Source organism: Adiantum capillus-veneris, chromosome 24 (genome assembly GCF_014529385.1).
Source record: "Adiantum capillus-veneris isolate H3 chromosome 24, ASM1452938v2, whole genome shotgun sequence".
Classification (NCBI taxonomy): domain Eukaryota; kingdom Viridiplantae; phylum Streptophyta; class Polypodiopsida; order Polypodiales; family Pteridaceae; genus Adiantum; species Adiantum capillus-veneris.
In genome coordinates, this window is record NC_140954.1 from 32,642,076 (window position 1) to 32,714,164 (window position 72,089).

The 72,089-nt window shown below is 41.7% G+C and overlaps 1 protein-coding gene across 2 annotated transcripts; it reads left to right on the forward strand.

The window, feature by feature from the left end:
• The first annotated feature begins 1,044 nt into the window (after positions 1 to 1,044).
• LOC147426174 (putative sodium/metabolite cotransporter BASS1, chloroplastic) lies at positions 1,045 to 37,561 on the forward strand. Of its 2 annotated transcripts, XM_086497885.1 has the most exons (8): positions 1,047 to 1,681; positions 11,198 to 11,286; positions 24,683 to 24,776; positions 33,342 to 33,375; positions 33,460 to 33,514; positions 33,640 to 33,723; positions 33,860 to 34,147; positions 37,008 to 37,561. In XM_086497885.1, the coding sequence occupies exons 1-8, from the start codon at positions 1,270 to 1,272 to the stop codon at positions 37,185 to 37,187; spliced, it is 1,236 nt and encodes a 411-aa protein (XP_086354011.1). In that variant the 5' UTR covers positions 1,047 to 1,269; the 3' UTR covers positions 37,188 to 37,561. The 2 variants fall into 2 exon arrangements, with proteins under 2 accessions (XP_086354012.1, XP_086354011.1); XM_086497886.1 differs by lacking the exon at positions 24,683 to 24,776 and having other exon boundaries at positions 1,045 to 1,681; positions 11,198 to 11,266.
• The last annotated feature ends 34,528 nt before the right edge of the window (positions 37,562 to 72,089 follow it).

Here is a 72,089-nt window from a genome sequence, read left to right on the forward strand (position 1 = left end):
CTTTTGAAATCTCCATAAATATACTAGCAAAAACTAGCAAAAAGACCTAAAAAGAGAATACATTAGTAAACACAAGTAATAGAACTATATATATCAATAACACACGTTGTACACCAAAGTATAGTTCTTGAAGTTCACCATTGAGGCAATAGACTCTAGAAGATCAAGAATCGATAAGACTACCTAAGTTCTATATTATTAATCGATTGATTACAAATCATCCTAATACAACTTATAGGCCCTGACACCTTCTAACAAAAAAATTACCCAAAGCATAATACTTTAGTCAAAAGCCCTTGCATGGCTAAAATCCCACCATATAGTCACAACCCACACCTAACGCACCCAATGGGGGGACCTCGAGCACTCTTGAGGAGCCATATCCTTTGATAAGTATACCCAATAGTTCAAGGGGAAGGAAATAAGGTGTAGATCTCAAATCTTAGGTCAAAGCTTAAGGGGAGGAGTTGCAGGATAAGCTTTGCCTTCGGTGTGTATCCTCCCCAACTAGTCATTTGTCATCATCTAGTGTATCCATTCAACATCCATGAGTCACAAACCACTTGCACCTCACAAGTTGGCATCCTTTCATACCCTCGCACACGAGTTGCCATGGTAGCAAATTTTTGCATTTTTTCATATGTGGCATGGGTTCCATGGCATACTGCGTTGTTTCCCTAAAACCATGGGAAAAAGCTGTGTTGCTATTTGCACTATGGTCCATGTGGCACATACCCATTAGAGGTTGGTGCTAACATCAATCACGTTTTCACTCATAATAAGGTTTCTCATGTGTGCTCACATCAACCACTTTTTCACTCATAACAAGGTTTCTCATGTGTGCTTACATCAACCGTGGTGGGCATTTTTGTTTGTGACTCTCCCTTGCCACTGCTTTCATTTACTTCTATGGATCATGGTAATCACCTCCTGAGTGAAGAGTCTCCAAAGATCCTCCGTAGGAAGACCTTTGTAGTCGGTTAGTTAAAAGTTCAATTCAACAAAGTGAAGTACCTAGATTTTATGTTTTAGCAAGACCTCACAGCTCATGGCACGGGTTCAAACTGCACAATCCGCATTTTACATTCCAAATGTGCACAATGAGGTGCACTGGATTACCTAGAGAAACTCTGAGCCTGTTTCCAACACGCAGCTTTCTCCTCCGCGGCCACCTGTTTGGACTGAGCCATGCACAACAGTTGGCGACTTTTGATGTCTATTGACGTGCTTGTCCCTGAGTAAGAGCCAGAAAGCATCCCGGACCCATCAATGGATTCTCTGCTTAGATGCCGACCCACCTTAGCAGCTTCAGGAGCAGCAACAGCAAGCGCACCTTCTACCCGCCTTCCTCATCTACAATCTCAACCGTCTACTGCCCTTTTCTCTCGGCATGCTTTCTCAACCATCTCAGCGCTGGCCATTTCCTCTGTCAGTCCAATATTTGGCTTCTCTGCGCGTGGGACAAGCATAGTTGCTCTTTGCACGCCTTCCCAGTCTCCCCTGCATGACGATACGGAGGAAAATGTTGTTTCTGCACGCATTCCTGGCCTGCTTGAGCTCCTTTCCTCCGCTTTCCCGATTTGGGTGGCTCTCGCTTGTGCAGCTGCGCTTGCAAAACCGCAGGCGTTTGAGTGGATTAGGGGAGGTTGGCAGATCTTTGGCCTCACCATCACTATGCTGAGTAAGTACATCCTTGTCCTTCATGTGCATTTATGGTCTAGTGTGTTGTAAGTGTTTCTCTAAGTGGAAGTTACATTTGGGACTTTCTTAAGTTCATTTGTAGAATCCTCGTTGTCTGTGGGTTAGGTTATGAACGGTGGTTCTAACTCGTCTACTATTCAAGAGAATTTTGATGTAGAAAAATGCACATCCCATAGTTGCTGTGAGCCAGCTTTTGGTTGCCTGATAGAGAGGGGAGGATTAGAATAGTGGATGAGGTTGAAACAGAAACAGACGACAAAGTAGCATGAATAGTAAGCGGATAACATGCGACAAAGTAGCATGAATAGTAAGCGGATGAGAAGTAGTTGCTGTAAATGAGGCTATGTTAGGTGACAGTGAGGGCGAAGGTGTCACAAAATAAGACATCTAATTCATAGCGGACGTAGAGGTTCTTGGCCACTCAAATCCACTACTTGGCCTCCTTTCTTGCCTCTTGCTTGAGGTTCTTATTGATAGCTTCGACCCATCCGTTCTTCTGCGCATCGAGCATCTTCTCAATGCTCCCTGCGATCTACTCGATGATCTCTTCTTTGATGGCTTTCTTGTCGGTATCTCCCTCTCTTCTTTTGTCAGAAGGGTAGCAATAGTGTCTTCGAGAAGGGAGATTCTCTATTGGAGACTTCCTTTTTCCTCTTTCCATCTTCTCTCCCTTTTCTCTTGCTCGGGGAGAAAAACTATTTCGCTTCTCTCCATTCTTCTTCATCTCCTTCCTCCAAGCTTTCATTTCTATCTCCACTATCAAAATGCGCTTGTTTGTGAGCGCGAATTTTACCTTGCTAGCCATTGGTCTGAGTGGGGAAGACATTCTTCTCTCCCAGCTGAGAGAGAGAGAGAGAGAGAGAGAGAGAGAGAGAGAGAGAGAGAGAGCCTAAAAATAGCAGAAAGACACAAGCAAACCCTAAAAAATAGCAAGAAACACTTTTGAAACCCTAAAAAACAGTAAAATATAGTTTAGAAAGCCTAAAAACAGCAAAAAATGGTGGCGAAACCGTATAAAAACAATGTGGAGAGAGAGAGAGAGAGAGAGAGAGAGAGAGAGAGAGAGAGAGAGAGAGAGAGAGGATGCATATGCTGACTGCTCCAGAAGTTTCTAGGAGATGCGTTAATTCGTGAGCGCAATTTTGACACCAAAGAGACCCTTAGTCACATAATACATTCAGATCGAGAAATCTGAACTCATCTATCATGCTTCAGTATCGACATGGATATCCAAGGCGGATAGGATGAATAATGATTTCTTTGCACATTTCAGGGAGTGTCCCATGGGGGCTTTTATTAGAGCCTTGCATGATTTTGCAGACTGGTTGCACAAGCTTCATATTGTTTTGAGCATCTGTTTGTTGATTGACAACGTTATACATGCCAAAGAGGAGGTTTCGTCTCATGCTCAGTCAGTGGTTACGGAGCCTATGTGCCATAGTCACCTCTCACAAGTGATGCAGTGGTTGGTCTTGATGGTGCATCTTGTCCTGGAGAGAATGGGTTGACTTGATAGTTTTTCTTGCAATTTTGGGATGTGCTCAGCCCAATGATGCTTTCTGGATTTGTAAGGTGCAGCGGAATGAATGTTTGAACTTTGCTCAAGACGAGTGCCCCGAGCTGTGCTCAAGGTTCCTTTTACTCATGGAAGGGAGAGCCTTTTGTTCCTTTAGTGAGAGAGTGCAATGGACATAAACAAAGTGAATGGAAGTGCATGAGACCAAGAGATGGAGAAGAGAATACGACACCAGAGACGTAAAACCCTCCTCCGAAGGCCCCACTCTCTATGGTGAGAGCAGTCTACTTATGATTGCACAAATCTCTACAATGCTTGGACTTGCCGACGATGAGGACAACGACGAGACGGGCTGAAATCTGAAAACGCTTAAGGGCTGAGATCTGCAAATCTTTATCTGCTGAATTTTGACTCTTTGTCGGTGACGATGCCAATGACGACGGTACGACGACGACGCGCTGAAAACGCAGATGCCGAAATCTGCGTTTTCCGGGCTGAAAGTGTAAACTTCGCTGGATCTGACCGTGCGGTGAGGATTTGCTGTGGGAAGGTGAGATCTGCGAGGTTCGGGACTTGATCTGCATGTCTAAGGGCTGAAAACTGAAAACTCTGGTGGTTCTACTGATTCTGTCGTGGAGGAACTGCAAAACGCTGGGTGCTTTGTTGTCCCAAAAACGCTAGGGTTGAAATTGGTCCTGTTGTCGCCGGTGGTTCTGCAAATGCAAAACGCTAGGCTGATCTGGTGTGTCGTGATGACGCCGGGGCTGATCTGCTGTGCACAAAACGCCAAGGCTGATCTGATGCAAAAACGGTTGGGGGTCCTGTTGAGATGGTGCCCGTTGAACTGAGTTCCTGCTGCCTCTTCTGACAGAAAGTGCTAGCGCTAGGTTTGCTTATATATAAACTTAGCAAAATTGCTCTACCTACTTTCCAACAAAAGTCACTTAAAAATAATAAGTGAAAATGTCAAAAATAGGGAAGATAGGTCTATGCATTGTAACAATGCTCTTGATGGGATCTGATGGGAATCTGATGGTCATGCTGTGTGCAACCAGAGGATATGCATCTAATCTAAGTGTCTGGACATGCACGGTCTGCGAACAGACTCACAAAAGTGCCAGATCACTTTCTATTCTAGACTGACTTGACTGATTGAACCCTGGTCATGCTGTAGCTTGTCCACGGACACATAGGGTTGGATGTGTCACGTGACATCCCCTCCTTTTCAAAGTGAGGTACTAGTACCGAACTGTATGGCGTCGAGGGAGATCGCCAGATTGACTTGACTGATTGAACCCTGGTCATGCTGTAGCTTGTCCACGGACACATAGGGTTGGATGTGTCACGTGACATCCCCTCCTTTTCAAAGTGAGGTACTGGTACCGAACTGTATGGCGTCGAGGGAGATCGCCAATAGCATTCGGAATCCTGGAAGGGACTCTTTGCCGGCCCACTCTGATGTGTGGGTCGTGCAGTACTTGAACTTCATAAAGGTCTGCAACGCTTGCTTCTTTGGGCCGCGCCGATAGCGAACAAAGTCTCCTGTGGTGTTAGGTGCAGCGGAATGAATGTTTGAACTTTGCTCAAGGTGAGTGCTCCGAATTGTGCTCAAGGTTCCTTTTATTCTTATGGAAGGGAGAGCCTTTCGTTCTTAATAAGAGAGTGCAATGGACACACAAAGTGAATGGACACAGTGCAAGAAAGTGTATGAGAGTGAGAGAAGAGAATACGACACCAGAGACGTAAAACCCTCCTCCGAAGGCCCCACTCTCGTCGCCGAGAGTGGTCTACTATTGATTGCACAAACTCGTACAAAGTGGATGACTGTGGACTGATGCAATCCTAGGCTATGACGACGACGACGACGGGGATGGCGAGACCGATTTAAGGGCTGAAAACTGATGATTTCTAACTGTTGTCCAAAAATGCAATTGGTTGAAATTTGCTAGTTTTGACCTGCTATCCAAAAAGCAGTTGGCTGAAATCTGATGGGATCAAAAACTCTGTTGTGGGCTGCTTCTTGCGGGCTGAAATCTGATGGTCTTTAGGGCTGAAAATGCAGGTCTTTGTATGCTGAAATCGCTATGCCAAAATGGGGCGATTTGGGGATCTTGGAAACGCTAGAGGCCGGGACTGTCTTTGCTGAGATGCTTGATGAAAAACGCTACTACTAAAAAGCTATGGCGAGGTTGGCTGATGCTGAAAACGCCAAGGCTGAAGTTCCTTTGCTTGGATGAGAAAACGCAAGGGTTGAAATCGTCGAAGGCTGGGTCTTGTTGAGAAGTGTCTCCAGAGGGCCTGTTGCATGTGAATGTCTGATGCTCTCCTTCTTCTTCTGCCAATTAGTGCTAGCCTAGGTTTGCTTATATACAAACTTACTCAATTTGCCCTACCTACTTTCCAACAAAAGTCACTTAAAAATAATAAGTGAAAAATGTCAAAAATCGGCTAAATGCACTGGAAAATTTCCCTGAAGGATTCTGATGAGAATGCTTATGATCATGCTCTGTGCAACCAGAGGATATGCATCTACACTAAGTGACCGGACATGCACGGTCCGCGAACAGACTCACAAAAGTGCCAGATCAGTTCTAAGTCGGTCTAAATCTAGACTGACTGGACTGACTGAACCCTTGTCGTGCTGTAGCTTGTCCACGGACACATAGGGTTGGATGTGTCTCGTGACATGTGGCTCCTTCGATGCTTCAACTTCGTCTAGAGTCATGCTTCTTCTGTCTTCAAGAATCTCCACGGCTGAAAATTCCTGAAACCACTTCCAACACAAAAACATGAACATACCCATTCCATGTAAAGTGAGTGGAAAAAATCTTGTCTTCCTCAAAGACTGTGCATGCAATGTAGATGAACAAAGAGACGGAGTGCCAAACCGTTCACCACACACACGCAAACAATGAGATCGAATCTCTCTCTTATAATCTAAAGCAATCAACTGTAGCAATTGTCACATGACACATCCAACCCTATGTGTCCGTGGACAAGCTACAACACCACAAGGGTTCAGTCAGTCCAGTCAGTCTAGATTTAGAAGTGATTTGGCACTTTTGTGAGTCTGTTCGCAGACCGTGCATGTCGAGACACTTAGTGTAGATGCATATCCTCTGGTTGCACACAGCATGACCATTAGATTCCAGTGAGATCCCATCAGTAGCATTTTTACAGTGCATAGGCCTATTTTCCCTATTTTTGATATTTTTCACTTATTAGTTTTAAGTGACTTTTGTTGGAAAGTAGGTAGGGCAATTTTGCTAAGTTTGTATATAAGCAAACCTAGACTAGCACTTTCTGGCAGAAGAGGCAGCAGGAGCACCGCTCAACAGGCACCTTCTCAGCAAGACCCCCCAGCAAGGCCTAGCGTTTTTGCTACACAGCAGAGAGGCTAGCGTTTTGCATCAAGACACCAGATCGGCCGGCGTTTGTAGATTCCTGGTGACAACAGAACCAGAGATCAGCCTAGCGTTTTGCCTTTGCAGGACATCCGACGACAACAGATCTATTTTCAGCCCTAGCGTTTTTGGTTTGCAGATCAGCCTAGCGTTTGCATTTGCAGATTTCTGGCGACAACAGAACCACAAATCAGCCTAGCGTTTTGCCTTTGTAGGACATCCGGCGACAACAGATCAATTTTCAGCCCTAGCGTTTTTGGTTTGCAGATCAGCCCCGGCGTTTTGCAGATTCACCGCGACGAAACATCAAGGAACATCAGAGTTTTCAGTTTTCAGCAGTTAGCACCCGCAGTAGAACCCCCGAGCCTCGCAGATCTCACCTTCCCGCAGCAGTTCCTCGCCGCACGGTCAGTTTCCACAAGGTTTACAGTTTCAGCCCGGAAAACACAGATTTTAGCATCTGCGTTTTCAGTGCGTCGTCGTCATCGCATCGTCGCCATCGACATCGTCACCGACATAGAGTCAGAATTCAGCAGATAGAAGATTTGCGGATTTCAGCCCTTAGAGTTTCCAGATTTCAGCCGTCTCGTCGTCGTCCTCATCATTAAGTCCAAGCATTGCAGAGATTTGTGCAATCATAGGTAGACCGCTCTCGCCATAGAGAGTGCTCAGTGGGGCCTTCGGAGGAGGGTTTTACGTCTCTGGTGTCGTATTCTCTTCTCTCTCTATCTCTCAGTTTCATGCACTTCGATGCATAGTGTCCATTCAGTTTGTTAGTGATCATTGCACTCTCTCATTAAGAACGGAAGGCTCTCCCTTCCATAAGAAAAAAAAGGAACCTTGAGCACAGTTCGGAGCACTCATCTTGAGCAAAGTTCAAACATTCATTCCGCTGCACCTTACAACAATTCACAACGGAAATGCTCATGCTTGGTGCTCATACTTTCATGTGCTCTTTCTACAACCGTGTCGTGCCAAGGAAGAGACATGGAATGTGACTTCCTTGAATGCATACTTTTCAGCTTTTCATGAGAAATCCGCATACATCCGTGCTCATTCATGAGTGAAACGTGCTCAACGTACAATATGTCATGCCTAGGAAAAGGGATCATATATAGACGCGGACTAAAATATAGGAAACGATCACGAATGAAACACTCGAACAATGCGTGCTGACAAATCATTCGAACACATAGTACTTCCTGTGAGGGTTCTTTGGACCTAGGCTCGAGAGCCAAGACCGGTTCTTCTTGAGGGGGTTCTTGGGACCCAGGCTCAAGAGCCAAGATCGATTCTTCGTGATTGATCGAATCTGCAATGAGGTTAGCTTCACTAGAGAAAGTATCAACTAACACATCATCCTTGTGAACAATCACATCATCTTCATGCAACTCGTCATGCTTGTGAGAAATCACATCTTGATCATGCAAATCATCATGCTGTCAGTGTCATCCAAATCATCATGCTCATCATTATCATTCAAATCACCATGCTAATCATCATGCAAATCCTGTGTATCATGCTTTGGAGGAAGAAGAGATTGAGAGAGTCTCTTTTTCCCGAATCTCTTGCATCTGTGCCTGCACTTGAGAAAAGAATAGGACCAATGCGGCTTTCCTTTTGTTGTTCTCACGCTCCATTTCGGCTCTTCTTGCTTTGGCCTCCAAGCGTGCTTGCTCGCTGTCACGCTCTATGGCTGCCCTTCGTTCTTCGCGTTCACATGCTATGGCTGCCATTCTTTCTTCTCGTTCTAACTTCCTTTCCATAAACAATTGCTCCAACTCCTCCATAGGAGTTAGTGCAATCCTTGGCGTAGATGGGGAAGGGGGAGGGTCGGAAAAACCCCCCGGTGGGGAAAATTCTTCTTCGCCTCTCTCATGCTCATCACCTCCAAGCGAAGTATCCATTCCGCTTCGAGTGATGACCATCCACTGAAGTCGTGGGTTCTTGTGGGTTCTTGTGGTCTTGGGTTCTTAAGTTTACGAGGAACTTGGGTTCTTGGGGGTCTTGGTTCTTGGGGTTCTTGAGTTCTTGAGGTTCTTGCGGGTCTTGAGGTTCTTGAGGTTCTTCTTTCGCTTGCAATCTGTGTTAGAGAAGGATCTTCTCTTCACCCGATTCTGCTCTTTTCCGCGGGCGCACCCCTTGGCGGCCTTGTGCTCACACCAAGGTTGCTTTTTCCCACCTCACGTCGATTGGCCGGCCGCTAAGTGCACGCTCCGCTCTCAATGAGTGAAAAGAGGCACAAGGGGAGGTTGGACAAGCCCTTCTTTCTGGGGTTTCTTGTCACTCTTCAAAAACACGATTAGGAATCGACACGCCCAAGCGAACTTGGGTTATAAAAAAAAAATAAAAATCTGTGGTTCTTGTGGTTCTTTCCTTGAGTGATACAGAACACTGCCGAAGCTCTGATACCAATGTAAGGCGCAGCGGAATGAATGTTTGAACTTTGCTCAAGATGAGTGCTCCGAATTGTGCTCAAGGTTCCTTTTACTTACGGAAGGGAGAGCCTTCCGTTCCTTTAGTGAGAGAGTGCAATGGACATAAACAAAGTGAATGGACACAGTGAATGGAAGTGCATGAGACTGAGAGATAGAGAAGAGAATACGACACCAGAGATGTAAACCCTCCTCCGAAGGCCCCACTCTCTATGGCGAGAGCGGTCTACTTATGATTGCACAAATCTCTACAATGGTTGGACTTGGCGACGATGTCGACGACGACGACGACGAGACGGGCTGAAATCTGAAAATGCTAAGGGCTGAAATCTGCAAACCTTTATTTGCTGAATTCTGACTCTATGTCGGTGACGATGCCGACGACGACGACGCGCTGAAAACGCAGATGCTGAAATTTGCGTTTTCCGGGCTGAAACTGTAAACTTCGTTGGTGACCGTGCGGCGAGGATCTGCGGCGGGAAGGTGAGATCTGCGAGGTTCGGGACTTGATCTGCGGTGTCTAAGGGCTGAAAACTGAAAACGCTGGTGGTTCTGTTGATTCCGTCGCGGAAAAACTTCAAAACGCTAGGTGCTCTGCTGTCCCAAAAACGCTAGGGCTGAAATTGGTCCTGATGTCGCCGGTGGTTCTGCAAATGCAAAACGCTAGGCTGATCTGCTGCGTCGTGATGATGCCGGGGCTGATCTGCTGTGCACAAAACGCCAATGCTGATCTGATGCAAAAATGCTAGGTCTTCTGTTGAGAGAAAATGCTAGCCTGGTGGGGGTCCTGCTGAGAAGGTGCGTGTTGAACTGAGTTCCTGCTGCCTCTTCTGCCAAAAAGTGCTAGCGCTAGGTTTGCTTACATACAAACTTAACAAAATTGCCCTACCTACTTTGCAACAAAAGTCACTTAAAAATAATAAGTGAAAAATGTCAAAAATAGGGAAAATAGGCCTATGCATTGTAAAAATGCTCTTGATGGGATCTGATGGGAATCTGATGGTCATGCTGTGTGCAACCAAAGGATATCATCTAATCTAAGTGTCTGGACATGCACGGTCTGCGGACAGACTCACAAAAAGGCCAGATCACTTCCTATTCTAGACTGACTTGACTGACTGAACCCGGGTCATGCTATAGCTTGTCCACGGACACATAGGGTTGGATGTGTCATGTGACAGGATTACAACACATTTTCGACACAGGAGAGATGACTTCGGGGCTTATTTCTCTTTTAGAAAAAGGCGGAGATGCATCATTCTTCCGACATTGGAGTTTGATCACTCTCGTCTTCTGTGTATAAAATCTTTGCTTGCAAGATTAGTGTGCGTTCTTGGCCTGATCTCATCCATGCTTCACATATAGGTTTTGTACATCGATGGATTTTGGACCACATCCTCACATTTTATGAGGCAGTTGAATGGGCACGGCAGTCAGGACAGCCGGTAGCTATCTTGCTTCTTGATTTTGAGAAGACTTATGATAGAGTTGATTGGGGTTTTATGGAGGGCACTGTATAGAGGATGGGTTTCACTCACAATGGATTAGATATGTTGTTGCGTTATATCGTACTGCTTCTAGCGCTGTCATGTGAGGCACATCTCTTGGCTGAAATCTGCGGAGACTTGGTTTTACTTCTTGTCACTTTTTGGCTAATGAGACCCTTAATTCTTTTTCTATACCAGCTTTATGGCCTAGAGTTGCACTTCTTTCTTAAAAAGGGGAGCCTTGTTGCATATCGGCTTCATTTAATAAACTGAGGAAAGCATTTTCAACACTACCATGTTCTTATAGAAGTGTTCATGTCAAGTCTTGCTTGATGGTTTAGAAACAATTTCTCTGCTTATTTATGCTTTATGGAAGGTGAAAAGAATCTTTTGGGTCTTCTCATTCACATATTTACACTAGCATACTTCATTTGTGAAAGATTTTGATCTGTTTTTTAGAGTTTTGTGTTTGTAAATTATGACTTTTAGAAACAGTTTCTTTGCTTATTAATGCTTTATGGAAAGTGGATTGTTTTTTTTCAGGGTCTTCTCTCTCACACATTTACAGTATAGTACTTCATTTGTGAAAGATTTTGATCTGTATTTTAGCTTGTTTGTGTTTGTAAAGTATGACCTTTTCTCTTTTCTTATCAGGTATGGGAATGACACTGTCGTTTGATGACTTCGGGGCTGCATTTGCTATGCCAAAGGAGCTTCTTGCAGGTGTTTTGCTTCAATATACGGTATTTGTTGTTGTCTTTGCTATGGTAGCATCATACTTTTCAAGCATGCTTATTCTGTTGTCTATTTAGGCCATTGGCTGGTCTAGTTTTACTTGTACATGGTGAAGATTGGACTCTTCATAATGTAGTTGCAACCCATATACACGCACAATTAAATCGAAATGCTATTATGGTAAGAGCTTTATTGTAAGTGACTTGCATGGTTGGCTTCCTGTGCCATGCAGACAGTTGTACAATTTTTAAAACCCAAGTAATCTTGGAGGAGTTTGCCTGTTCATAAGACTCCATTGTCCCAATACATCCATTAGCGATTTGCCAAACCATGGATGACCCACTTGCATAACTTGTGTACCTTTTAGGCATCAGGGTGCTTGTAATATTTTTAGCTATGGCTACAAATGAATGAAATGATTTCTGTGCACACAAAATAGAATTATTCATTTATTGGTACCCCCCATTAATAATTTAAATGAACGGGTAAATTTTTCGGTGCAATGTATCATCTGGAAATTTATCCGTGTCCGAATGGTATGACAAGTAGAACAATAGCCGGATGTAGTGCATAATAGATCAAAACAAGCACATGAATAAGGTGGTGTCCCCAATTCGGTGTCCCTAGTTCACTCAAGAAAGTTGCAATTTATATTTTCACTGTGGCGGCCCAAGAAAGTGGCTGGCCGGACATAGACTAAATACATTCCGGCGGGAGCCGACAGACTGAGTTGGGAGAGGAGCATGGAAAATAACAGGGCCCGCCGTCCACTTACTGCAGAATGGACAAAAACTCCCATCTAAATATATATTTTTAAAGTTTTAAGGTTTTAAAACCTTCTAAAAGTGGTTGGGCTAGTTTGAAACAGGCCAAATTTAATAAACAGTGAAATCTCAAACAGTAGCATAGAGTTGATGGTAAAACAAGCCAGCATTAGCAATTTTCGAACTCTCCCCCCCCCCCGCGCATGTAGCGCCATCTGGCAAACTTTCTTCTCGGCTTGGCTATAAGAATTGAAGCAGTACTTGTTGGGGAGGGTCTACTAGCAAAGCACACCCACCAGAGCTCTCTCTCTCTCTCTCTCTCTCTCTCTCTCTCTCTCTCTCTCTCTCTCTCCCCCACCAACAATTTCTAGCTCAGACTTATGATGGCCGTGTAGAACGTACGCAACTTGCGATGGAGGTGTCAGACAACCATTAAAGCTTGTGTGCGTCCCGACTCCCCACGAGGAATAGCCACACTCAGACAAGCGAAGTATTGGATGTCCGCTTAGTATTTCAGCATTCTATCGAATTTGAGTCGTTGATTTCAGCCAAGGCGCTCCCGTTGTGGTACCCCATAAGTGAGCAGATAGCCGCTCTCTAGAACAAAACAGAAATAGCCGCTCTCGGCTACAGGTATGACAAATTTCAACCAACTAGGTTCATGAATACATGCATTTTTATGCATCAGAATAGTCTCTCGAGATAGGGAACAATATAAACTCTTCCAATTTATGTGCTTGTAATAGTTCAGAACTAATAGAAAATCTCCTCAAGGGGGGGAACTAGCCGCGGGCTACATCTTCAGTGCTGTGTTCTTTTTCTGCATTGTTTTTTTCTGAGTATTATTTTGTGCGGAATCCTACGTGGAACAAATTAATTAACTCCAAAGTATTTAAATGCACGCTTCCGATTCTCTAATAGTGGTATTAGAGCAAGAACCTCTCTATTCCTTTCCTAATTAGAGACAATTCTTGGCAGAGACATATCTGTCATGGCAGTACAACCAGAAGAGCTTGAGCTCCTTATGAAGCAGATGGAAGAAGTACAAGTCGCTCTCCCTCAGGTGGTAGTGCAACAAGTGCTTAAGACCCGTGAAAAAAGGTGGAGAAGCCACCTCAGCATCTCCAAAAGCCGGCTCAGGAAATACCGCAGACTCGGGCTCCAACACAGTCCCAGAGGGATCCTGTAATGGGAAGTTCCCGTTAGCATGAAGAAGATCTTTCCTCCTCGCCTAGTTACTCTCCAATTATACTCCTTTATGAAGAACTTGGATAATATAGTCCCTGGCAAAGAGTTGCAGCTAGATCGAGAAGAGCTCATAGAGCAACCAAGGGAAGCAAAAGAACAAGACTTGGATCGATTGAAGAGTCGACACGGAATCCTTGTGCATAAAGATTCTAAAGCTATCTTCAAGAATCGGTCTCGACACCACAAGAAGAAGAAGAAAACATTCAAGGTTGGAGATAAGGATGTCAAATTCGAATCGTACAACGAAAGGAGGGTGGTCAATAAGGCTCTAGCTTTTATCCGTCAATTTGAAATGGCCTTTGTAGAAGGCAACTTCTCGGAACGATCCAAACTGTGCCATATTAGCATGTATCTTAAGGATACAACTAGCAATTGGTGGCTTACTGTAACCGGCCCGTAGGGCGGTAGACTTTGGCTTCCACCCGAAATTCTTTACTTTAAACACTCATAGAGAGAACTTTGGAAAGGTAACCTGCAACGGGAATTAACACTTAAAGCACACACACGGCTCGGAAGCTAGAATGCTCCGAGCATACGCGGACAACCTATAGGCCCCAAAATTGGCTACCCTTTTGGTATTTCTTTATATTTTAAGAGGGTAAATTACAAGAAGAGTTTTTGGAATTCTTTATGTGTATCGAGCTAGATACCACCTGTTTTGGCGAAATTTCTGCAGCATAACAATCCCAAAACTTGCCCAAAACCAATTCCCTTGTTGGAACTCGCTTCCACTGACATAAACCCTCTGATTTCTGCCCAAAAACAGTAAATTCAGCACGCTGTATTTACTGTTTTTGCTCTTTTTTTTAAGACCTTAAGCGTCCCTAAACTGTCCTCTAACAGTGGGGCACTGTTCCCAATGGTTCTGGCATCCGTATGGCTGAAAAACAGTCCAAATTCAGCGCATAACGAGCACTGGAAACGCATCTGTATGGTGAGGTTATCACCCTCTCTGGTGCCTGCTTTTGGAGCAATAGTTAGCTACTCCTATTCCTGCTCCAAGAGGCTCTTGCCTCAGCAAAAGACGCATATGACCACACAGCTATACATGAGTCAAATGAAGAGCCCTCTTGTGGGGCATCACATTACTGCACGTAGGGGGGAGAGAGCGTAGTGTAGGGTGTGTAGGACATGACTTCTTGCACTACACTGTACATGAGAGGGAAAGCTTGCAGTCAATAGCTTTTAAGCTGTGACAAGCTTGCAAATGAGGCCTTCCCAGGTAGAAATCGAGCGCCCTCTTCTTTTGCATGAGGAAAATGCACCAGAAAGTACCACTTGGCACATTTACAGGCAATTCCCCTTGTTGGGCTTCCCGCTTAAAAATCTGTTGGGCTTCCAGAAAGTACCACTTGGCACATTTACAGGCAATTCCCCTTGTTGGGCTTCCTTCTTTTGCATGAGGAAAATGCACCAGAAAGTACCACTTGGCACATTTACAGGCAATTCCCCTTGTTGGGCTTCCCACTTAAAAATCTCCCGACTGGTTGCCCAGTTGACTTTGTAGCAGAGCTCTAAAATGTTACCCTTGTCATTCCGGAGGTAATGACGCAAACAAATTTTATGGTCCAAAATAGCAGTTCCCTAAATTTTAGGGGATGCTTCCGTTGGACTCCCACTAGTCATCCGACCATCTATCCCCACTAGAACCGCATTCAAAAATGCAATGTGGCCGAGCTGTCGGGTACTTTCCCTCGGTGACCCCACCTTGGTACTATGCCTTTATTGAGTTCACTTCCTAGTATCCACCAACTTGCTAAGTGCGACGGGGGGACCTACATGATCTTGAACTGAGCCTAGACATCCTCTTACTATACGAGTTCCTGTGCCGACCAATTTCCTGTCTGCGGGTGAAACTACTTTAACTTTTCTGTCCTTATGTGCCAAAACTTGCTCAAGTACTAGGATCTCATCAAGTTCCTCAACTTTTGGCTGATGCTCATCTGACATGTCTTCTGGCACATCACCCACGAAGGGTCTTAGAAGACTCACATAAAATGCATTATGAATCTTCCACGCATTAGGCAATTTCAGCCTACAAGCCACATCGCTGATCTTATCAAGCACTTGAAAAGGCCCATAGTAACGCATGCTGAGCTTAAGAAAGAGCCGTTCCTTGCCCTTCATCTTCTTTAACCTTGCCTTCTCAAACCTTAACAGAACCCAATCACCAAGTGACAACAACAATTCACGACGGTGACGGTCAGCAACCTTTTTCTGCTTTGCTTGGAGTCTTCTCCAAGGCAACTTTAATTTTCTTGTACATTTCATCCATGTTCTCAACATATTGATCCATCTCAAAGATCTTGTTCTTTGTATGCTAAATGGGAGGAACCTTTTTGCCGCCTTCAACAATCTCAAAAGGTGCCTTACGAGTCGACGAATGCACTGTATTGTTGTACGCATACTCAAGCGTAAGCAAATACTGTTCCCACTTGCCCTTATTATCTGACACATAGCATTTCAACAGATCCAAGACAGTAGAATTAGCCTCTTCTGACTGTCCATCAATTTGTGGATGAAACGAAGACGAAAACTTGAGCGTAGTCCCCGCGTTCTCAAACAATCCTCTCCAAAGCAAACTTGTCATGCGAGGATCACGATCACTAACAATCGATTGTGGCATACCATGGTACTTAAACACATTGTACATGAACAAGCGTGCCATCTGATCAATGTTTATCTTCCTTTTGATAGGGATAAAATGGGTCTGCTTGCTGAACCTGCAGATAATGGTCCATATACCATCATTCCCTATTGGGGTTCTTGGAAGATCAAAGACAAAATCCATAGCAATGCTTTCTCATGGCTTATCCAGAATCCGCAGTGGTTGTAACAACCCTGGTACCTTTTGCCTGTCAAACTTGACCTTTTGACAAATCAGGCATGCTTGCACATAGGCATCCACATGTCTCTTCAAGGCAGAAGTGATAGCTGAAGCAGCTACAATAGGGACAGACTCCCGTTTGAGCTTTACATCCAAAACATGAGTTTTGCTCCTATGTTGAAAGGTGATCGTCCTGCGAAGACATCCAACACGCTATGTACTTTGAACATCCACGGAATTCCAAGTAGCGCATCACACCCTTTCAATGGCATGATATAAAATTCTTCTGTGTCTACATGTGACTGAATATGCAGACACAGCTTTCCAATAATGGGAGTAACACACTCTGAGTAGCCAGGACATGCCAACCCTGCCTTTGCCGTGTGCCCCGTCTCTTCATCTTTGATGCCCAGCTTCATAGCTAACTCTGGTGAGACAAAGTTTGCTTTGGCACGTGGATCAAAGAAGATGAGTGCTGCCTGATCTCTAACTTTACCCCATGCTCTGCATTACTCGCTAGCATTTGTACTGGGCTTGTCACCCACCATATATGGCACCAAACCTGTCGTGGGTTTAGGCTTCTTGCCTTTCTGGTCCTCTTTTCATCTGAGTTAGTTGGTCTTTTCCTTTGTGGACAATTTGTAGCAAAGTGACCATGCTGCTCGCATATAAAGCATTTATTTTCAGCCATTAAGACCTTCTTTTCCTCAAGCGACTTACGCACAAAAGGCTTCCTTTTCTGTTTCTTTGCCTGTGCTCCAGGAGTCCTGGTTGAGTCCTTATCCTTGTTGGCCTTTTCTAACCCATGTGACGCCTCAGGAGCCCTTTTCACAAAGGGCTTCTTTGCTGAATTTTTCTTCTGTTGCCCTCCTTTTTCGTTGCTCGGAAACCACTGAGAGTAACGCTTTACAAAACCTCCGATTGTACTCCAGCAAGATCTTACAAGTAGCCGAAGTAAGCTGGTGCCAATTTGTCATGACGTCGGCTTCAAATTCATTTGACAGCCAAGCAGATGCAAACATTTTCTTGAAGTAGACCCATGTGGCGAGTGCTTGTCCTTGCATTAGCAATGTCGTCCACCATGTAAGCGCATTGTCTTTCAAGAAAGTGGCAAGTTTCCTGACCTTAGAGGCCTCTGTAAAATTCCCTCTTGCATAAGCTGTATCAAACTGTTGGAGGAAAGTAAGAGACTTTCCCTTATCCTCGAAGCCGCTGAAAGTGCTAAACTTTATAGCTGCACCACCTTCATTGTAAGCTTTCAGCTTTTCCAATGCCCCCAAATTGTCATAAGGAATTGTCTGCAACATGGGGACTGTAGTAGGGATCATTGCGTCATAGGTGCCATATCTGGCTGCTGTCCAGAAAAACCAGCCATGCCAAAATTACCCGGTGGCACCCCAAATTGGCTCTCTGGTTGCTCTAAAAACCTTTCTGCATGTCGATGCTACCATACATGGGGTTTGGCATCATACCTTGCATACCCCCAAACATTGCTCTTGGCATGTACGGCTGGTTTCCAGGCGCATAACCAGCCATAATCTAGAACACAGGTCCACCCTCAAAATACCCAAGATGTACCGTGGGTGGTGGAAAAACTGGATGCATTGCTTGGTAACCAGTTCCCTGTCCATTCAAGATAACATGCGGGCTCTGAAAGGTGGCGGGCTGAACTGACATAGCCTGTGGAATAGGTGTCCTAACCACCGGTTTAAGGACGGGAGGAACCTGTTTTGGAGCCCCTGACTCCGCAACATGCGAGTGCTTCCTATCTTGCTGGGATGCATGAAGTACTTTGGCTTGAGCCTCAACAAGCTCTGTTCGTGGTGTAGGTTGGCTATTTTGTTGTGGCACTGGTGGCGCTTGCAAGAACTCCATAAACCTTGGGTTCTGCACCAATCGCGAAAACACATTCACGGCGGCAACTAACTGAGTCTTGAACGCCGCCAAGTCATAAAGCCCTCTACTAGAGGAGCATTCTCAGTAGGAAAAGGTGCAGATGGGGGTGGCCGTGAACTCTCGCCAACCTCAAACACCATAGGAATTTCCTGCCTGTCCTGCGGAGAGGAACCCTCTTCCATAATGCCTTTCCCATTGTTGGCCATAGTGTAATCCCGTGTTCCTGTACTCTGTGTCTTTACCCAAAACAACCGAGGCTCACTTCTTGAAGAAAAAGTGATTTATGTCCCGGCAACGGAACCATGTAACCGGCCTGTAGGGCGGTAGACTTTGGCTTTCACCCGAAATTCTTTACTTTAGACACACACAGAGTGAACTTTGGAAAGGTAACGTGCGACGGGAATTAACACTTAAAGCACACGCACGGCTCGGAAGCTAGAATATTCCGAGCAGACGCCGACAACCTGTAGGCCCCAAAATTGGCGCCCCTTTCGTTATTTCGTTTTACTTTATACTTTAAGAGGGTAAATTACAAGAAGAGTCTTGGGAATTCTTTACCTGTATCCAGCTAGATACTGTCACAAGGCGGGCACCACGTGCCAATAGAAAAGAACAGACTGAACAGACTTTTAGCACTTCAATAACAACTGAACTGAGAGAGAAAGAGAGAGACGACACGCGACACGGAGTGGCTGAATTCCACCCCAAAGAGTATTGGCCCCAAACCTTGGCGCCCCTTTCGGTATTTCTTTATATTACTGCTGATTCGCAAAGTACAACAGCCGGGGAGCACCTCCTCTGCAATCTGCGCGCTGAAGAGTGCCAGAGAGGGCCCCCAAGGCTCATATATAAAGGCCCAAAGCCTAAAAGCATCAAATATGAAAAGTTGACTCCAAAAAATCACTTTCCTAAAATTTCGGGATTTCCCTAAAAATCCGCCGCGAATTCCGGGACGTCCGTACAGGTGCCACATCATCATATTTTGATGTGCAAAGTCTTTTGAGTGTGTTCTGCTTTATTTTTAATGCCTTTATGCCACTTGGGGCCCCATCTAACGGGGTCCCCATAAGTTGGTAGGACTTCTTCTTCTGTTGCTTGTTCTTCTTAGGGTTTCTAGAATTAGGGTTTGCAGGTTTTAGGGTTAGGGTTTCCAGAATTAGGGTTTGCAGGTTTAGGGTTAGGGTTTCCAGAATTAGGGTTTCAACAGTTAGGGTTTTTGGCAGAAATTAAGGTTAGGGTTTCTGCTCTCGGGCAGCCACATCATCTGTAAGTTGCCTCCATTCTTTAGGCTTTGACACGTCAGCAGTTTGTTACATCTCCCCTTCTTGAAAGAGAGTAATCGTCCGCGATTACAGCATATCTGCAAAACAACTCAAGTTAGCTCAAAAATTTTCGAGGGTCATTCCGAGGGACATTCCGAGGGACAATCAGTTTGCTCTTTTTATTAAGGAGTTAGCTTCTCCTTTCTGCTCTTTTGATCAAGGAGTTAGCTGCTCCTATCGGCTGTTTTGATCAAGGAGTTAGCTTCTCCTTTCGTCTAGATCGGAACTCTTGATATTCCGGCGTAGTAAAATTAGTCATCACACCCAGACCGTACTGATCTTCCACGGGTGTCTTGATGCACTAAAATTACATACCCAGGCAATCTCATCCAATTAGGAATATTCAGTAATTGACACATCACAATGCAACACAAATGCTCACATATGCATGTTACAAGACACAACAAACAGCGCCGCTGAGCACTCCTTCGAGACAAACGGTCTGCGGTATGAAGCTACTTAACGACTACCTCGTCACTCTCCCCGCAAATAACCTAAGAAGGTCCGGGCCATGAGCTCAGAGGACTGTACAACCAAACGCTCCCCAGACCGCAGTCTACGTCGCTCGGAGGTTCAAGCATACAACCAAACGCTCCCCAGGCATTGGCCTGCGTCGTTCGGAGGTTTTCTAGCATACAACGAAACGCTCCCCAGGCATCGGCCTGCGTCGTTCCGAGGTTCAAACAATATCAAGATAGTATTCTCACTCCTCCACTCGGGAGTAAAAATCACCAATCAATGAAACCAGCATTAAAACCAGAGTCAAACAATTCAAATCGGCACCAAGACAGGTTCAAAACAGATACCATCCATTTCAAACAAATTTCAAACAGGATCACCAAACAAGTTCTCAAACAGATTTCAAACTTAAAAACGCAATCTCGACATCAGTCGAGCTCGAAAAGTCGACGGACTTTCCATCCTGGAACCTGCACCAAAAATTAGGGTTAGGTTCATTCCATGAAGTCGTAGCCGAGCATAGCATGGTCCATCAGCTCTTGGACAGACAGTGTTTCTTTGGCGGCGATGGTAGTCCCAAGATAGCAATCGCACCGAATCTCCAAGGTCATCTGCTTGTGAAGAGACATCTACTGAGAGATGTCGAGAAATTTCAAGTTATGATCTGCTAGGGTTTCCATGGCAAGCATTTCAGGATACCCCACTCTGCCAGAAGTTGCACTCCGAAGGAAGATGTCAGAAACCATATAACTTCGGGCAAAAATTTTCTTGAAAGCTTGCCAAGTACTTGGAGTATGTTGCTTGGTAGCTGTAGACATCAACATCTGCATGGCACTGCTTCTGAGAAAAACAGTGACTTGAAACAAATCTGGATCCTTCTCTTGCAAGTGATCTTAATTGGCTTATGCCCTGTAAGACATGAGCGGTGAAGACGGGAGCACACCCGATGCGCGATGAAGTAAGGGTGGGAGTGGATGATACCTCAAATATAATTCAATTCCAATAGCTCTGCCTGCTCTTTTGTAGGACCGGGATGCTTTCAGAAAAGCACACGCCTGATGCTCTGATACCACTGTCACAAGGTGGGCACCACGTGCCAATAGAAAAGAACAGACTGAACAGACTTTTAGCACTTCAATAACAACTGAACTGAGAGAAAGAGAGAGACGACACGCGACACGGAGTGGCTGAATTCCACCCCAAAGAGTATTGGCCCCAAACCTTGGCGCCCCTTTCGGTATTTCTTTATATTACTGCTGATTCGCAAAGTACAACAGCCGAGGAGCACCTCCTCTGCAATCTGCGCGCTGAAGAGTGCCAGAGAGGGCCCCCAAGGCTCATATATAAAGGCCCAAAGCCTAAAAGCATCAAATATGAAAAGCTGACTCCAAAAAAAATCACTTTCCTAAAATTTCGGGATTTCCCTAAAAATCCGCCGCGAATTCCGGGACGTCCGTACAGGTGCCACATCATCATATTTTGATGTGCAAAGTCTTTTGAGTGTGTTCTGCTTTATTTTTAATGCCTTTATGCCACTTGGGGCCCCATCGAACGGGGTCCCCATAAGTTGGTAGGACTTCTTCTTCTGTTGCTTGTTCTTCTTAGGGTTTCTAGAATTAGGGTTTGCAGGTTTTAGGGTTAGGGTTTCCAGAATTAGGGTTTGCAGGTTTAGGGTTAGGGTTTCCAGAATTAGGGTTTGCAGGTTTAGGGTTAGGGTTTCCAGAATTAGGGTTTGCAGGTTTAGGGTTAGGGTTTCCAGAATTAGGGTTTCAACAGTTAGGGTTTCTGGCAGAAATTAAGGTTAGGATTTCTGCTCTCGGGCAGCCACATCATCTGTAAGTTGCCTCCATTCTTTAGGCTTTGACACGTCAGCAGTTTGTTACAGATACCACTTGTTTTGGCGAAATTTCGGTAGCATAACAACCCCAAAACGTGCCCGAAACCAATTCCCCTGCTGGAACTCGCTTCCACTGACATAAACCCTCTGATTTCTGCCCAAAAATAGTAAATTCAGCACGTTGTATTTACTGGTTTTTGTTTTGCCCTGTTTTCAGCCCTAAACAGTCCTTGAATTGTCCTCTAATAGTGGGGCACTGTTCCCAATGGTTCTGGCATCTGTATGGCTGAAAAATAGTCCAAATTCAGCGCATAACCAGCGCTGAAAATGCACTTGTACGGTGAGGTTATCACCCTCACCGGTGCCTACTTGTGGAGCAACAGTTAGCTACTCTTGTTCTTGCTCAGAGAGGCTGTTGCCTCAGCAAAAATGCATATGACCACACAACTATACATGAGTCAAATGAAGAGCCCTCTTGTGGGGCATCACATTACTGCACGTAGGGGAGAGAAAGAGCAGTGTAGAGTATGTAGGACATGACTTCTTGCAGTACACTGTACACGAGAGGGAAAGCTTGCAGACAATAGCTCTTAACCTGTGACAAGCTTGCAATTGAGGCCTTCCCCGCTAGAAATCGAGTACCCTCTTCTTCTGCATGAGGAAAGTGCATGAGAAAGTGCCACTTGGCACATTTGCAGGCAATTTTCCGTTTTGGGCTTCCTACTTAAAAATCTCCCGACTGGTTGCCCAGTTGACTTTGCAACAGAGTTCTGAAATGTTCCCCTTGTCATTTCGGAGGTAATGAGGCGAACAGATTTTATGAACCAAAATGGCAGTTCCCTAAATTTTAGGGGATGCTTCCATTGGACTCCCACTGGTCATTTGACCATCGATCCCCACTGGACCGCATCCAAAAATGCAATGTGGCCCAGCTATTGGGTACTTTCCCTCGGTGACCCCACCTTGGCACTATGTCTTTATTGCACCAACTTGCTAAGTGCGACAGGGGGACCTACATGATCTTGAATTGAACCTAGACATCCTCTTACTATACGAGTTCCAGTGTCGACCAGCTTCCCGTCTGCGGGTGAAACTACCGTTCACATTGGCCATACAATGTCCGACCATTTACAACTTCAAAAAGAGGGTCTCAAAAATCAAACAAAAATCATTGGAAAGAAACCAACAACTAAGGTTAGTAGTTGCCACGTCCTCGTGACATAGTTAACAGTTGCCACGTCCCGTGACACTTACCACAATTTTTGGAATGACGCAAATTCAAAGATTGGGAGGAATTCAAAAAGCACTTCTATGCTCAGTTCCTTCCCCCTGACTTCGGCAGAGATGTAAAGTAAGAATGGGATTGGCTCTCCCAAAAAGAGCATGAAGGTGTTTCTGATTACGTCGACAAGTTTTGGGAGATCTATCTCAAGGTCACCTCTTTATGAAAGTCTTCAATGAAGAGAAGATGCGAACGTTTGAAGCTGGACTTCAGCCGACACTTCAGAAGAATCTAGAGCAATCTACTTTGGTTGCTGAAAATTTGCATCCCCTCGAAAGCGGCCTTCAGATCAGCCCAAAGGCCAAGAAAGGAAGCGAGAGCGGGCTAAGCAAAGGAAGTACTCGACTCCCTCTCAGTTTTGAAGACCCACATGAGAGAGGGCAAATGTTTCTTTTGTAGTGAGAAAGGCCACAGAAACCAGGTTGCCCACACCTAAAGAAAGATTCTCTGCCTCCTGCGTCAAATTCAATCCCTTACGTACAAGCAAACACCAGGAAGGAGAAAGGAAAAGGGCATCTACTAAAGGGGTGTGGCAGTTTGAATGAGCGAAGAGTCTTGATCCTGTTTGCTTGACAAACAACTTCATCTCTTTGGACACCTTAGAATCTCTCATTCTCACTCCCGAGGGGTTGGGAACTTCAATTAGCTCTGGTTCAGCCTTTGAGGGGTTTACCACGAACTTTACTCATGTGTAAGGGCATTTGAATTTGAAGATTGGAAAGTACTTTGATCGAGAGTTTTTTTTAGTTTGTCCAATACAAGGATGTGATGTTATATTGGAAATACCTTGGCGTTACAAAATTTATCCTATCCGAGATTATGTATTTAGGAAACTGTCCTTTTCTTTCAAAAGGCAACAATATGATGTAGATGTAAGTGCTAGTGAATGCCTTTACCCATGACCAGCCACATCACTCTTAAAAGAGAAATAAAGAAGTGTCTTTCTGCTTGCTTGATTTTTGTCAAAGAGAGAGAGCTCTTTAGTCTCCATTTAATCTTAAGTATGAAGTTTTAATCTTAATTCCAGGATTAGCACTACGAATCCTCACATACTCCCTACAGGCATGTGCTTGTATACACACATATGTGCATGCACGCTACATTTTAATTGTGTCCCATCACCTATGGTATATTGGTGTGTAGCTTGTTGTATTTGAATCTGCAAAAAATCTTAGAGGAAAAAAACGTGCTAGGAGCATTCGGAACTTTTGAAACCCTTTTGCTTGGTTGACTCCAGATTTTTCCGACGTTCCTAGGTTTATTCATCATGTAGGAGGGTGTCCGAAAGGGTTTTCTTGGGAATTAGATGGATGTGCCACACACACACACACACACACACACACACACAAATCCAATCTCAGTATGATGTGAAGCCCAATAGTGGAACTTTAGTCTAACAAAAATGAGAATTTCAAAAATGTGCCAAATTTTGAAACATTTCAGTGAAATGTTTCAGGTTACTAAGTGCAATCATGATTGTATCCATTGAACTACTATTTTTGTCATTTTTTGAGTTTCTCCCTCTTTACTTGTGGAAACTATTAATGGTGGCCTTCATTGATATATTGCTTCTGCAAACGCTGCTAAGTTTTGGCATTTATTTGTGCAATTCAAATGAATTGTTATGTTGATGCTATTTGTTTCTTTTAAACATGGAGAGGCATATGCTTGTTTTTAAACTACATTTTTTTGGATGTCGTTTTCCCTTTACAAGCTCTTGTCTATATTATCTAACTAACAATTATTGCACTGCCTTCCTTGCATTTCAGGTAATGCCAAGTGCAGGTGCATTTTTAAGCCATTTATTTCAGCTGCCACCTCATTATGCTGCTGGATTGGTTCTCGTTGCTTGTTGTCCTGGAGGTTTCTCTCTCTCCCCCCCCCCCCCAAACCCACCAACACACGCACAGACACACGCCTTGTTTTGGTGAAGGTTATTTTGATTACAAAAATGTACAGTAGTAACAATTTATGCACAAAATAGAGCCCCGCTGCTGCTAATGAATGTGCTAATTACAAGCAGCTGCCTCCGGCGATGGAAGCTGGAAACCAATGTCAGTCTCGGTGCTAAAGGTGCTTATGGAATGTGGGGAGATCACCCTTCCAAATGTTTTGTAAGGTGGTTTTTAACCAACAAGAGGGCGTTTGGACGCCATCAATGAAATCGATGACCCACAATCCATGGCCGGGGAATGACAAATGATATGCATCATAAGGAATATGCCCATGAGAACCAAAAGAGGACTAGCTCCTCGATCAGAATACCAATCCTACACTGCAAAGTCTCAAGTGGGGTGATGCATGCTCAAATGCCATGCCTTACTGATTACAAGAAAAGAAAGGACCTTACCATTGGCAACAACCACATCATCAACATGATGTATACCTAGTGGAGAAAGATGATATGCTTGTTTGGATAAGCCAATGCTAGCGGCTGTGGAAAGGCTCGACTCCAATCAATGCTCTAAGAGTGCAAAGAATTGTGCATGTGAGGCGGGCGGCTAGACCTTTTAAAAAGAACACAGATATACTGATAGGCCGAGATTAAAGAAGTAGCATATGAACAACCAGATATATGACCATAAGCACACCCATAGATGAGATCTGTATAATTGAATATCCATTGCCATAAGTACAAATTATCATATGTTCACACAAGGCTGTCAACATCTTAGTCCAAAGCTAGAGTTGTTGAAGAAAAGTAGGCAACGAAGAGTGTAACTGGTTACCGGCAGCACCACTTGCAGACGGGAATCAATGATACAAAGTCAAAACTAACGGAAAGCAGGACGTTGTCGGGGGATATGGGTTCGCACAACATGATGCACAACACCAAACAGTTGAGCCAACAGACAGTTTGACATTTCACAAATGACAACTTGAATGTGCCAAACTATCAACTAATAATTGGTATGGAATTTGGATACAAATCTGTGCCATTGACAGCACTGTTAGCAAATCTATGACGCTTATCCTCTTGACCTCCTATATGCTTCCCTTGATGCTCCTTTAATGCTATCCTTAATCCACTTTTAATCCTCCTTACTGTCCTCTTCTGCGACTTTCCTCTTTAATGCTCCTCCTGATCCTTTTTCCGTGCTTATTCTCCTTGAAGCCAAATGTGAGGGAAATATGGGAGCTTGAGGGTGTGCGAGAGAGAGAAATCAAAAGTTTAGAATATTTGAGAGCTATGGAGCTTTAGCTCCTTACAAGTGTATAAGAGAGATTAAAGGTTATGATTATGAGGGCTTAAGGCTAAGGGAGATTAGCTTTGGGAGCTCGGTTATGGGAGCTTGGCTATGATGATGAGAGAAAGGAAGGTTAGAGTTATGGAGTTTTGGCTTGAGGATCAAAGAGATATGAGAGCATAAGGCTATGTGAGAGCTAAGGTCCCCCCTTGAGCACGAGGGAGAGAGATAGCTTATGTAGCTTTGAGAGAGAGAGAGCTATGGCTTTATCCCCACCCCCCACCACACCACCACCACCACCACCACTAGCGCTGACGCTAGTGCGCTAGTGCTCGCATGCAACTGATGGGACATGCTAAGCAAGGGTTTCCTATGTATTCGGATACTCTTTACGTATCCAACTGATCAACCTTTGACAACTAGGACCGGACACAACTCCAATAATGGTAGCAGAAGAAGAGGGAAGTTTTGGAAAAAGAAAGATACTTGTCCCCGCTTGACAAAAGTGCTTTGAATGTGGGGAATGGGGACATATATTAGCACGGTGCCCCAAAAAGGCACCCAAAGGACAATTAGAAGACAAGCTAGAGAGTTCCAGAGCAGTTGAAGAGTGTGGAAGAAAGGGAAAGATGAAAGCAGGATTGGTACCAGAGTGTGTGGGGACCGACCCTGATCAGATGGATGAAAGTAGAACTTTGCCGCGCATGGGGCAAAGTGCGAGACCAAGAGGCCCCGATCTTCTTTGACGGAGCAGCCAAGGCCAACTTTATATCACCCGAATTGGCGGCTCAACTTGGAATTACGCCCGAGGAACCGAATGATGGGTAGGATTTTTCTAGAGCAACAATCTTTTGTGGGCACTTTCTTTGATGATATTATAGTTTTCTTCAAGAATGAAGCAGAGCACCTACACCATCTGCTACAGGTCTTTCAGGCATTGCGCGATCATAGATTGGTTATTAATGCCAAAAAGAACGAGTTTTTCTTGTCGAAGATACATTTCTTGGGACACATCGTCTCAGCAGTAGGAGTATAGATGGATTCGGCCAAATTTGAGACTATCCGCGATTGGCATGACTTGAAGAATGTTCATGAAGTTTGAAGCTTTTTGGGCTTGTGCTCTTACTACCAGGGGTTCAATCGAAAGTTTGCAGAGATAGCTTCGCCTTTATAGTGATCAACTCAGAAAGGAGTCCCTTTCTTGTGGGGACCGACAAAGGTGACTGCTTTTCAGACACTTAAGGAAAAATTGACTACTGGATCAGTGTTGGCTTTGCTAGATTTGCAAAAGCCTTTGAAGTTTACTGTGACGCTTGTGGTCGTAGTCTAGGAGCGGTCTTGATGCAAGAAGGCCAAGTGATTGCTTATGAAAGCAGAATGTTTTCAAGGCCAGAATTGGTAGCCCAGATTTATGAGAAAGAGCTATTGGCAGTGATCTATGCTCTTGCACATTGGCGATATTATCTACTCGGAGCCAATTTCATAGTTTTTACAGATGATCAGAGTCTGCGCTACCTCTTGTCACAGAATGAGCTTCGGAAAAGCAAATGCGGTGGGCTAACATCTTTTCACATTTTTACTTCCAGATTGCCCATGTTTAGGAACATAAAAATTTAGTGACATATGCATTGTCTCGGAAGACCCTCTTCTTGGCTATTTCCACGATCCATCATAGAAGCTTTGAGGATATGGTTGATCAGTACGCCACAGATCCGAATCTATGAAATCATAGTGATGTACAAATCTTGAAGGAAACTGAAAGACTTAACGTCTGTCCTTAAGAGAGTTTTGGCAATGTTAATGTGGGAGCTCAACTAGAGATCAAGTCTCGCGCTCAGATCAAGACGTATGGCGAGTTTCTACACAATTACTTCGTGAGTTGTACTACAAAAAGTTGTAAAGCCGAGGATATTGACGCTCTAGAGTGTGGCGAGCTTGTCTTGGCCGGACCTATGGAGATACACCTCACACCAGATGGCTAAGGGAGAGATTTGACGTTTGCTGTCGAGGACTTGTAGAAATCAGGGAGCTTGGTTTTGGTGAGAAATCCAATAGCAATGGCTTGTTCGCAAAACTGCAAAGAATGGGGAGAGAGTTCCAGGATATTCCATCCGGGATGGCTACTTGATGAAGAGAACGATGTTGTGTGTCACATAGCCTTTGAGGGAAAAGGTCTTGACAGAGTGCCTTTGTCCACTGTTTACGGGTCACCGTGGCATCGATACCACCTTGGAAGGGGTAGAGCGTTATTTCTTTTGGCCGAGACTCAAGAAGAATGTGGACAACTTTGTTCGTAGTTGTTTAGTATGCCAAAAGGTCAAGTTTGACAGGCATAAGGCACAAGGATTACTACAGCCTTTACCTATTCCCACCGGCCCCTGGGACAATATTGCAATGGATTTCATCTTTGATCTCCCGAAGACAGAGAGTGGGCACGATGGCATTTGGACTGTCATTGACAGATTTAGCAAGCAAGCTCACTTCATTACAATGAAGAAAACAGTCAAGCCTGACCATTTAGCGAGACTATTCATTGCACATATATTTTGGTTACATGGCATGCTTGAGACATAGTCTCCGATAGAGATCCCCAATTCACGAGTTTGTTTTGGAGGGCTATTTGGGAGAACATTGGCACACGGTTGCAGTTCTCGTCATCTTTCCACCCGCAGACAGATTGGCAATCTGAGGTTGCAAATTCAATTGTTTTGGATTTGTTGAAGTCTTACATCTCTGATCAGAAGACTCAATGGGATTTTTTTTTGCCTTTGGTGGCATTTGCCTACAGTAACACGGTTCACTCTTTGACGGGGAAAGCGCCATTTGAGATAATTGAAGGTGCTCAGAAGGTTCCTCCCTTTCTCAGCACTAAAGAAAAGATTTTTGAAGCCGACCAGTACACGAGGAACTTGGACATTGCTTTTGCCAAGGTCTACGAGGCTCTAGAGAAGTCTCAAGTACAACGCCAGAAGGCAGCAGATCGACATCAACGCGACTTGAAATTAAAGGAAGACGATTGGGTGCTCTTACGTTATGAAAAGGCACGCCTAAGAAAACGAAAGGGAAAGGAGCCCAAAGCTTAGCATGAGGTATTATGGCCCTTTCCAGATTAAAGAAAAGATAAATGACATCTCCTTTTGACTCAAGCTGCCAGATACTTGGAAGATTCTCAATGCATTGCATGTGAGTTTCTTGAAACCTTTTAAAGGTGAGGTGCCAGTTGATGGGGAGCCTGATGAGCAACCCGAAGTGGAAGAGAGCGAGGAGATACTCGTTCCTGAACAAATTTTGGTACACTAGGAAAGAAAAATGAAAGGTAAAGTGATTCGACGGTTCTAAGTTTAATTCAAGAACTATCCGGCATTGGATGCGAAGTGGATGGAGGAGGAGGACCTAGCAGATACTCCTCGGATTTTGGAACTTTACCTTGAAGCATTCAGTTTAGCTGCGTCTACTCAGAGAGATCCCGCAGATTAGTAGGGTCGAATCTAGTGTAGAGGGATTGCACAAGAGGGGAGTCACTCCGCTCCTTTCACATATTACCGCGATTGAATACAATCACTAATATCCCTTTGGGTTTTAGGGATATTGCTGTGCTGACAGTATTTTGTTGTATGACTGTTTGAAATGGGATTCCCGAGATTGAACATGAATGATTTGTACTCTCTCATGTGACTTGTTTGAGTGCAGGAACTGAAAGACGAAATGACTGCACCATTTCGGCCTTAAAAATCTCTATAGACATGATCGCAATAAGGATTAGTTAATCGAAGATCAGTGAGGTCCGGGATGGATCTAGATGCGGTTGCTAAATACGTTGCTGGCAATCATGGTTTGAGCTTTGGAATGAATTTTTCTGTGATTGATTTGTCATGTGATGTCATGTGTAGTGATGTGATTGTTGTCTTCGTATAAGTGCTAGATGTGTCGTGTCTAGTGCGTCGTTACTTAGAGTCAGTGTCTGTTGAAATGGTTTATGGCCTCTGTCTGTTTTGTAGGTGTGATCAAGGGTGATTACAATTCTTTCAAGAGGGGGTTATGTCACAAATTGATGAGGTGGCAGTTTTGCTTTGACACACACACACACACACACAGACAGACTGCTGACGTGGCAGGCAGACTGTACGGATGTTGACGTGGCAGACAGTCTGTACGAACGTTGACGTGGCAGGCCGTACGGATTCCATAAATCACGCTGATAGGTTGATGTGGCACAACATACGAATTTTCCGCTTTTTGCGCTGACATGCTGATGTGGCCTACCGTACGGAATTTCGCTTTTTGCGATGGTTGTTTTTACTGGCAGATTTTGAGCAAGTTGCTTTTGGGGCAGTTGTTTTTAAGTTTCACTGCTTTTGGGGGCTCTGCTTTTAGCATCCCTTTGTAAGAATAAACAGGGCCCAAGGGCCTCACTTCTTAGAGCATCTGGACGTAGAGTCTGAGAGCTAAGGACCTGCGGGAGTTGTACTTGGCTCAAAGATTAATACTAAAGAAATACCCACGGAACTATGCCGGGCCGAGTCCACTATATATTTTTTGAAGTGTTTTTAAGTGAATCTCTCGTGTAGTGACAAAACCTAAACTTGGGGTGTCCAAGTATGTTACAATAGGAGCGTGCCAACATTGAATAGCCATCCAAAGCATGGTCTATGCGTTGCTGAATATTGGAAGACGTAGATAGTGAAATCGGCCTGTAGACTTGCTAGAGGCGGTAGACTTTAGCTTTCACCTGATCTTTACTTGAACTTTACGACACAACGCAACTTCACGAATAAACCTGGATTAGAATTTAATACTTCAAACAAAACAGCTAGAGTGCTTCCAAGCAGACAGCGACACCTTGTAGGCCCCAAAGACTGGCGCCCCCTTTCGGTATTTCTTGTTCTAACTATTTATTAAACTTGGGAGAAAACATGCAAATTCCTATGAGCTGTCCCGCTTTTACCGGACTGAAATGACCTACTCTAGCCTGATTTTGACAGCATAACTATAGTGGGAGGCTTCACAGGCAAAATTCCTGTGCAAAAGGTGACTTTCCTAGCGCATTTGAGCACTTTCCCAAACTTGGCGAGAATCTGCAGCACGCCGAATTCCTTGTTTTCTGCCCTGAAAATGCACCAGATCACCTATACAGTGATCCTCTTGCTTCCCCAAAGGTCCTAGGGGTATTAGGGATCAAAAAGGGTCAAAATGCTAAACCTGCGAAAATAGACAGCAGGCTGTAATTTACTGTTTTGTGCTCCATTTCACGTGCTAGTCGCATCCGTAGCAAGCCCTCGAGCTCCCGCATTTGTAGGGCTACTTGCCCTTTGAATCGGACGAGATTTCTTGCGTGAAATCTCTCCGAATTCACTTGTACTTGCCGGGATTAGCAATTAGCTAATCCAGTACATGTGCAAGAGGCTCTTGCCTTCAAACGCGCATGAACTCACACAATTGTACATACAGATGGAAAGCCCTTGAGCTTGGGCATTACGTTTTTGTATTCAAAGGGGGAGAGAGACGCACGAGAGTAGAATTATCGTGCTACATAGAACAAGGGAGAAGGCAAGCTTTCCATTGAAGCTGTAAAACTTGCACCCACTACTCTCTCTCTCTCTCTCTCACACACACACAGAGTGTAGGCACTTAATAATTAAGATCAGCCCTCCTCTCTCAAAATGGGCGCCCCCTCTTGGGATGAGTCTGACAAATTAATCTGGTGTGCCAAGTATCCACTTGCCTCTTTTGAGTTAATTTCCTAGTACCCACCCACTTATAAGTGTCGCGTGGGGCCTCAATGACTTTGAACTAAGCCTAGACAACCTTTTATTGCTTGGATTTGAGTGCCGACTGGCTTGACCAACTCTTGTCGACCAGGCCTTTACTGTTGCGGTGAAACTCTCGGCCGCAGGCCGTTTCACACTGGCCATACGATGTCCCGCCATTTGTGACTTCAAAAAGAGGGTCCCAAAAATTAAATAGAAATCAAGGGAAAGAAACCAACAACTAAGGTTAGCTCTTGCTTGGGCTTGCTTCCCCCGCCCTCGATCACCTTCAATTGCCGGTACCTGAAGTTCCTGTTTAGCTCCTCTTCGCCTCTGATGCCAATCACTTTTGAGCCAAAAAAAATTTCCACCATAATCCCACTTCTCCAAGAAGTAGCTTCCCCCCACCTTTCGAATTGAGCAAGTGGCCGCAAGGGATGTCACATAGCCAACTGTCCACCTCAAGCTTTGCACCACATGAAATTAATCCATAAAAGGACCATCGCTCTTGCGGATGATCTCATGGCCACAACTGACCATGGAAAAACCTGAGCCCCCATAGCCTATCATAGCATCTCAGTGGAGATATGCTAGACATCGGACTCCAAGCATCCAAGGAGCTTTGAACTTGCTGAAATGGAGCAAGCACTTGCATACACATCATGGCACCATTTGATAATGAAACCTACCATCCTTCAGCATCTTTAAGCATCCCTGGCTAGCAAAGCTTGAAAACCATCGTTAACCTGTTAACTGCCACATTTGGCATACATATCCTGGCGGTAGCTGCTGTACCCTGCATCAAGCAGCTGCCCAAGTACTCTGCTGTCCACCTGCCTGCTTCTATACACTTGCTTTCTGCCTCTCTGGGCCTGCCAAGTTTGGCTGCACCACTGTGTCACCATCAGCAATCCTCTAGTTTTGATTGTGTTTTCATTCTTCTACCTATTTGAACTATTCTTCCTATTTAGTTTATTGATTGTATTAACAAACTGCACTCTTGGAAGGGGCGGCTGAATGATTGTGGGAAGGACATCAATGGTGTTTTTAGGTCCCATCATAGTGATACTGGTATGTGTCGATTTATCGCAAATGTTCTTGTAGAGCTCTATGCGTCCTTGGTGTCTGGTCTGATCTTTTTAGTTGTCAATTTGTGTTGTGGCATTGGAAGACTTGTCTTTCCATCAATTTGGGGTTAATTATATTTCTAAGTGGCCAACCATTATACCTTAAAAACCCTTGTACTTTGGGAATGTAAATCCTTCTCCAAATCCTAAGATTTGGAGCTTTGGTTAATCCTTAATCGAAGCTTTAGATGAAAGAATTTAGCTGCAATAATTTTATCTTGTAGTAACAACAGTGTAAATGAAAAACTTATCTGTACATCTTTCTAAAGCTCTATCATACTAGATTTTGTAGCTACACGTTGATTACTATGTTCTGTTTGATACGTTCATAAAACCTTAACTGGTTGGTTCAACTATGAACTGCAGGAACGGCGAGCAATGTTGTGACTTATCTTGCTCGGTTAGTTATTCTCGTCTGTTGGTGCTTAGCTGTATTATGGTTTTATCGAAGGCATCTGTTGATCAAATGTTTTTTGCAATGCAGTGGAAACGTGGCACTTTCAGTTATCATGACTTCTGTCAGTACCTTTTTAGCTGTGGTATGTCCATCTCAAGAGCAAAGACAGATCTTTTGACTCTAGTGATCTTAACATTAGGTGCTAGCTTTGATAGCTTTTGCTTCTTCACTGCTAAGAGTTGTAAAATGCAAAATGGAAGAATGCAGGTGATGACACCATTTTTGACGGCAAAACTGGCAGGACAATACGTAGCTGTTGATGCAACTGCTCTTTTCATGTCCACCCTTCAGGTGTGGCTACTTATTTTTCAGATCGTCTTAAGTCATGGCAGGGTGGAACAGACTAAAACTGGGCCAAAACTCTTTTATGTTCCAAGATCAATTAACGTTTACTTTTCTGAAAATGTATGTCAAAACTTCTCATTAGGTGGTGCTTCTGCCAGTGTTGGCTGGAGTAGCAATGGCGCACTACTTTCCAAAGTTTGTAAGCAGAATTTCCTCAATCGCACCATTGGTGGCAATCATTACTGTTGCTGGATTATGTGCTAGTGCAATTGCTCAAAATGCCCAAGCAATACTTTCGTCAGGTGGCCAGATTCTGTTAGCAGTGTGCTCTTTGCATGCCACAGGGTTTTTCTTTGGCTACTTGCTATCAAGGTTGTTGGGGTTTCATGATTCCATAGCTCGAACGATCTCCATTGAGGTTGGCATGCAGGTATGTTGTTTGTGGAAATCTTTCGACTACCAATCACCTCAAATCATCGAATTAAACATGTTACAATGTGGCTGGGGAACACACGATTCATCCACGAAAATGAATTTTTTGTTATTTTGCACAAAGCATCCACAACATGTTGCACAACTTAATTTCAGATCCATCATAAATCTAGGAAATGACTTCCTTGAAAAGTAAGCACAAACTTCCAATAGAAGCACAGCTTGTACTTACATACATTCTTCTTGCCAGATTTGATGAAAGGGAATATATACCTATCTTTCTTTTAAAGTTGGTTTGTTCAGACAATGTGAGGAAGCAACTAGGACATTTTTCCAGGAATAAAACTCAAGATAGTCTGATCAAATACAATCCGAGTTAGAAACATTCCAGCAGACTTGCAGAATGCCTATGAATCTGAGATACTTCACGGTGTGGTGTGTCCCACATTGTCTATAATCTTGCTACATAGTTAATGACAGTTTTGGCCACCTACTGCCAAATTTGTATTTTTAGCAATTGCTGCCCTCAGATTGCAGACGGACATTTACACAAACGACCCATATATGCAGACATACGACATATATTCCTACACTTGCATGTTTGACTGGCAGGAAACATTATGACTGAAAATAGTTTTTAGATCATTCAAAGGCCACTTTCAGAGCTTTTGAGCCCCTTATTTGAACTCTATTTATCATACCAGAATTGCACCATGCAAATACACAAGAATCGGAAATATTACTGAAATCTGCGGCAAAAGACTGTACTACACTTTACAGTTTCAATGTACAAGATACACCGGATTGTATCAGACTTCAGTCCCATCAAATCATATTTGAATGATGACACAACCTTGAGATTTTAGTACGTACGGTTCACTAGCAAGTTAAAATTCTTTCTAGCAGAAAATTTTACTTTCCAACATATCCGGCTGAGGTCCAGTCAGGGTTGTCCATGCCCGATGTATGGGATCATTAGTAGGATTAGCACTGTCTCGTAGGATTAGTATGATGCCTTGCAATGGTGTCCAATGGGCTCTTTTCTTGGGGGAAAATGCTTCTAACCAATTTTGTGACCATGTTGTGGCTAATTTTGGGATTAGCCCTTGTTAAGCCTTGTACATCAAACCATTTGAGTTTGACTTACTCTCAGTTCGATGTGCATGTTAGCTGCTTAGGAATGGGCATGTGCTGTTTGTTTTTCATCATGCATAGCACTTAAAGTTGCGTTTTGCAAAAAATAGATATATTTTATTCAAGCAAGCTCCTCTCGTTTGTTTTGCCTTCGTCTTTTGATTAACTCACTTATAAATTAATAGGTATATACAATGCTCACATATCTTGACTTGTAGTATTGATCACTGGTGGTATTTTTTTAGAAGTTTTGTATCTTCTTTACTTGGTATATAGAGGTGTGCCTATTTTGTGTGTTTTGTGCGATTGTTTGTCCTTGTAGTTCATAAGTTTAGACCAATTTGCTACTTTCTGTTGGTTGTGATAACATGAGAGAGTTTGTAGGGCCTGTCAATGCATCGTTTCTTTGATGGGCTCGTAGGCTGAAAAAAGACAGGTGCAGTATTGATCTTGATTGGTGTAACATGTTGGATGTGTCAAAGAGCCATCAACACAATGTTATCAGGGCTGAAGCAGCCACCTGGAGTTGTGGAAATCGGTGCTTGAATCTGTAGGAACGACCCCAAGGCTTTGACTTGGTTTTCCTGATGGCTCAGATAAGCCTCAACAGTAGAGCACTATTTCTGCTGCCTCTTTATGTGGGGGTCTCTACAACTATGTAGGAGTAAGCTGTAAATCCAATGCTACATGCAAAGATTTAAGATAATTAAAGCTATGACAAGCTTTTTCTCCCATGCCAGTGCTGTATGACATCAGTTTATTGTTTAGGACTCCACAATGTGTGGGATTAAGGAAATTTCTGAGGCCTGCTAAAATACAGGGCTTACAATCTAGTACTTCATAGGGAAAACCTCTTCAAGCTCCCTTGTTTATGGTGTGGGGTCGTCCATATCGCTTCTGGCTAATAAAATCACATAGACTGTGCCACCCAAGCTACAGAGTGTCTCTGTGGATCATGGTATCACACAGACTAAAGATCCCTCCCCTCAAACAATGAATCACCTAACAGAGATCCAATGCCAGTCGGAAAAGACTCTTTGTACTATCTACAAGATACTGCAGAATACTCGAACAGTTTCAAGGTGGTTGTCATGCTCCTTACCCACATTATTCAGCCTCTCAGGTGTTACTGTATTGTCCAGATATGTCACCAACATTAGGAGAGTGCTAAAAAATCCTTCTTTCACCAAACTTAACTTTTGAATCCCTCCAAAAACGGAACTTTGACCACAAGAATGAAAAGTATCAATCCAACTCAATCTAATGACACATCAATCAACTGTAGAGCTTTCTCTTCTGGTGGATATAATAGATATGCATGTATGCTTGTAAATGTATATTGATGCAGCATTTGATGCTACATATGCATAGCTTTAAAAGCTATTTCTAAACCTGTTGAACTTGTTCTGTACTGAGCTTTATGCAAGTACAGTTGGTCTATTATTGTTGGAAGGCAGTCTCTATACGGAGCTATCTTGGCTCATCAGGGGCTAGTTCGGTTGTGCGATTGATTATGTATAATGGGTCGAAATGTGCCTTTTTGATAGTAAATTTAGTTCAAATATCGAGCCTGAAAATATTGAGAAGGCTGTGTTGCACATTTTGTTAGGGTACACATTTTGTCAGACTTTACAGTCTGAAGACGCATGACTAACATATGCCTCTTTTACTAGTTCATATTAACACTGATTCTGACGAATTTGTTTCCTGATTTTTTTTTGCAGAATTCTGTTTTAGGAGTCGTCCTTGCAAATCAGCATTTTAGCAACCCCTTATCTACTGTCCCTTGTGCAGTCTCAAGTGTGTGTCATTCAATTTTGGGTAGTTTTATAGCAGCAATGTGGCGTCTCTTTTCAAACAACGAGGTCAGTGACTTGACAGGACGGTATGAATCCTCAGCTTGACTTGATTGAACTTATGGCATGGGGTGGGAATGGGGAGCAGAATGCCTTTTGCGTTTGGAAGCAGTGGCAGTTGCTATGGCTAGCCATTTATTTTTGTCCTTTAAGCCGGTCATGTATCGGGTCCACAGTCATCACTTATCGCAACTACATGCACCCCATTACAATATTGTAGTAGAGTAGTTGTGTGATCAGCCTGGCAATAGATTTGATTTGGAAGGTGACTCCATGGCAGTACTAACAGTTTTATAGCTGAATATACAAAGTCTTTTGGGATTGTTGAGGTCCATTAGTGTAAAGAATTATCTCCCTTCAGCGAAGCCTTTTTGGTGTATGAATTCCTTTTTTTCAATAAATGTCTGCTTGTAATGTGCTGTCACAGGCCTCCAAAAAACTCTTGTTGATTCATTTAATAAAGTTGTCACATATTTAGGATAGCCCTCTACAGAGTTGGGTTTACTACTAAACAGAACTTTTGAAGTTTGCATGTTCAGATATTGGAAGTGAAAGCTTTAAAATCAGGGACGTGGATTTGTGATGACACAATACAGGTAAGCATGAATATGCACACAATTCTCTGATGCAATTTATCAAGCTCTTGACATATTTGGATCTCTGCCCAAGGTCCATAACCAAAATTTGACAAGCTCATTGTGGTTTAGATACCAGTAGGGTTGTCATTTGTGCAAATTTTGACAAGCTTGATGAGCTTCTCCTCAAGTACCTCACGAGTGGAATGATATCCCACATCAATGTGCTCATTTTCGTATGAGACATTGAGTTCCTCGCTAACTTGATAGCATTCTACTTGTCGCAATTCAAAATTGAAACTTTTGCAATAATGTCCAAATCTCCTGCCAGACGAGTAAGCTATAGAGCTTACTTCTTGGTATATGATGTAGTAAGCAAAGCATACTCTACTTTTGTGGTAAACTAAGATGTATAATCTTGTAAACAAGATCTCCATGAAACCACACCATAGGGAATGTAATGACATAGCTTATCGTAGAGCCTTTGTTGGACACTTTCCTTGCAAAATCTGCATCCAACATACTACTATACTTACCTTTGCCTCCAAAGCAATGGACAACTCTTATATACCATTCAAGTCTAGTGCTCCTTGCTAGGATTTGACAAAAAATTAAGCTTCAGAGTCCCATTATAAAATAAATATTTCCACAAGCCCCAATCATGGCTTACATCTCAAGTCTTTGCTCATCATAGGGGAAATCCTCTTGGCTATGTTTCTCATGTGGAAGCAATGAGGTAGCCCCCCCCCCAATGTCAAGAATATAGTTTGTTTCTGCCAAATTTTTCATGTCAGTCTCTTGTAACTTTGCCTTTAATATTATTATGAAAAGATTATTCTTCCCATTGATACAAATGTCATCTACATAGATAATCAAAATCAAAAGTCTTATCGTCAAAATATTTCTTTTTATATAGGTAATGCTCAATTTTCACTACACCTAAACCCTTGAATCTTCATGAATGCATCAAACTTATTGCATCATTTCCTTGGCCAACTTAAAAACCCTGCAGGTTTCTCTAAAGTGTACATAGCAACTTCTCTTTAGTGTTTTCAACAAAACCTTTGGTTGTTGCCTGTAAATGTCATCATGAGGATCACCATGTAAGAACGTTCTTCACATCCAATTGATTAACTCCATGTTTTGTGTGGAAACCAAAGTAAGAATAGTCCGTGGAGTTGTCATTTTGACAAGGTGGCAAGAAGATCTTGTAAAATATATAATTTTTTTCTTGTTTGCAACCTTTTGCAATCATTTTAGCCTTACACTAGGCATTATTTGGTGTAATCTTTTACTTATAGATCCATGATCTTACATTGCAAAGCATCTTTCCCTTTGGACAAATAGACTAAGTCACAAAGCACCAACTATGCCATAAACAACTTTATTTTCCAAGTGTATGTATCCACATATGAAAACTAGCACAAGGACTCTCTTTGAAGAGTAAGATGATTTTCTAGAACCCATGATTCAAGCTTGGGTAAATGATTCATCTTTGCTCATTAAGAAACATGCAAGTAACAAAATGACAAATATGATATTGACAAATAGACTAAGTCACAAAGCACCAACTATGCCATAAACAACTTTATTTTCCAAGTGTATGTATCCACATATGAAAACTAGCACAAGGACTCTCTTTGAAGAGTAAGATGATTTTCTAGAACCCATGATTCAAGCTTGGGTAAATGATTCATCTTTGCTCATTAAGAAACATGCAAGTAACAAAATGACAAATATGATATTAATGTCATCACTACTTTTAACAACATTAACCTCTTTAATCTTCACTTTACCTTTGTTCTCTTTCTTGCCATCACTATATTCATGTGTCTTCTTGTCATCTTTCCACTTCCAGTAATTCTTTTTTATATGTCTCTTCCTCTTGCAAGGATAGCACTTACGATCTCTCGTCTTTGGACTTACTGTGATTGCCACAAGATTGACTTCTAACAAGACTTTCTCTAAACTATTCTCTAACTCTGTCAGTAATAAACAAGGCTACATTACACTTTCCTTCATCAACAGAGTTATGTCTAATCTTTTCTAACAAAAAGCTGCTAGCCACATCATCAACTTTCATGGTACCACCATTATAATCTACAAGTCATACCTTGTCAAGAACAGGGACTAAAATTATATATTATGAATATAATGTAGCAAAACAAAATCTTACAAACTTAAAAAATCTTTACTTATGCCTTCAGTTGTCCACATATCACATATCTTAGTGTCTTATGCCACCAAAATTGGAAGTATATACCATATCCTTATGTGATAGGATATCATTGGTCATAAGCATCCTTCAATACACAAGATTCATTAATACTATATCCAAATCCATAAACAACATCACCATCATATCATCATTATCAAGTCCAAATCCATATAAGTAAAAACCAAATCATTTCTCATAATTTTATCGAATTAACAAAATCACACTAATATGTTTCATAGCTAGTCTAAATAAACAAATCGACATTAACTGTGTGTGTCGTTTAAAGCGACAAATATGCACGAAGGTTGTGCTACTTAAATCAATAAATCCGTATTGAGGTCATGCTGTTTAACTCACAAATCTGCACTATAAAGTTGGTGTTGTTTAAACCAAAAAATCGACACTAGAATGAAAGTTGCATATTGCCAATTGAAGGTGGAGGGCATAAGCTACCAAACACTTTCAACTATTCTAAATTCAAAATTCGAGTAGGTTATCATAAAAACTTACAATCCTAATAAATATTTGACCAAATCTCCCTTGCTTATCTATGTCGTATAACTTTATTTGGCAAAACTATACTTTGAGAATGAAGTAGTTAAAATGAACAGGAATTGTTTGAGTTTAGAACTTACCATTAAGTATGAAATTTTATATCTCTTTAAACCCCTCGAATTGAGTATGAAAGTCGAATATACGCTCTGCTCTTAGCACTTGCTTGAAGCTTGCTAAGTGTTTGAATCACATATCCAATTGAGTTTGAAGTAAACCTACACAACTAAAATTTACTACAAGAACCAAAAGATAATTATTGGATAATAATGCACTTGAAATTTTGAATGTTAAAAATGTGTGAAAATCTTTTATTGTAGTCGAGTCTTTAACAATGAGAAATGAGAAACCGAAATAAATTTCCATGAAATATAGCTCTAAAGTACATCATGATATAAATTGGATAAACATCATAAAAAATACAAGAAATTATGTCTCTTCTAAACATCTAAAAATAATGGAATAGGATCCATGCCTTTTGACTCATCAATTTTATACGATAACTTATTCTCACAAAGTAACAAAAGATTAGAGAGGATAACATCTTAGTTTTTCTTTTGGAAATAGAAGATTTTTAGTCTATTAAGTTTAATCAAATGAATGCATGAGGTAATCATTATACCTTTGAAGATCTCCTACAATTTAGAATTTGTCAAAAGAGAACAAGCTGAAAAGAAACAAGAAAGTAAGTGACCATGGCAATAAGCTACTTGATAACTCAAACTAAAGCTATCCATCTATACTATATATTAAGGAGATTGGTTTTCCAGTGCCACGTGTCAAAGTTTGCTGCATCCGATGAGTTCCGATTTATATGAGTGAGGGAGAGAGGGGGAGAGAGAGAGGCCGTCGAAAGCGGCCGGCCGTACTAGTTAAAATCATGTGAACAAAACTATACAAAATTTGGGTTACATTGTTAACTTGGTTTGAAGAAAATTGGCAAAATTTAATACAACCAAATGCTTCAAATTTTGACCCAAAAATGAAAAAGATGTAAGTGTGCCTTTATTTTCTTTGGTCAGCAAAAATGTTTGTGGCAAGCCCTAGGAAGTTGGATTTGGTTTTCTCTTTCCTATGTTAGGGGTGGTCAAAGGTGGGGAGATTAATTTTGGGAAGGATTTATCCACATGCTCATGTAGGCCCTTGTCATTGAAAGGTGTGTGTGTGTGGCAAAAGGTGCTTGTCTCTAATTTAAAAAAGTTGGTGAAGCCGGGATGGGAGTGTATGGCACTGTGTTGAGATAAGTCGACGAATTGAGCATCCCTACACATCAAAATTTTGTGCTCTCTAAATTAAGGGCGCATTTGCACACCAAGTGAGCGGGGGTAAATCTTGTATAATCTCTTTTGAAATCTTGTGCCAGCCAAGTCTTGTAGTACTATTGGCCCATATTGCGTAGCTGCAAAACAAAGAATTGCTTGGGCTAACTTTGCCAAAAATGCAGAGTTAAGTTTTGAAAAGCTTTGTTAGGCGAGTGGAAACAAAGCAACTGAGCTAAGCGTTACCCTACCCCCTTCTTTGTGTATACAATTTCTCAAGGGCGTAGTTCTATCCCTGTCCGCGAACATAACGTCAGCAACAAGGCTTGCAAGACCCAACTTTGCAAATTTTGGCAAAGTGGGCAAACCTTGTCGTAGTGCTTCCAAAAAACTACAATTTAGTGTATTTGCAACCTGCAAAGATTACAAAATTTGGGTTACATTGTTAGCTTGGTTTGAACAAAATTAGTAAAATTTAATACAGCCAAATGCTTCAAATTTTGACCCAGAAATAAAAAAGATGTAAGTGTGCCTTCATTTTCTTTGGTCAGCAAAAATGTTTGTGGCAAGCCCTAGGAAGTTGGATTTGGTTTTCTATTTCCTATGTTACTGGTGGTCAAAGGTGGGGAAGTTAATTTTGGGAAGGATTTATCCACATCCTCATGTAGGCCCTTATCATTGAAAGGTGTGTGTATATGGCAAAAAGTGTTTGTCTCTAATTTAAAAAAGTTGGTGAAGTTGGGATCGTAGTGTATGGCGTTGTGTTGAGAAAAGTCGATGAATTGAGCGTCCCTACACGTCAAAATTTTTGTGCCTTCTAAATTAAGGACGCATTGCACACCAAGTGAGCGGGGTTAAAGCTTGTATAATCTCTTTTGAAATCTTGTGCCATCCAAGTCTTGCTGTACTGTTGGCCCGTGTGCGTAGTTTCAAAACAAAGAATTGCTTGGGCTAACTTTGCAAAAAATGGCATAGTTGGGTTTTCAAAAGCTTTGTTGAGTGAGTGCAAACAAAGCAACTGCTCTAAGGGTTACCCTACCCCCTTCTTTGTGTGTATACAGTTTCTCACAGGTGTACTTCTACCCTTGCTTGCGAACATCACATCGGCAAACAAGGCTTGCAAGACCCAACTTTGCCAATTTTGGCAGAGCGGGCAAACCCTATTGTAGTGCTTTCAAAAAATTGGGATTAGTGTATTTGCAACCTGCAAAAATTGAAAAATTTGGATTACATTGTTAGGTTGGTTTGAAGAAAATTGTTAAATTTAATACAGCCAAATGCTTCAAATTTTGACCCAGAAATAAAAAAGATGTAAGTGTGCCTTTATTTTCTTTGGTCAGCCAAAATGTTAGTGGCAAGCCCTAGGAAGTTGGATTTGGTTTAATCTTTCCTATGTTAGGGGTGATCAAAGGTGGGGAGGTTAATTTTAGGAAGGATTTATCCACATGTTCATGTAGGCCCTTGTGATTGAAAGGTGTATGTGTGTGTGGCAAAAAGTGTTTGTCTCTAATTTAATGAAGTTGGGATGGCAGTGTATGGCGTTGTGTTGAGAAAAGTCGATGAATTGAGCGTCCTTACACATTAAAATTTCGTGCCCTCTAAATTAAGGGTGCAATTGCACACCACGTGAGCGGGGTAAAGCTTGTATAATTTCTTTTGAAATCTTGTGCCAGCCAAGTCTTGCAGTGTTGTTGGCTCGTGTCGCGTAGCTGCAAAACAAAGAATTGCTTAGGCTAACTCTGCCAAAAATGGCAGATTTGAGTTTTCAAAAGCTTTTTTAGCGAGTGCAAACAAAGCAGCTGAGCTAAGCGTTACCCTACCCCCTTCTTTGTATGAAACTCACATGCGTAGTTCTACCCCTGTCTGTGAACATCACATGGGCAAACGAGGCTTGCCAATTTTGGCAGAGTGGGCAAACCTTGTCGTAGTGCTTTCAAAAAATTGGGGTTTATGTATTTGCAACCTGCAAAAATTGCAAAATTTGGATACATTGTTAGCTTGGTTTGAAGAAAATTGGTAAAACTTTATACAGCCAAATGCTTCAAATTTTGACCCAGAAATAAAAAAGATATAAGTGTGCCTTTATTTTCTTTGGTGAGCAAAACTTAGGAAGTTTGATTTGGTCAGCAAATATGTTAGTGGCAAGCCCTAGGAAGTTGGATTTGGTTTAATCTTTCCTATGTTAGAGGTTAATTTTGGGAAGGATTTATCCACATGCTCATGTAGGCGCTTGTCATTGAAAAGTGCGTGTGTGGCAAAAAGTGCTTGTCTCTAATTTAAAAAAGTTGGTGAAGCCGAGATGGCAGTGTATGGTGTTGTGTTGAGAAAAGTAGACGAATTGAGCGTCCCTACACATCCAAATTTTGTGCGCTACAATGCTGTTAGCTCATATCGCGTAGCTGCAAAATGAAGAATTGCTTGGGCTAACTCTCCCAAAAATGGTAGAGTTGGGTTTTCAAAAGCTTCGTTAGGCGAGTGCAAATAAAGTAGCTGAGCTAAGCGTTACCTTGCCCCCTTCTTTGTGTGTATGTAGTTTCTCATGGGCGTAGTTCTACCCTTGCGCGTGAACATCATGTCACAAATGAGGTTTGCAAGACGCAACTTTGCCAATTTTGGCAGAGTGGGCAAACGTTGTCATAGTGCTTTCAAAAAATTGAGGTTTAGTGTATTTGCAACCTGCAAAAATTGCCAAGTTTGGGTTACATTGTTAGCTTGGTTTGAAGAAAATTGGCAAAATATAACACAGCCAAATGCTTCAAATTCTGACCCAAAAATAAAAAAGATGTAAGTGTGCCTTTATTTTCTTTGGTCAGCAAAAATGTTTGTGGCAACCCCTAGGAAGTTGGATTTGGTTTTCTCTTTCCTATGTTAGGGGTGGTCAAAGGTGGGAGGTTAATTTTGGGAAGGATTTATCCACATGCTCATGTAGACCCTTGTCATTGAAAGGTGTGTGTGTGTGGAAAAAAAGTTGGTGAAGCCGGGATGGCAGTGTATGGTAATGTGTTGAGAAAAGTCGTTGAATTGAGCGTCCCTACACATCATAATTTCATGCCCTCTAAATTAAGGGTGCATTCGCACTCCAAGTAAGTGGGGGTAAAGCTTGCATCATCTCGTTTGAAATCTTGTGCGAGCCAAGTCTTGCAGTACTATTGGCCCTTGTTGCATAGCTGCAAAACAAAGAATTGCTTGGGCTAACTCTTCCATAAATGGCAGAGTTGGGTTTTCAAAAGCTTCGTTAGGTAAGTGCAAACAAAGCAGTTGAGCTAAGAGTGACCCTATCCCCTTCTTTGTGTGTATGCAGTCTCTCATGGGCATAGTTCCACCCCTGCTTGCAAGACCCAACTTTGCCAATTTCAGCAGAGTGGGCAAGCCCTGTCTTCTACCCCCGCCTCCTGAATTGTTGAAGATTTCAAACATTAAAAAGATTCTAGCCGTTAAATACAACACGCCAAGATTGCTTACGAGCGACGGGGGTTCTACTCCAGGCTCCAGCTCATGCAACACACCCTTTAGTAGCGTCTTGCTAGTACGCACTACGGGAATCTCCTATTCATAGGTTGGCGCATGTATGCTAGTGCTCGCATGTTTTTGTCGACAAATGCCAAGGCAATCGTCAGACTCAGCTAGCTGCTGTGGTTTTCTAGTTATGACACACTTTGCAACTACATCTATTTGCTTGTGGGTGATTTCCTTGCTGGCCTTAACTTAATTATCTCAATCTTATCAGTGGGGTGATGTGAGTATTCTTACCTACGTGGCAGGGCAACCGGAGCTGGTTGCCGATGAGTTGAAACCGGTTGGTGTAGTTGACTAAAAGGTCAACACGTTTGCACTGCACGTGTCTTCTCGGGTCTTCTTCGCCACAGGCAAGAGCTGTACCTCTATGCTACGCACACACGATTGATAGAATGCAGCAGCGTGCCTCCCCCCCCCCCCCCCCCCCCCCCCCCCCCCCCTCGTTACCCCTCAAAAGCGTCATGACCGGCTCTATCGGTCTGCTCCACTTACATGTATGCATGCTGCTCGATATTTAACATAAGCCGATGATGTGAGTGATTGTCATTTGTTCACTCCCCAATGGCACTAACTTTGGTTGCTCTATTGGAATTGTTGCCATCTACATGCTGCCGAACTCACCCAATTTGCATTATTTAGCTTCTTCTTCTTCCTCTAAAGTTGATAAATAGCATGCAGGTGCTATCTATCTATGCCTGCTTTGAGAGGCCAACTATGCTACACGCTTGAGCCTAGCTTCTAACGTGCACATTGAGATTATTTTATAGAGAAATAGTTTTTTTTTTTGAAAGGAATAACTTAGCCTTTTCTTGATTGTGTGCAAACGTTCGTGTCACTACGATCCATGTATCATGAGGATGGAAGATCTGGGCTCTAATACCACTGCTACAACCAGTAGTGTAGCACACTTGCAAAATACAAAAATAGCATTACGAGCAACATAATCAAACATGCATACCTTCGATGAGAGAGAGAGAGAGAGAGAGAGAGAGAGAGAGAGAGAGAGAGAGAGAGAGAGAGAGAGAGAGAGAGAGAGAGAGAGAGAGAATGAGAGGGGAAGAAAGAGCAACATGTGCACCTCCTATATCAAAGTGCTACGCATGTATGTGAGAGAGAAGAGGAGAGATGAGAAGATCAACACCAGACAAGGGTAAAGGATACTCCCCCTCAAGGAATCCATGTGATCATGTTTGTAAATTATAGAGGAGCTACAAGTAAATAAATAAATAAGCTATATAGAGGCCTATAAAATAGACATGCCTCTACTATTAATAATAGATCCTTATCCATGCGCATGGCATCCACCATTAGATCTTGAGAGACAAACAAATGACAAAGATTACTTGATATGTGCCGGCGATACAATAAATACACATTAGTGTATTGTAAATAGATACCATTACACTTACGCTTTCCATGTAAAGAAAAATGTTCCCCATATCAAGAATAATCTACCCTTGAAGCATATCTATCTAGTTCACTTTGGTGTGTGCTATAGTGGCTATAAACGTATGCAGCAGTACCTTACTATAGTCGTCCTAAGGGTTCCTATTTGTGACTATGATCCTTAGTGTACCAAATAGTGCCTAGTGCCAAGATGGGATTAGGCTAGTGGAGAGATGCCAATAAGTAGAGAGTCTTGTAATCTCATGGTAAGTGGTGTTGACAAATTAGCACTCAATTTTGGGATAGTGCTTGAAAGTACTTTGTAGCATTAGTCATTACAATACTTGCTTAGGTAGTCCAAGCACTTTTGATTGTGAGCTTGTGGATGGCGTATGTACTATGCATGATCTTAGTTCTGGTGATACTATTGTGGCATCAAGCTCTTTGTTTCATAAGATGTATACACTCAATGCTTACAACAAGAGTAGGAAAGGTTCGTGGTTTTTTATTTGAAGTTTTTCTCAAATGAAAAACTTTGGCATGCACATTTTTGTCTTTTGAATTTTGCAAATTTATTGTGTTTGTAAAAATCTTAGAGGGGGAGGGGTACTTGTCTAAAGAATTTAATGCATTTCTAGCAAGTCATTAGGATAAACCACCACCAACTTATAGTGCCTTATACCCCTCAACAAAATGGTATTGCTAAAAGGGAGACAAGTCACTTATGGAGATGGTACGATGTATGGTCAAAAGAAAAGCTTTGCAACATGCGTTTTGGTGTGAGGCTATCATGTGTGTTGCCGTATGTTCCAAAGAGGGTCTTACTAAATCATTGCACACTAACACTCTGTATGAGGCTTGGTGTGGCTAGAAGCCTTTTATTGCTCAGTTGTGTGTGTTTGGTTTCTTAGCTTATGCTTTGGTGCTTGAGCAATAAAGTAGAAAATTGGTTGATAAAACTATGAAATCTGTTTTTGTTTGTCACATTCCTCTCTCTCTCTCTCTCTCTCTCTCTCTCTCCCCCCAATCGAATGCTCATACCCTCTTTGTCTCATGATGCTTACGTTGTGTGAGTGTCGTTCTTATAATAGCAGGAGTGTAAAAGTGATAAGCACCTATCAAAGTCCACAATGTAGCCTTGTGGAATGCATGACAAGAATCACTGTAATAAGTGAAGGGGCAGTGTGAAAAGCTTATGTTTTTTTAAATCAATATATCCCTTCTCCAACGCTACACAATCCATGTCCTTGCAATTATCGGCCAAATACAATGCATGCTAGGGAGATGATTTTGGCTATCTTAATACCAATATGCCCCTGACATCCTTCAACCAAAGATGGCGTGGCTATCTTAACACCAAATAAAGAGGAGGCTCCATCTTTTTTACCTAGGTAGTGTACGACAATCCACTCTTGGATCAAATCTCAAAGTGTATCTTGATAAGTCAAGACACTGTTTTTATAGGCCTTGTTAGCATGTACTAAGGAGAAAGATATGAGTTCACAAAATATACATGAAATGTCGTTTCTCTATGTAATTGTGGGAGTACAAATGTATGTCCTAATGAGGCACATGAGTATCCTATGTAGATTTCAAAGAACATTACAACTCATCCTTGTTTTATGCAAATTTACAAGATGTGTGACGGAGATAGGGCTAAGAATGGAGTAGGTTAGAGGTATGCAAAAATGGTTGGTGCAAATCTTGGAAAATCAGTTCTTTATGAAAAAAAAGTACAGTTACAAAAACTCCTTATTTTATGATTATTATAAGCTGATTATGACTCCCCTTCTTATGCTTATAAAAGCTTTAGCGAAAGAAATTACTTTATCGTTATCTTACATATAAAGCTTTGTCTGGTTCTTGGGAAAAACACAATGACTAAATCTATTCTGTAGTAAAAACTCCTTTTTATGCTTTTAAGCATTAGTTTATGTCAAGATACCTTCACGGAACTCTCCTTATTTGCAAGCTTCAAGTAACCCTAGTTCCATAAGAGAGAACCAAAATCAAGTAGTATTCATTAAGTTATCCTCAATGGCAGTAAGTGAGTACAAATAAACTTGAGGTGCTTCATATGAAAAGGGTGAGGTTTTGTAACATCAAAATTTGACTTTCAAGTGATATCAGATGAGTTAAAAAAATTGTGCTAGCAATGTTAACTGATGTATTCATCAAAATTTATGTCTAAACATGTCAATAGTGATGATAACTGACATAGTGATGTAAGTTATCAATAGACTCATCGAGAGAAGATACGTTTCTTTCCTTTCAATACATTTATATCTCTTTTACTTCCCCTTTCCCCTCTATCCTTGAGTGAGACTTATATCCCGCCTCTTTACTTATTCTTAAAGGGAAATTATTTGAGGTCTACCCATAACTTATATGATTATTTTTCTTTTGAAAAACCCCCTCTCCTCTATTTTTACATGGTAAAGTAAGTTCTCTAGCATCAATCCCCGGGGGTGCAAATCTTGTCTAATAGTAAATTGAGCGCATATGTGTTTAGTAGTACTCGTTCAAATTTTCTTTGTGCCTTTTCTGCATCACATTGTTATGTTTTTGTTGTGTTTAATATGTATGATGTGGAAGAACCTTTATCGTATGATGAATCACAAAATTATACAAATTGGTTGGAAAAAGTGCAATCTTAACATGATGCTATTGTGAAGAATGGCACATGGTCTTTGTATGAATTTTCTCTTGGCAAAAATGCCATTGGTACTAAGTGGATTTTCAAGTTGAAATGTAAGTGTGATGATAGTGTTAACATTATAAAGCTGGAAAAAGGGTGATGCTCAAAGGAAGGACATTGATTTTGATGAAACTTTTGCTTCCACTTATCGTAAGACTATTACTCATAGGATTTATGCAAGGGAAACTCATAATGGTTGGAATGTACATCGGTTGGACACAAAGAAAACATTTTTGAATGGTGATTTTCATGAGTAAGTGTGTGTAGACTATTGTTTTTGAATTTGTATCTATCTTTGCTTCGATTGAGTACATGACTTATTTTCACGTGCCTCCTCAAGGTATAGTTTTTCATTTGGTTATATTTGGTGCAGTGTCCTGTAAGAGCATAGAGACTAGGTTGGCTATCCATTTTCATGGGGCTTCTAAGAGGACATTTTCACCTTCCCACATACATTGCGAGTACAACAACATGTGTAATTCTTACATGTCTTGATTTCTTGTTTGATTTTGTTGACCTATCATTCATGTGCCTATGTTGCTAGCATGATATGCATGATTTTCTCAGTAAATGAGTATAAATTGAGGAACATTAGTAACTCACATGGCTTAATTTATTTAGGCTCTAACTTTATTAGTTTTTTATTTTGTAAAAAAATAGCATGACTTTAGGTCAACTTTTGATCTTTGACCATCTGATCCTAGGCATGAAATTTGTTATTAATGGTAGAGACCTTAGTGATGTTTGGAGGTAGAAGTTGATTAGTAGTCTAAAAATAAAAATGGGTCCAACTTAATGCTAAAGAAATTCATGGCACGATTTCAAGGGTCATCACTTCACTTCATGTGTGTGAATAACAAATGCCTTCAAGAGTGCTTCTAATCAAAAGTAAATCAAGCACTCAAGTGCAATGAGAGTCTACCCATATCATTAAGCATCCATGTGTTCTCTTTGAAAGAGAGAGAGAGAGAACATGCATGGAGATTTCCAAAATCATTTTCTTGAATATGCATTCCATTACGCTCATCATATCACTTACTCTCTACTTGGCAATGCAACTTTCATAATTTTGTGCATCTCATGCTTGTCATTTTTTGCTCTTACATTTCCATATCCTCACTGGCTTGCCTCATGTTGAACTAGCATACTCTAAGAATGCTTAATTTATTTTGTAGTATTCACATACAATTGAGGGGTTGTGCTCTTGTAGAGAATGACTACATTGTCTTGTAGTACTTAACATCTTGATTGTGAGTATGTCCATGGGCACTACTCTCATCAAGATGTTTAAATACTACAAGATCCATAAAGAGTGGATGGATCAAATTCTTGCTTTTTAGTTGGCACATTCGTAAATTCCAAGGACAGAATTTACATCAAGAAGGGGGCACATTAACTGAGAACGACATTCTTATTTTTTGTTTTATATTGAGTCATGGGTCAGTCTTATAGGTTCATGGTTAGGGATTGGGTGATCCTCGATGGGAGATACACCACATACTTATTTTAAATAATAAATTACTACTGGTTGGCCAAATGTGGACGTCCGTATGTGAATGGAGCTACCCACATAAAAGCCTTGTAAGCTAGTTTTTCTTCATTCTCAAAGTATCAATGCAATGCTCTTGCTCTCCTTATATTTCACCTTATCTTCTTGCTACCTGTGAGTGCGTGCATGTGTGTGTGTGTGTGTGTGTGTGTGAGAGAGAGAGAGAGAGAGAGAGAGAGAGAGAGAGAGAGAGAGAGAGAGAGAGAGAGAGAGAGAGAGAGAGAGCAACGGTGGTCGTACAATGGTGGCGAGGTAGTCAAGCAGCAGAGGCAAGCTCCCTCTTCACTGTTGTGCAAGTTTCCCTCATTGACGACTACATAGTGAGGTGAGTGACACACCAATTGCATCTATTGAGCTTGTTTACAACAAGGTTGTGCGCTTGCAGCCTTTGTGGCTCACACATGGTGCACAGTAAGGCCCCTCCACTTCACATCATACAACATTGATCACAATGATAAAAAATAGCTCATATGTACACTTGACATACAAAGTACTCAATTGGACTAATTTGAGAAACATGTCCAAACAAGTAAGTATGGATTTCTCATAATACATGGAGCTTGCTTCAAACCATACTAAGCCTTCTTGAATCTGTACACCTTGTTTTCCTACCCTTCTTAAACACAACCATGAGCATATTCTACCTATCACTTACCACACTAGCATTGACTAAGATAAGATAATGTTTTATAGATTGGCTGGTAGTCCTAAGGCTAAATCTCTATCCTCATACTCATGATAAATAAAGTCATCCTCAGGGAGAACAATAATTTCATTGGTGCAATCTGATAAATCTTCCTCATCATCCCATACATATAGGTTCACTAGGAATTTCACTAGGCGTGGATACTTATCTTTCTCAAGAGGATAATATTAAGCAATCAGGGAGACATTCTCTACTTGGTAGAAATTGATCATGGTCAATAGACGTATCGACCGTTCTAACTCCTCAAAATTTTCCTTACATGCTAGTTTAGCTACCAGATCCCATTCAGAGGTAAGTATAGGGTAGATAATGTGAAACACTTGAGAAAAATAAAGAGGATAGCTATGATGGCACCCCCAACAAAGGTAAAGTGGTGTTTTCTAGGTTTTACGATCTACAATGTGATGTCCTAGTCGGGGAAGTCATCACTCTGGATTGACATTTATGTGTTGGTCATTGCAGCTATGCTACGATGGCACCGCGAAGAAAGGTAAAGTGGTGTTTTCCAGGTCTAAAATGTGCATACCAGTAATGAAGTAGAATACTTGACACTTCAATTGTTATTAAAATGATGCATAGGATTTGGGATTTCTAGGATTTGGCATCCAAAAGCAGCTTAATAAAGAGTGGCATCCGCAGATCTCCAACATCAAGTTAAAACTTGTTTCTATTGAAGTAGTAATAGGTATACATGCCTCAAGTCCAAATTTACATAGTAATGTCTCTACGTATCTTGCTTGACACAAAGCAATACCTCCATCATACTATTTAAATTGTATGCCCGAGTAATGATGCAAAAGCCTCGAGTCTTTCATCTAAAAGAAGCATTAAATTCAACTTTGAATTCAACAATGTATGTCTCATTTGAACCAGTAATCAACAAGTCATCTACATACAAAATGACACTGAGATATACATCACCCCTCACATATGACATACAAAGAGATTTCAGTTGGATTGTTACAAAATCCTTGTTTAACCAAATAAGTGTTAACTTTCTCATACTAAGCAAGAGGATACTGCTTCAAATAACATAAATCTTTCTTGCATTTGCACACTTGCTGTGTTACATATACTTCCTCAAATATATCACCATTCAAGACAATAGTAACAAAGTCAGATTGATGTACATTCCATCCAAAATAGGCTACAAATGCACATAGAAAATGAATTGTATTTCAATGCCTTTCTAATGTGCATAACCTTTTGCAAAAAGTCTTGCCTTGTAGCAATCAGTGTCACCATCTGGCTTATGTTTTAACGTGCAAACCCACTTCATACCAATGGCCTTTTTTCCAGGTGGCAAATCACATGTATTCCATGTTCCATTTTCTAAAAGTGCATCATATTTTGTTTGCATTGCAACCATCCAATTTTCTAAATTATGTGCTACATCAAAAGAAAGAGGCTCCTCTTCATCATATAAACTAGAAATAGCCAAAGCATAACATTTCGATGGATAACAAGAAGTAAAACAAGTATGACTAGACATAGATGTATTCAATTTACTATCACACAAAGTATGCACTAGCCATTTAGGCATACCCTTAGCCTCTTCATTCTCAACTCTTTCCACATCAAGTACATCATGTACATTTGCATCAATATTAGGTTGATTCGTGACATTTTCAAAAACCCTCATTGGCTAAACATTTGCCTCACTAGAGCTTACATTCAAATTTCCACCATTAAAAAGAGGCAATATAGTGTCATAAATGTCATGTGACCTTACATTTCTGTCTCTAGTACCTAAACAAGGGATGAACAAAATCCTCCACAAATACAACATCTTGTGAAACCAAGATACTCTTTGTTTGCGGATGGTACAACCTATAAACCTTTCTTTTAGGACAATAACCAATAAAAATAGATTTGACAGTCTTGTCATCCAATTTTCTAAGCTGCTTTTGTGGTACCATAGCATAAACTAAGCAACCAAAGGTGTGCATGCGATCCATAGATGGATTTTTGGACGCCTTCTTATCATGCCCCATCATGCCATGCTTCATAAGGAGTCTTTGATTTCAAGGCTTTAGTAGGACACCTGTTAAGTACATAAGTAGAACACATGAAAATCTCAAGCAAAAAAAATTTGTGGTAAAGCTTGACTCTCGATGATAGATCGTGCCATTTCCGTACATGACCTGTTTTTTCTTTCAAAAACAGTATTTTGCTTGGATGTGTACAACACTATACATTGATGTTTTATCCTACAACTAGCCAAAAATGCATTAAACTCATGAGATTTATATTCCCCCCCTCGATCTAAACAGAGGGTGCCCATGCTACATTTAGTAGCCATAGCCAAAAATTCATTGAAGCACATGAGCACTTCAGACTTATCTTTAAGCGGATACAACCATCCATGCGTGGAGTAATCATCAATGAAAGCTGCAAAGTAAAGGTAAATATCCAAGAATGGAGAGTTGTAACCTGTATGTAGCCCTTACTAAACCCTCCTTTGGAAACTTTGAAGGCTGCATCTTACCCAATAAAAACCTTCATAAACATGCTTAGAAGGTGCTTCAAGAGGCAAAATAGAAGCAACCATATAAGATTTCTACAAATGCAGCAAACTAGAAAAATTTAGATACCCAAAACGTGCATGCCAAAGTTTTGCATTTAAAACAGCCTTTGAATCCACAATTGCATTTGCAAAATTCTACTCACACTTGTTATGCAAAGTGAGCTTATACAACCCATGTTACAAAATGCAAGATGCAACACTTTCATCACCAGAACTAAGGTCATAAGCTATACATTTGTCATCCACAAATTTGACAACAAGATCAAGTCTTGCAAGTGAGATCATGAGCTATACATTTTTCATCCACAAGACAACAACACCAATTTCACCATGAGAACTGAGATTAGCAGAATTGAGCTATACATTTATCATCCACAAATTTGACAACAAGGCCAAATATTGCAAGTGTAGAGACCGAAAAAAGTTCTTTTTGTTTCCTGGTCCATAAATTGCATCAACAAAGTGTGAAAGATTTACCACTTGTAGTAGTTAGCACAATCTTTTCAACTCCCTTGACCAAAGGCATTGACCCTATCCTATGAGGGACAACCTTGAGAGAGGTAAACAAGTCACAATGCAAAGTAATGTGCTTTGTAGCATTGCTATCAAATTACCAAACATGGGAATCTGTAGCAACTAGCATACATGCATCATTGACAAGAGAAACATAAGTACACTTTGCATTGAATTCCCATTATGCATGTACATCATCATCACAATCTCCATTTAAAGAAGATTATGTGATAGTTGCACTAGTAGAATATCCAACCCCTTCCTTCTTGGCTTCTTTTGCCTTCAACTTACTTTATCAAGTGATCATTAGCCTTGCAATAATGGTAACACATCTTCTTCTTACCTTTTTCACCAGAATTCCCATATGAATTTCTCGGGGAATTCACCATGAGAAACTTATCGTTCCACATAAGTGCAAGGGAAGGGGGTTCTTTGGGAGTTTAGATAAGCGTATACATTAGGTATAGGACCCTAATAATTTCTCCTTCATTACTAGAACATAAGGGAGGGGGGTTTGTGATATATACTTCAAGGGGGAAATAAGGTGTGTTTGGGGGTAGTGGAAGAGATTGAGAACATACGTATAGACACACAAATCAAAGCTTTTATAAAGTAAACAAGCCAACCATTTCTAGTGAATTATATGTGGTTACCCATTACATGCCCCTATAACGAGAAATAAACCAATATGATTAAGGTATTGACTTTAAAAATGTAACTTGTATGGCATCAAATTTGGTTTTTTAAACTTAAAGGTGAGAATATATACCAAAACTTATATATAAGTCAAGGACATAATGATTTTAGTAACTACATGTTGGATAAATGTAGAAAGGGGGGTCGTTTTTGCTTCACATGAGTCATAAATATGGGGTTTTCCAAGACTTTTTGCTTGTAGGTGGCATGTCTTTTTCTATAGAGAGTGAATCACCCGAAACGAGTTGCTGCTAGCAGAAGCACCAACATTGGTGATCTGCTACTCATAGCAAAACCACAAGAAGTGGCTTCATTGCTATTGACACCTCCTCTTTAAGCAACAATAAAATCCTTTTCACCTGTAAAATGATTAGCCCCGTTCTTTCTTGAAAGTGACTCTTATAATAGAAGTGTGCATAATGCATCAAACTTGACAACTTGAATCTTCCTTGGGTCATAAGTCTTTAAGTACTAGCAAAAGTCTAGCAAGAGTCTGACAATGCATCTAGAACAATTTGTACAAGTGAACTATCAGAAATGACTTCACCTACAAAAATGAGTTTCTCATTGATATCCTTGATATTAGCAAGAAAAATGCCGATGCCATCGTCCTCTTGCATAATTTTAGAGTCCATCTCTTTACAAACCAATGCACTTTTTGCCTCATTTTCACTTGCATAAAAACCTGTTAGAGTATTCCAAGCTTGTTTTTGCTGAGCACATGTGAGGAGTGAATTGCGCTTCATAGATAATGCAATCTATGCATGAATATGTGCACCTCTGTTATCCCAAAGAAATTGCACAACTATAGGCAAAAGAACTCTACCAGCACAACAGATGTGCTAGAAACTGCAACATCCTTAACGGAGTATGTATCCACAAAAAGCAAACGTACATCAATGCCCCGCACAACATTCTAGATGCCCTTTGAAACAAGAACATGTGTTATCATGTAAGCCCACATTGGGTAATTATCCCCATCCAATTTATCCTCACTAGCAAACATTATGAAAACATCTATGTTGTTGTTAGCCATGGTGAGTGACTACGCATAACGTAAAAACTACCCCAAAGAGACAAATTGGAGTAGGAATAACACATGGTATATAACACAACCTAGAGAGGATTGTAAGGAGCATGTTGTGCAAAAAATTGCATTGATAGAAATTGCCTACACAATACTACCTGTAGAAAACATTGTACGTATGGTAGACATTTGGCTTATCTATAATAACAGGTTGTGTTTTGCTATATGTTTAATATTCAATAGGTAGGTGAATGATTGAACATAAATGTTCAACAAGGGGATGGACAATGATGGCACACCTCACACAAACCTTAGGTTGTCACCCCATGAGCAACGTGTAGTGTGCAACAACCTTGGAACACATAAAAGTAAAAATAAAACCTTGGAACACATAAAAGTAAAAATAGGCATATGAGTGTCATGAGGTGAGAGCGAGAACATGGTTTGTATATGTAGGAAACATGTTTGCGTGATAAGTTGGAAGCGTAATCAACACTTTGCATTTGTTTATCATCAAGAGTCCAAAAGGAAAACAAACATATTGATGTTTTGCAAGCACGTCCACGTGTGAAAAACAACCTTGCATAGTGAAATGTTGAGTTTAGCACCAAAACCTAGTTTAGAACATGAGTACAACCCTTTTATTAATCGTTTTAATTGATTCGCTTGCATGCCTCATATGCAAAAGATCCAAACCAAAAGGGAAAAAATAAGTAGGTTTCAAAGGATTTTGGGTCGAATAGCATGTCTTGCATGGATGAGCAAAAGCTTCTACTTGATGCAGAGAGAAGACTTGAGTGAATCCAAAAATGATTTGGTTGCACATACAAGAAAATCCATGTGGTGATCCAAAATTGATTTGCTTGCACGTACAAGCTTGCCAAGTAGACCAGTGCTCGAGGAATATTTTGTGTGGACCTGGATTTGGAACCTTTTCACATTCATATGAGCAAGCTACCTCTAAATTTGAGAGGGATAATCACACTAAAAATCTTATATTATAATTAAAAATTCCATAATTTGAACTGGCTTGAGAACCTTCTTGCCCAAACTTGAGCCGATCATTTTTCATGTTGAACAAGCTTTGGATAAAAGCGAACCTATCTTTTCCCGAGCCTTGAAGTAGACAAATTTGTGTATGTATATAAACTTTCCAATTTGGACCTTCTATGTCCCAAGGGTAAGAAAGAAAAACTTCAAAGACTATCAAGAAGACCACATGGTATCATTTAGTTCTTAATAGTTGATCCCATATTTTGTTACACTAAAGTGCACTCTTACAAGCATGTTTTAAATGCAATATTCTAGCGCACTCTTACTCTTGAAAGACTGTTTGTGGCTAGCCATGTGAATAATAACGGGAAATTTTCTACTTTTTCTGTATGGCTAGTTTTCAGCTAGGCTTTTTGTCCATTTGATAAGTTGGTAATTCTTAGTGCACTCTCTTATGAGTTGAGAGTGTAGAAGACACCATTTTGTACCATGATACGATCATCAAGTCAATATTGGTGTCAAGTTGGATTGATGAGCTACAAGTTGGTATTCTTGGAGGGTGTGGTTGCCATCTATGAGATTTCAAGAAAAATATCCAAAAATAGCTCTTCAAATATCTTGGAACCCTTAACGTTTAGAATTTAGAGGAAAAAAATGGAATTTAGCATGAAGATTCATACACAATCATTTTTAACTGAAGTTCAAAGGAGAGATCCCTCTCTTCACAAACATAGCATCATAGGATACTCTACACACACTTCCATTGCATAGTAATTCTCACACACTACAAAACCGCAAGTTACAACTCTTGAAGGACTAGTTGGAGTTAGAAGTCTCGTTAATCTCACTTCCAATATATGCTTCCACAATGCGAAGTTGCAAATGATTAATTGGGCTCTAAAGAGTTCCACAGAGGTATCAACATCACAATTAAATGTGTGTGTTTGTATCTCTATTTCAAATGCAAGCGAAATAGAGATACACCCAAATGCACTCCCTCTTTTTAGGTGTAGATGTGAGTATACATTGGTAATTAGTGTGAAGAATGAAATAGGTGAGACCAACCAAGGATAAGGTAGAAAAGATTACCTCACCTTATATAGATGTTGGAAAGCAGTAGGCCAAAGAATCATCCTCCTCTTCATACTAGGTATTAGCATGTTCCAAATTTTAGTACCATCCAAAGTTGCCATGGGTAGCATCATGCCTATAGATGCATGGGGTTAGCTAGTAGGAGAGAAAAACACATCATTCTTAGAAATACAAAGTCAAGGGAGGATTTACCAATGCCCATGAGGCAATGTCGATTAGCTAAATAGAGAAAGGTGAACAGTGAGATCATGTCCATTAGCTTAGTAGAGAAAGGTGATCAAAGCAACATCTCGTACTTACATCATCACGTGTAGATTACAATGAGGAGACAGTCCCAAAGAGAGTGACCAGAGAATGGTGCAGAGAGGAGAGTACTCATGAGGTAGCGGTGTGGGCGGGATGGAAACACACACAACGCCTCCATAATGACCCGACACACACTCTTGGGATGACACACACACACACACACACACACACACACACACACACACACACACACACACACACACACACACTATGGGGCACCACTCGGCTTACACAACCCACCTGGCTGAGACAGGGAACACACCAACAGAGTGAGAGGAGAGAGACTATCCACTTGCCCACTCCACACAAACACACACACACACACACACACCCCCAAAAAACTTAGCACAAAAGAGGAGAATTTCTGATGTTTAGATACAATAGAGCTTGGGCCAACACCAATGGGACAAATAGCTCACACAATATGGGTAAAATATGCCAGATACAATCACAAATTGGAGCAGAAGCTTTGCTCATAGGAGAAACTTACACAGCCAAAATAGCAGAAAAATAGTGAGAAATTTAGCAAAATGGACAGCGCCATCGCGTCCGGAACGGCCCAAAACCCCAATCTACAATGTCAAAGTGCTCAAATCCGACCTCGCATGAGCAGTTTACGGCCAAAATAGGCTCCAAAATGAGCAAAAACACAGTTGCGACTGTTCCTCCTCTTCTCTCCACTCTTTTTCTAGTCTTCTCTCTATTTTTTTAGTTCCCACACTTAGCTTTTTTAGTTGGGCACCCTTGGCCTTTCAGTTGACCTCAAACGGACCCCGAACATGCCAAAAACTGACCTCGCAGTGCATAGTTGTCACCTTTTTGCATCATCCGCACACCTGGCACTCAACTTTTTCCAATAATGCATCCCGCCACCACGTGAAGTGGACCCAAAATATGGTCCTCATGATGACATTTTTGCATAATTATCACAAGAAAACACCCCACGTTATGTCCATACTTATCCACGTGCAAGTATTGACCCCATTCGACCTCCTGACGTCACTGGATGCCATCTGACGCACCTGCTTACCTCATGTCGTCGGCCCGCGGATAGCTTTCTCGAGAAGTTTTACACGCTACCAAATCCTCATTATTATAGAAAAAACACACTGATACTGGTAACGATGAAAATCGATGCACTATGTACTTGCTGTCCTACCTGTACACATGTGGGCCCCACGTAACCACCTAGCTTTGGAAAATGGGCAATTCCTTATTTGATTCACCATGCATGTGTATGTACATATGCGCAATCCCTTGCTCCAAAAACTCTTGACATAATTTGCCCATCTCCTAGCCTGCTAGATCATTCATGATCAGCAGCAGCAAAAAGAGCTATGAGACTCGCCTCATAGGTCGCATCATTCCTCACAGACATTACTTGCTCCACAGACAGCTCATCTTGCTCCACCATCATCAACCTGGCATGATATAATTTAAGACGCAATCCATTTACCCTTGACTTATGTAAACTTCCATCCAGGTTAGCCAACTGATAAGTACCATTCGGAAAACACTCCACTACCTTGAAAGGGCCTTCCCACTTAATTTGAAACTTCGTTTGGAAGGTGTTGTCCAGCTTACTGTTGTACCGCAAAACCAAGTCATGCTTCTTGATACCCTTACTTTTGACCTTTTCATTTATCTTTTCCAAAGCCTTATCCTGCATCTGCCCATAATGTTCCAATGCACTCATCCTATCCAGCTGAACCTCTTGTAATTGTAAGAGCCTCTCTTTGAATGCATCACTAGGCGGCCCAAGCAACTTTTCTAACATCTTGACTGCAGGCAACTCCACTTACACAAGCAATAGTGCTTCCTTTCCATATACCAGATGAAATGGAGTAAACCCTGTACCTGTCTTCACCGAAGTACGATAAGCCCATAATGCACTAGGCAATTCCACATCCCAATTCTTTCCTTGGTGCTCTGTCACTTTCGAAAGGATTTGTACCAACTCACCATTGAATCTTTCATTTAAGCCATTGCACTGCGGGTAATAAGGAGTGGTATGCCGATGCCTAATCTTCATCTTTGCGCATAAAAAGTCTAGCAGTTTAGCTCTAAATCCTGGCCCCTTATCTGAAAGTAGCTCTAGTGGCACCCCAAACTTGCAACATAATTCATCATACACAAATTTTGCCACATCCTTTGCAATGATTTTTTTTACTGCTATAGCCTCTGCCCATCTAGAGAGATAGTCCACTACAGTCAAAATATAGCTTTTGCCCCTGCTTGTGATAGGTAACGGGCCGATTGCATCAATCCCCCACTTTTCAAACACATCAAATGCCATAATGGTTTTTCGTAGCTCTAGCTTCAACACTCTCTTCCCAAATGCTTGACACCTATTGCAAGACTTACACCAATGGTGAACATCCTTGTGCAAACTAGGCCATACATATCCCTCTTGCAAGATCTTATGCAAGGTGATCTTTATAGCAAAATGCCCGCCACATGCGCCTTCATGATTCTCTTCCAACACTCTATAAAGCTCCCCCCGCCAAGGTACACGTCTCAACACAAGATCAGCCCCTTTCATGTATAAGACATCACCAATCAATTTGTACCTGTATGCTCTACGCACAAAACCATACTTCTTAGACTTCTGAATGTCTTTCGAAATGATTCCTTTGAGCAAAAACTCCTCTTCTTGAGCCAAACTTTCCCGGCCATGATAAAGAGGTAAAGTGGTCCTCAACACAAATAGCTCCCCAATCATGCTTTGAGGTGCTTCATGTGCCTCTCCATTTAGAGCACGTTCAATCTGTCTGATACTCCATGCTTCAAAATTTTTTAACAGGACTTTAATTCTGAAACACATTTCCTTCAATGAGGTGTTCTTGCTCTTCCACACACCCAGTACTTGCTTCACCACTAACAAGGCATCATCTTTTATGCTCAATCTTCTAACCCCATGCTTCAAACAAATGTGTAATCCAGCTTCCAACGTTGCATATTCAGCCTCATTGTTACTATGCGCATCCAATTTGAACCCTCTCTTGCATACTAGCTTCCCCTTTGGATCATAGAGTTCTATGCCCCCTGAAGCCGCATCATGGCTCTTTCTGTATGAGCCATCAAAGAACAAAACATGTGCATTGCTGATCTGTGGCACTTCTTTAGCTACCTTCCTCACTGCCTCTTCCTTAACAAGGAGGGGATTCTCCTTGTAAGTCAACAAATCAACAAGGGTAGCCCTCTTATTGTCTTCCACTAGAAAAGAGAATTCAAACTCTTGTAGCTCAATTACCCATTTCTTCACCACATTTGACATGTTAGTGCCATTAATTAACTGTGGCAAAAAGGCATAACTCGTCAAGAAAACAAAAGGTCGTGGTAGCAAGTAATGACGAAATCGTCGACAAGCAAATATTACACTGGCCATCACTAACTCTACTTCCGAGAATTTTCTCTCTGCTACCAACTTCACTCGGCTTGCACAATACACTGGACTCATATAATGACTGCCCTTTCCCTTTTGCAATAGCATGGCTCCAATGGCATCATCCTCTACTGATGGATTTACATAAAACACTTGCTCCTAATCAGGAGCCTGCATGGTTGAAAACCCTCCTAACACCTCTTTCACCTCTTGAAACACTTCTTCACACTTGTTATCCCATTGCAATGGATCATGCTTTGACACTTGTTGTAATGGATAAAGGACCTGTGAAGACAATGGAATAAACCGCGCCATGTACTTCACTTTGTGTATAAAGGTTGCCAATTGCTTTGTACTCGTAGGTGATGGAAGAAGGATAATAGACTTAACCTTGTCCGGATCAGCCTCAATGCCATTTTGTGACACCATATGGCCCAATGAGTTCACCCTTGGCTATGCTAGATGACATTTCTTTGGATTTAGTTGTCCTCCACATTCATCATATCGAGCCAATACCATCTGCAGCTTCTCATGGTGTTCAGCCCTATTGCTGTAGACACACAAGTCGTCCATAAAAGCTTTAACACAACTACCAATGAATGATTCCAACACCCAATTTTCTCTCTCTTGATAGAAATATGGTCCATTTGACAACCCAAATGGCAATACCGTGTAGCAATAGCAGCCCCATGGCGTAATAAAAGTTGTCTTTGTTCGGTCTTTAAGAGCAATCTTCAATTGAAAATAGCCTGAAAAACCATCACACACACTGTACCTCTCATACCCTGCAACAACTGAATCCAAGATCTGATCAATGAATGGAAGAGGATATGGATTCTTCTTAGTGGATGCATTTAAGGGTTTAAAATCTACACAAATCCTCCACTTTCCATCCTTCTTTGGACTGACTACTACTGGACTCACCCATTCTGTGGTCTCCACAGGAACTATGAACCCTGCCTTCAATAACTTGTCCACCTCTTCTCGCAAGGCTTCCATTTGCTCTTGACCCATCCTTCTTAGCCTTTGCCGCACTGGCTTAGCACCCTCTTTCAGCTCTATATGCATCTCTTCGCCCTTGAACCCTCTGATTTCTTCATATGAAGTAATGAACAAATCAGGAAAACTAGCCAACATTTGAAAATATATCTCCTTCTTCATAGCTGAGAGGTCTCCACTGATCATTTGTGTCATCAATTCCTGCTTCTTTGACAATTCAACCTTGGTTTGCATCAGCCCTTCAATCACTTCATAAGGCCCTTCACTTTCATCTTCAACCTCATTTGCAAATGCGACTAAACCAGACTCCTGGATTCCTTTGTCCATCAAAAGAAATGCAACATCAGCATCCTCATCACTGCTGGTAGTACTATCACTGTCCTCATCGGTCACTATGGAATAGTCTTCATCACTAAACTCATCCTCATCTTCATAATGCTCATACTTTCCTTGTGTCCATATTATATAGCTTCTTGGCACATGTCTTTCCATAGAGGCTAATCGTACCACGTCGCCAATCTTGAACAGCTCCCATTGCACGTAACCATGGTCTACCCACTATAATAGGATATGCTCCCAATCCCGCTGGCATCACATGAAAATAAACCATTGCCTTTGCATCATACGCCTCCACTTCTAAGCTCGTTGCAACACCCAAACATTTTACTTTTTGATGGTTTGCCAATCTAATCCGGAATCCTGACACCCCAGTCACTGTCAGACCCATCTTCTCAACGCATGAGTGTGTTATGACACATATTTGGGCTCCGCCATCAACATAACCTTGTCCTAGATTTTTGCTTTTGTGCCACACATCTACTATTGGACAAATGTTTGGTAGCTCATCCATCACCAAAACCTTTACTGAACCTCTCTTTCTGGTTCATTCTCCATTGGGTTAACCATCCTCTTCCACTGTCACTTTAACTTAGGCACCATCTCTATAAGCTGCCCAAAAGTAACATCTGCCTTCCTGCTTGTCAAATCCTCCTTCAAGTCATAGTTTAATTGCCCATCCCCTAGTGGAAAATCTGAAACATGAAACTTGCGACGAGCCCTTCTTTTCCTCTTGTCCTTGACATCCTCACCTTCATGGCTCTTTCCCTTCTTCTTACTAGGACCTGGGGCAATTCTTCCTTCCTTCTCCTCTGTGGTCCTCTTCCCAATAGGCATCACTAATGTATCCTCTAGCTTTGATGCCTTCTCCAAAGTGACTACACTTATCACTTTTGTCTTTCCCTTTTCCTCCTGGGTTAATCCACTGGTTCCTTCGTCTCCCTTAATTTCAATGTCATAATCATTTGACCTAGTTAGCACCTGTCTTGGCAATGGATACATGTCTCCCCCCATCCTTGGTGGCTTATCACATTGCGGGCTGATGTGTCCCAACTCTCCACAATTATAACACGTAGGTGTCTGCCTCTAGAACCTACCATTGCTTTGTCCAACACCATTCTTAGGTCTTTCTTCACCTCCTGGCTGATTTGCAAACCTCCCTCGACCTCGATTATTTCCCACTTGACCTAGCTTGTTTAGGCTGAGATTCTTCATTAAATCTACCACTTACCTCATGTCTTGCCTTAGCCCATCATCTTGCACTGCTGTAGTGACCACTGTTGGCATAACCTGAGGAGTAACCGAAACCACTGGTTCATGATGAACCCGTGGCATGCGACCTTGCGAAGAGTCCATAAGCTGAAATTCAGACCTCATGGGCAAAGACTCCACCCCTAATTGGCTCATTTTCCTCAGCTTCCACTCTTTGTTCCTTGCTACCTCTAGTGCATCTTCATATGTACTAAGCTTCTTTAGCTCCACTCTCCAACGTATATTCTCCCAAAGACCAGCCAAGAACCTGTCCTTCTTCATCATGTCAGGTGGGGGTACTTGTGGTGCTAAGGCCTTGCACATCCGCTCCCATGCCAATGAAAACTTACATATGTACGCATCTACTGGCTCACCTTCCTTTTGCACCAAACCTTGTACTTCCTGCCACACTTGTCAGGATCTTCTGTCTTCACAAACTCCACTTCTAATCCATGCCTTAGATTGTCCCAACTCAATCTTACAGGTGGATCAGCCACACGCAACTCCTCTTCAAATGCTTTGGACCAAACTCGTGCATCACTCTTCAAACAAATTTGGAGAAGACGTAACAATCTGCGCCAGGTCATGAATCTGGTTGCTAATATAGGCCACCTCCATCTTTTTCAAAAAGTCTTCTACATCTTCATCACTTCTTCCATGAAACTCCGGATAAGAGAAAGCCATGGCTACCCAAGTTACGATGCTTTGAGAACCCCTTTGAACACACGTGCAAGAACCCAAAACTTGTGACTGACTCAATCTATAGAAGCTTCAATGACGCTCAACTTTAGATAAGGACAAACACATGCACATCAAATGAGTTTTCATAGTTAATCATTGGAATTACAACAGGCAAAGGACATTCAAGTATCTCTCTTAATCGTCTTGGCCCAAACATAAAGACTATGCGCTGCTGGAAAAAAATCTTCCTGGACACATGAACATTTATTTGGATTCTTTGTGTTAAATGAAAAGGAGCGAATGGAGGTCCATTTTGATCATGCATTAAAGTCAACCATGTAGCTCCCAAGAAGGCACACCTGACATATCCTCTGATTTTGCCAAAATTTCAGCAGCATAACAACATAAATGGCTCAAAAGAACAAAAAAATTAGCCATCATAACTTGGAAAATTTTTGACAGAGTCTCCCCAGAAGTGGAGCAGTGAGAACCCAAAATATAGACTGTATATGTATGCATAAACTGCCAACAATAGAACCTGAGCATCAAGTAGGAATCACTAGTACATAGCTTATGGCGAGGTCACAAAAAGGGTACTCCAGCTACCTGTATCACCAAAAGGATCTCCACATTTGAGAATCCCCCAGCTCAATAAAACCTCACGCTATCGACCCTCTCACGAAGGCTAATACAAATCGTGTATAGTCAAGTCTCAGAAATGACTATCTTCCAGACCAAGTCTCAGAAATGGCTGGGACTGCCAAATAAAACCAAGTATGGCTCCACAAAGGCGTACAATGGTAGTTTCCACAAGTAACGTACAATACCAATAGACAATGCACTCAAACATGCGCCAAATGATGCATACGCACAACAACTGCAAGTGACACCACTGCTAGTATATCACTGTACTCCAGCTACCTGTACCTGTGTGAATCACCTGTACCTGTACCTGTACCTATACTTGTCCCTGTAACTTGCAACCTGTAGCCGCCACCTATAATCCCAAATTTCGAAGCTTGAAGCTCGAAGCAGAAGGTACTCGAAGAAGATTCTCAGTGGGGGCACCAAAAGAATGTGGGCGGGATGGAAACACACACAATGCCTCTATAATGACCTGACGCACACTCTTGGGATGATACACACACACACACACACACACACACACACACACACACACACACACACACACACACACTATGGGGCACCACTCGGCTTACACAACCCACCTAGCCGAGACAGGGAACACACCAATGGAGTGAGAGGAGAGAGACTATCCACTTGCCCACTCCACACACACACACACACACACACACACACACACACACACACACACACAAACCCAAAAAACATAGCTCAAAAGAGGAGAATTTCTGATGTTTAGATACAATAGAGCTTGGTCCAACACCAATGGGACAAATAGCTCACACAATATGGGTAAAATATGCCATATACAATCACAAATTGGAGCAGAAGCTTTGCTCATAGGAGAAACTTACACAGCCAAAATAGCAGAAAAATAGTGAGAAATTTGGCAAATTGGACAGCGTCATCGTGTCCGGAACAGCCCAAAACCCCAGTCTACAATGTCAAAGTGCTCAAATCCACCTCGGATGAGCAGTTTACGGCCAAAATAGGCTCCAAAATGAGCAAAAACACAGTTGCGGCTGTTCCTCCTCCTCTCTCCACTCTTTTTTTGGTCTTCTCTCTATTTTTTCAGTTCCCACACTTAGCTTTTTTAGTTGGGAACCCTTGGCCTTTTAGTTGACCTCAAACGGACCCCGAACATGCCAAAAACTGACCTCGCAGTGCATAGTTGTCACCTTTTTGCATCATCCGCACACCTGGCACTCAACTTTTTCCAATAATGCATCCCGCCACCATGTGAAGTGGACCCAAAATATGGTCCTCATGATGACCTTTTTGCATAATTATCACAAGAAAACACCCATGTTATGTCCATACTTATCCACGTGCAAGTATTGACCCCATTCGACCTCCTGACGCCACTGGATGCCATCTGACGCACCTGCTTACCTCATGTCGTCGGCCCGCGGATAGCTTCCTCGAGAAGTTTTACGCGCTACCGACTCCTCATTATTATAGAAAAAACACACTGATACTGGTAACGATGAAAATCGATGCACTATGTACATGCTGTCCTACCTGCACACATGTGGGCCCCACATAACCACCTGGCTCTGGAAAATGGACAATTCCTTATTTGATGCACCATGCATGTGTATGTACATATATGCAATCCCTTGCTCCAAAAACTCCTGACAGCGGGTTGGTAGTTATTGCCACCTCAAACTCCAATGCCCACAAAGAGGTCTAAACCATTAGGAAGCTAGGGGGTGGGTTGCCACCCGTTTGGGAATCCCACATTTTACTCCAAGTAAGCCAAAGTTCACATATATTAGATGGTTTTGAGAGCAAAGTGTCTATAGTAATTCTTAATTATCCATATAAAGGAGGGTCTACACCAAGGGTTCTTACCAAGGTATTTGCATGGAATGTAAAAGACAGGTGGCACCATTTTGAGCGCCCTTCTTTTTCCTCAACACATCTGATCCAAGTAAGCCAAAGTTCCCATATAGTACATAAGTAGAACATTGTTAGCCTCAAGCCAAAATGAATGTGCGAAAGCTTGACTCTTGACCATACATTGTGCCATCTTCATAAGCGACTTGTTTTTTCTTTCAGCAACACCATTTTTCTAAGGTGTATACAACAATGTACATTGGTGCTTTATCCCATGACCGGCAAGAAATGCATTAAATTCATGAGACATATACTCCCATCCTCATCTGAACGGAGGGTTCCCATAGTAATTTAGGGACATTTTCAACCATAACCAAAAATTGCTTGAAACACGTGAACACTTTGGACTTAGCTTTGAGTGGATACACCCATGCATTCCTAGAGTAATCACCAATGAAATTCATAAGTATAGGTAATTATCCAAGGATGGAATTTGCATACACCCACAAATATCGCTATGCAAGCATGAGTTGCAACCTGCATGTAGTCCTTACTAAACCATCCTTTCAAAAATTTGAACTTTGCATCATGCCCAAAACACATCATTCACAAGCACTCTTAGAAGGTGCTTCAAGAGGTGACAAAGAAGCAACCATATCAAAGTTTTACAAACGTAGCAAATTGGCAAAATTTAGATGCCCAAAACATGCATGGCAAAGTTTTGTATGTGAAACAGCTTTTGAATAAGCAACTGAATATGCAAAATTTTGCCCACACTTGTCATACATCTACATCAACATCACAATCTCCATTAATAGAAGATTCTACAATAGCTACAATGGGACTAGATCTAGCTTCTTTATTCTTGGCCTCTTTTGCCTTCAACCTAGGACATTGCTTTATCAAGTGATGATTGGCCTTGCAATAATAGAAAGACATCTTCTTTTTGCCTTTTTCACAAGAATTCCTAGACGTTTCTTCCAATAGAAGCACTAGAAACATGTGATCTACTACTCATTGAAGAACCATGACAAATAGCTCTACATTGTTATTACTACCTTTTCTTTGAGAAGCAACAAAATCCTATCCAATTGCATGTTGTTTAGCAATGTTCTTTCTTGAAAGTGACTCATGTAACATCAAACTCGATAGTCTGAGGGTTTCCTTGGGTCATAAGGCTCCAAGTACTAGCAAAAATCTGATAGAGTTTGGTAATTCATCGAGAAAAATCTGCAAAAGTGAACTATCATAAATAACTTCACTTGCAAAAATGAGTTGCTCAACGATATCCTTGATACTAGCAAGAAAATTATCCATGTCATCTTCCTCTTGCATAATCTTTGACTCCATATTTTTACACAACAATGTAATTTTTGTTTCATTATGACTTGCATAAAGCTTAGCGAGAGTATCCCAAGCCTCTGTTTTGCTAATTTTGCTGAGCCAATGTGAGGTGTAATATTGTGCTTCATATATAATATAATCAATGCACGAGCCTACGCATCTCTAACATCCAAATGATATTGCTCAAATGTAAGCAAAACAACTCTATTAGAAACATACCTATTAGAAAATACAACATCCTCAGGAGAGCCTGTATCCATAGAAGGTGGACATATATCAATGTCTTGCACAACATTCCAAACTCCTTTGACACAAGAGCATAAATCATCATGTAAGCCCACATTGGGTAGTTATCCCCATCCAGCTTATCCTCAACAACAAATATCTTGAAATGTCTATGTCATTGTCAATCATGGTGAGTGATTGCACCTTATGTGAAACATCTGTGTTGTTGTCAACCATGGCGAGTGACTACACCTTATGTGAAAACTATTTGGAAAGAGGAAAAAATGAAGTAGGTCTAACACGTGATATGTATCACAACCCAAAGTGATTTATAAGGGACCAATTTTGTAGAAAATTTTATTGATAGAATTTCTAACAAAAGGAAAAAATTGCCTACACACTACTACCTATAGAGGAAACGGAGGCTGAAATGAGCATGAATCAAAATTTTGAGCACACCAAGCTCTACAAGCTATCCCCAAGTATTACTTGACATGTTGATGCTCACCAAAGCTCACCCAATTCAGAGAAAGTGAGCAGGGGTTGTTGTCTACACTATGGCGACTATGCTCGAGAGGATGCGACTTGCTATGATAACAATTGTTGGAATTATGGTTGCAAGGATGCACGTACAACTTGGAGAAGAGGAAGAAGCTCAAGGCACACAAAAGAGAGTGTATTGCTTAGTGCAAAAATGGAAAGATAAGTTAACCCTAAAGTGATGGGCATATATAATGCATGGGAAAAAAACCTCCTAGTGAGGGAAAAAGTGCCATGGTGGTCCTACATGTGTTCACACACATCACTACCACATACATGGTAACAAATGCTGAGTTTCCCATCTACAAGGAATTTATTACAAGTAAGCCAAAGTTCCCATAGATTGAATGGTTTTGAGAGCAAAGTGTCCATAGTAATGATTAGTTCCCCATGTAGAGGGTTTACACCAAGGGTTCTTACCAAGGTATTAGCATGGAATGTAAAAGATAGATGGCACCATTTTGAGGCTCCTTATTTTCCACGGGCCACAACACATGTGATACCACAAAGGGATTTTCTTTAGGTAGGCCACGGTTCCCAAAAATCAAATAAAATTGAAAGCTTCGATTCCAAATTAATGCTCTTTATCCATATAAGGAAGCTAGGAAACCATAACACATGTGGTTCAAAAGGCTCCGGACGCAAAATAATGCCAAAGTTTCAAACAATCATAGGTAGGTTATGTTGGGGTCCAAGTAAATTGGCTAGTGGATGTCCACTACTAACCTAACTCATAACCTTATTCTTTTATATAACATATGAATAAGGAGTAATGAGTTATCTCTTTACTCACTATGTGCTTCACCCACATGTTGTGCAATTAACTCCGCTTGCATTTTGCACTCACACTCTGCATGCACCTCCCGCCACAATATAAAAAGTGGTATCAAAGCTTTTATCTATGGCGTGTGCAATAGCTCTAGCGTCCTTGCATGTGCTTCAGAACGAGCTTAAGGCTGTAGAATTTAAAGTAGGTATGTAGCCAATTTCTTGAGCTTGACTATGAAAGGTTTGCAGATTAGATATTGTGATGACAATGCATTCCGGGGAATTGAAAAATTAAGAGCAACACTGGGAATTTCTTAACGGCATAACAGAGGAAATCATAGTGTTGGAGATTGGCAGTCAAAAGGCAAGGTTGATGACATTTTTGGGGGAGCACTATAGAAGCATGGAAAGACTAAGCAGCAACATTGATTTTTATTAATGCAAGGTGAAGAGAAGCAACAAACACACTCACATCATAGAAAGAAAGCACATAATTAATGTTAACCCTCACGGCTCACGGACACCCTATCACCTACGACGGACGTTGTAACCTACGGCGGACATTGTATTATTTATTTGGTAGAGTCAGGTACCGGGCTTGTCGGTCCAATAGAAAAAGGGTAAGAGTGATCGTCGATGAGAGGCGCACTTTAACTGGAACATTCAAGGGATTAGTTGGCTAAGCATGGGCGCCCAAGTGTGAATGGGGCGAGCTCATATAAAAGTCAACTAAACCTAAAATTCACTCATTCTCTCATTTGTGCAATAGAAGAGTGCTCTTGCTCCATCTCCATCTTCTTCTTCTTCATCTCCTTGTGTGTATGTGTGTATGTGAGAGAGAGAGAGAGAGGGAGAGGGAGAGAGAGAGAGAGAGAGAGAGAGAGAGAGAGAGAGAGAGAGAGAGAGAGAGTGAGATCGAGCATTGCGACGACGGCACGGTGGCGGCAAAGCGGTTGAGCGCGGCGAAGCGGTGGCTCCTTCTTCGCGGCGAGGAATCCTCCACGAAGCAAGCGTAGAGCGGTGAGTGACACACCATCGCCTTCTTTGAGCTTACTAGTTTAGGCTTGTTGTGTGCTTGGAGCCATTTGTGGCTCGCACACGGTGTATCAGCAAGTTCCTTGCATTGACACGTGCGACATACGCACATATTTTTGGTGCCGTTGCCGGGGAATGCCGTGCATTAAGCTCAAGTAGCACACTGTGCTTCTTCGTGGTGCAATTTCTATTGTAGGAAAGGTAGGGGAGTGTGTGTGTGTTGAGAAGAGGGATTTGGTGTTATACTGTGTGTTTTTTTTGTTAATGTAGTTTTCAAAGGTACTGTGTT

Excerpts from the sequence above, each read along its gene's own strand:
- LOC147426174 (XM_086497885.1), top strand. The coding sequence starts at position 1,270 with ATGGATTCTCTGCTTAGATGCCGACCCACCTTAGCAGCTTCAGGAGCA. Across the intron at positions 24,777-33,341 it reads CGTTGCTTGTTGTCCTGGAG|GAACGGCGAGCAATGTTGTG; the intron begins GTTTCTCTCTCT and ends TATGAACTGCAG. Across the intron at positions 33,724-33,859 it reads TTTTCATGTCCACCCTTCAG|GTGGTGCTTCTGCCAGTGTT; the intron begins GTGTGGCTACTT and ends ACTTCTCATTAG.